The sequence below is a fragment of the Lithobates pipiens genome, unplaced genomic scaffold, assembly GCF_037356315.1.
Source record: "Lithobates pipiens isolate NorthernLeopardFrog02 unplaced genomic scaffold, aLitPip1_a1.2 Scaffold_27, whole genome shotgun sequence".
Lineage (NCBI taxonomy): Eukaryota > Metazoa > Chordata > Amphibia > Anura > Ranidae > Lithobates > Lithobates pipiens.
Genome location: NW_027507788.1, coordinates 139,819,279 through 139,891,367, shown reverse-complemented (window position 1 = coordinate 139,891,367; position 72,089 = coordinate 139,819,279). Strand labels below are relative to the sequence as shown.

The 72,089-nt window shown below is 43.2% G+C and overlaps 1 protein-coding gene across 2 annotated transcripts; it reads left to right on the top strand.

Moving 5' to 3' along the window:
• The first annotated feature begins 17,622 nt into the window (after positions 1-17,622).
• On the top strand, positions 17,623-60,711 carry LOC143934177 (L-amino-acid oxidase-like). Of its 2 annotated transcripts, none has more exons than XM_077457567.1 (7): positions 17,623-17,705; positions 28,408-28,631; positions 45,619-45,728; positions 45,984-46,185; positions 48,951-49,019; positions 50,082-50,215; positions 59,826-60,711. In XM_077457567.1, exons 1-7 carry the CDS (start codon positions 17,693-17,695, stop codon positions 60,607-60,609), a joined length of 1,536 nt encoding a protein of 511 aa, XP_077313693.1. In that variant the 5' UTR covers positions 17,623-17,692; the 3' UTR covers positions 60,610-60,711. The 2 variants fall into 2 exon arrangements, with proteins under 2 accessions (XP_077313693.1, XP_077313695.1); XM_077457569.1 differs by lacking the exon at positions 17,623-17,705 and adding an exon at positions 27,853-28,320.
• The last annotated feature ends 11,378 nt before the right edge of the window (positions 60,712-72,089 follow it).

Sequence of the window (72,089 nt, the reverse complement as noted above, 5' to 3'; positions counted from 1 at the left end):
CTATCGGAGCTGCGCGGGACCCCTAGACTACGTGGGACCCCTGTATTACCTTCATTGTGGTAGAGATTGCAGTGGAAACGTGAGTCATCTGGAAGAACCAGGCTTCAATGAGCGTGTGTATCTGAAAGACATGCAAGTATGCATCAGGCTGCTCTTACTCCCTCTAGTGGTGGAAACCAGGTAAGACATACAACTACTCAATGAAGAAATCCATAATATATAATTTATAATTTAGTTGTGCCAACCTTCAGGATTTTTTGGGTTCCATCTTAGAGGAACCTCTTACCTGGACCTTGTAAAAGACTCTGCCAGAAACTTTTGTGCCGCTATGTAAATAGTACACCAAGTCTGGTTTTCCCAGTGCCCAGTCTTCCAATAGGAGAGGACTTACAGGAAAAACCTTGTTTCTTCGGATGACGAGGCCCGGGTACCATACCATCTTGGGAGTCAAAATATCGGCCCGAGATATGGATCCGGTTATGTAGCCCTTAGGCCCCCGCAGGGACCTGCACATAGCTTTCTTCATAGCACATGTTTTATGTGACCAACCACCATAGACACTGGCGAAAAAACTGAGGTGCCTCCCATATGGGAGGGGTTATATAGGGGAGGAATTCTCCTTAATTGAGGGTTAACCAGTGTCCAATCACCAGAGGTGCCTATATAACCCACTATGTAATGAAGCTCCTGTGTCCCGTGATGTATGATCAAGAAAAATGTGTTTGGGAGGGGCTACTATGCTGAAATGATTGGGTAGGACAAGAGTCAAAAAGCTGCTTGTGCTTACAGCTTGTGCTTACAAAGTCATACTGAAATCGTGTCTATATTATTCAGGTACGATTTGCATGCTACTTGAGGGTTTAACGTTGAGGTCTGTGGACATCAACTCGCATGGAAGTTGGACCAAAGTAGTGCAGGGACTACTTTGAAGTCGGCACGACTTAAAGTCGCGACAATATGAATGGTTGTCAATGAAAATCATGGAGAATAACTTGTCATGTGATTTTGCAGTACAAAATCGTAGGACAAGTTGTATAAGTGTGAAAGGACTACTTTCTTTTTTTTTTTTTTCATGACTAGTTTGGGGGGAGGGGGGCACCACTGGTTAACTCAGTATAACATCCACCCAACTCACCTCCTAAAAAGAGAGCAACATTGTTTTGTAGCCCTGAGGTCTCCTCTCCACACCCCACTTTTCTTGACCAATTCTGCTTGGGGAATTATGTACAGGACTCAATTGATATCTATGACGCAACTAGTTTTTTTTTTTTTTTTGTATCTGTGCAATTGCCATTCGTAGATGATTAACATAGTTGCCAAATTATTTGTCTGCTAAAAAAGCATAAACAGGAGTGCCTCATTTTTAAAGACAGACAGCAATGAGTGCTGCCCTTTCCTTGCCAAAGCAACTTGACTGGCTACAACCCCTTAAATCACATGATTCTATTGATTCCTGTTGCAGGCTAATTACTTGACTGGTATGAAGGGCGATGGTTACCAGTGGGTATTCCTAACAATATTTTCTGTCTCGCACAAGCATAGCAGTAAAACAGCCCATAGGCAGTATGGGGTGGACCCAGAATGACAAGTTCTTCTCCCTCTAGGCAAGGGGTGTCAAACTTAACGTGAACATGCAGTATGCTTGCCCTCAAAGTGCCGGTTGTATCTGGGGTGTGCTATGTTCACAGATCAGAGTCAGAATTATGCTACATACAGAGTGCAGAGTTCAGGATTATGCTACGTACTTGAATTCAGAGTTCAGGAGTGCATATCTGTATGTACAGAGTGCAGGGTGCAGGCTTGCGCTACGTACAAAGTTCTGGATTATGCTATGTACATAATACAGAGTTCAGGAGTGCACTACTGTATGTACAGAGATCAGTTCAAGGGGTGCTTTGTGTAAAGAGTGCAGGGTTCAGAAGTGCGTTACATAAATAGGGCAGAGTTCAGGGGTGCGCTAACACTGAGTGCAAGGTTTAGGAGTATGCTGTGTACAAAGTGCATTGTTCAGGGGTGTGCTTTTTGCAGTTCCAGGGGTGCCCTATGCACAGAGTGCAGAGCTCATGGGTGGCCTAAGTATAGAGTGCAGGGTTTAGGTGTGTGCTATGCACAGTGTGCAACTCCAACTCAAAGAAGGCGTCTGTGGTTACAAGTGACAGTGGTGAGCGGATGACAAGAGCCAGAGGGGGCAAAATGGAGTTCCACCATGTTCTGACTACAAAACTGGGTGCAAGGGCCACATGACGAGGCCTGTTGGGCCTGGAATCGGCCCATGGGCCTTGTGTTTAATATACTATATATGCTCTAGACATATACCTCGTGTGTTAACCAGGACAGGGGCTTTCAGTGCAAATATCTTGGCATGATTAACTATTAAAGTATAATGAATGCAAAACCTTTTTTAGTTTTAGTGAAAGTAAAAGAAAATCCCAAACTACTACTGTCACTAGAACAGGAATACAGGAAAAATCTTCCAATAGATACACTAGTTCTGGTGACAAACAGGGATCCCCTTATTTTTGAGGGATTTCCTCTTACTTCTTGTTTTGGCTATGCACAGGAAGTGAAAGGAAATCTCCTCAGTGTAACACAGATGACCAATAAAAAAAAGCTGATAGAGCGTATAATCCTCCCTTACTCATAGTTGCCAATAGTCCCAAATATCCCGGGACATTCCCGAATTTTGGAGCCTTATCCCGATTTTAATGTGTCCTGTTATTTGCCCCGAATTTTTCTGCTTGTCCCGGGCATCGGAAATTTTGGGCAATCAAGTGTTAATATTTCGCCTCTTAGAACAGCCTCGTATCCTCCCTCTACCCCAGAGTGTCCCCCCCTTGTCTCATTTTGTCCTCCTTGTCTTCTATTAGACAAGGAGGACATATGCTCATTCTCATTTCATTGATTTGCCAATACTGCAAGCGGGGGCGTGGCTAGTTAAGTGACTACGCTGGCATGCCCAGACCAGATCGCAGTCCACGTGGATGGAAGGAAGAGGTGTGCTGCTGTGTCCTGCACCAGGGCTCAGAGGAGGTTTGTCTCTGTGTTGACACTGCCTCCTCAGCCTGAGAGGGACAGAGGAGGATGACTTCAGAACCGCAAAAGTCCTGGCCGGGTAGCCAGAGACTGAGGCCGGATCGCGGACACTCAGCCGTCGGCGCCACGTGGAGGGAAGGAGCGAGCGAGCGACAACTGGGCACCAGTGGTAAGTGCTCCCAGCTTCTGTGGAAAAAAAATTGTGGTGTGCCATGCTCTCTTAGGGTATAATTTTTTTATTTATAGGAAGCGAAAATGAGGAGGGCCTTGAATGTGTGTGTGGCTTTTTTTTTTTTTGAGAGATAGGAAGTGGCAGTGGGGTGACCCCCCCCCCCCCTTATGGGGACAAATAGCTGATGGTTGCCCTGTTAGATTTTTCTGTATTTAAAAAAAAGGCCACCCACTGCTGCTTCCTATTACTGCCCCCACCCCCTAATTAAATTTTTTTGAATACACAAAAGTCTAGGGTATGGGGGGCGGTAATAGGAATCGGCAGTGGGTGACCTTTATGGGGTTGGATGGCTGAAGGTAGACTTTTAAAAAAAAATATATATTTTTTTCTATTTTGGGGGTGTGTGATAGGATAGGAAATGACAGTGAGCATGGCCTTGATGGGGGGGGGGGGTGTAGATGGGAAGTGGCGGTGGGTGACCCTGTTAGATTTTTGTGCATTAAAAAAAAAACAAATTAACAGGGCCACCATCAGCTATTTGCCCACATAAGGGGGGTCACCCACTGCCACTTCCTATCTCCCCCCCAACAAAAATAGAAAAAACCCATCAAGACCATGCTCACTGTTGCTTCCTATCACACTCGCCCCCCAAAATGGGGGTGGTGGGTAGAAAAGAAGGGGGTCCACCTTCAGCCATCTGTCCCATAAAGGCCACCCACTGCTGCTTTCTATTACCGCCCTCCACCTTTCCCTCTGCATCCCTCATTCATCTCAGACTCTAACCTTTGAGCCACGCCCATTTAAGCCACGCCTGCAAACCGCACCCATTTTCACCGCGGCCCCACCCCCTAATTATAATACGGCTCCGCCTACAAAAAAAAAAATTTTTTTTTGCAATGTTGGCAACTATGCCTTACTCTATCCATGAAACAAGTTGAGCTGTGTAAATCTCAGGGCTGGATGAAGAGAAATACAATTCATCCTATAGATAAGCATCTCCTGTATTTCTTTGGCTGGAGTTTAGTTTTCATTAGTTATAATATTTCCCCTGGCCAAATTCTATAGGGAACAGTGAACTTGGGTAAGAGTTTAGCCTGTGATCTGGAAATATTAGAACATACATACCTCCCCAACTGTCCCAGATTCTCCAGGACTGTCCCGGCCATGATGCAAGTCCTGGCCAATGAAGGCTTTGTCCCAAAGTGGAGCCAAGTGCAAGAACAAGTTCCAGCACTTGGCTCCAGTGGCTTGTACGTGAGCATGCACCAGCTCGGGCACCAGTCACACCTGCCCTGTGGCTTGTGTGAGGTGTCTGGTGTCCTGCATGCTGCCAGCATAGCTGTGCAAATGTGACAGGCAGACGGCAGTGAGAAATGCTGATGGTGAGGGACAGTGGGGGACATTGATGGTGGGGGACACTGATGGTGGAAGACACTGATAACAGGAGATGGTTGAGAGGGGAGACTTATGACAGGGGACAAATGAGAAGGGACGCTGATGCAAACATGCCAACTGTCCCAGATTCGCCGGGACTGCCCTGGGACTTGGTACAAGTCCCGGCGAATTGAGCCTTTGTCCCAGAGTGGAGCCAAGTACTGGAACAAGTTCCAGCACTTAGCTCCAGTGACTTGCTCGCGAGCACGCACTATTGCGGGCACCAATAACACCCACCCTTTGGCTTGTGCGGGGTGCCTGGTGTCCAACACGCCGCATATATACAGTGCCTTACAAAAGTATTAACCCCCTTGGCTTTTTACCTATTTTGTTACATTACAGCCTTCAGTTCAATGTTTTTTTTATTATGAATTATATGTGATGGATCAGAACACAATTGTCTAAATTAGTGAAGTAAAATTAGAAAAATATATACATAAAACTATTTTTCAGAAATAAAAAAATGATAATTGGCATGTGGCTATGTATTTACCCCCTTTGTTATGAAGCCCATAAAAAGCTCTGGTGCAACCAATTACTTTCAGAAGTCACACAATTAGTGAAATGATGTCTACCTGTGTACACTCTAAGTGTCATATGATCTGTCATAACATATAAACACATTTTTGAAAGGCCCCAGAGGCTGCAACACTTAAGCAAGAGGCACCACTAACCACACACTGCCTTGAAGACCAAGGAACTCCCCAAACAAGTGAGGGACAATGTTGTTGAGAAGTACAAGTCAGGGTTAGGTTATAAAAAATAATATCCAAATCTTTGATGATCCCTAGGAGCACCATCAAATCCATCATAACCAAATGGAAAGAACATGGCACAACAGCAAACCTGCCAAGAGATGGCCGCACACCAAAACTCACAGACCGGGCAAGGAGGGCATTAATCAGATGGTCAGAGACTGCAGACATGGTGCAGAAGATGGTTTAGAGACTGCAGACATGATACAAGAAATGGTCAGAGACTGTGAGCATAATACAGGAAACAGTCAGAGACTGCAGACATAGTACAGGAGACGGACAGAGACTGCAGACATAGTACAGGAGATGGTCAGAGACTGCAGACATGATACAGGAGATGGTCAGAGACTGCAGACATATTACAGGAGAGGGTCAGAGACTGCAGATATACTACAGGAGATGGTCAGAGACTGCAGACACACTACAGGAGAGGGTCAGAGACTGTAGATATGATACAGGAGATGGTCAAAGACTGCAGTCATAATACAGGAGATGTTTAGAGACTGCAGACATAGTACAGGAGCTGGTCAGAGACTGTGGGCTTACTACAGGAGACGGTCAGGGACTGGGGGCATACTACAGGCAATAGTCAGAGACTGCAGACATACTACAGGAGGTGTGGGCTGCAGACATACTACAGGAGTTGGTCAGAGACTGCGGGCATACTACAGGAGACCGTCAGAGACTGTAGTCATACTACAGGAGATGGGCAGAGACTGTGGACATACTACAGGCGATGGTCAGAGACTGAAGTTCCTATGGATGGCAGTAGATAATGACCAACTGACCCTTTCCCCTGACCCAGCAATACAGCAACAACGGTTCCTCTGATCAGAAGTTGGCTCACTCTGGGTTGCCCATGGCGACTCCGCTGGGTAGCGCTCAGATCTAGATTCTGGCAATGACTGTTCCTTTCTTCAGGGATGGTGCTAGGCTGTGTGGCTTTCCCTCTGGTGATGCAGGGCAGCAGGGTTCTCTCTCTGATGGCATTCCCTCAGCACTGTCCTCTCCCTGGAGTCCTGGGTGCACTTCCCTGAAAGATGTCCCGGGCTCCTCGCTCTCTCTCTCCCTCTTCCATTCAGCTGGGCATGCTGGGGGCTGCAGTTTCATGGTTACAATGGGGCCGTCAGTCCTCGGGACTACATGTTCCATAATCTTCTTCTATGAAGGAGGGAGAAGAAAGATAGTGGGACCATTCATCAGCATTCAAGGGTCTTTAGTCGATTTATTAGATTTCCTAGCGGATCTTCACGCTGATTTCTCCTCCTCAGTCAGTTGAGGCAATTCTTGGATGCGTACTTGGGTCAGGTTACAGTAGTGTTCTGGTACTCCCACAGCTTTAGCTCCTATGGTCCCTCTGTGTTTATATTCCACCCCTTGGCATACTACTTATACTCCTTCGGGGGGTAAGTGAACCCAACTTCTCTGATCATTCCAGGTGAAGTGTGGTCTTCAGGAAAGAGCATCAGTGTCTCTATTTTTAACTCCTAGCTGATATTTCAAACTGAATTGGAACTCCAGTAAAGCAGCTAACCACTGATGCCCAGTGATGTCCAATTTAGCAGATAACAAGTAGGTCAGGTTTTTTTATCTGTCTTCACCACAAAGGTCCATACAGGTAGTCTCTGTGTTTGTCCATTACAGCCCACTTGAGGGCCAAAAACTCCAACTTGTGCACCGGATGATTCTTCTCAGGAGGAGTAAGGCTGTGGCTCACATATGCTACTGGGCGGAGTTTCCCCTTCAACTCTTGGTACAGCCCTCCCCAATACCATCTCTACTGGCATCCATGTATAATTCATAAGGCTTCAAGGGGTCAGCGTAGGCCAACACCGGAGCTTTGACCAGACTCCCCTTCAACCTCTCTAAGGACCTGTCACACTTTTCTGTCCACTGGTCCTGGATAGATTCCCTCGGCTTCCCGCCTCCTCCTTTCTGGATTTTCTGCTGTTCTCCATTGGTTTGCTTCTGTAGCATCTCGTTCAGTGGCGGAGCAATTTGGGAGAAGTTTTTCACAAACCATCTATAATAGGAGCAGAAGCCCCAAAACGACCCCATTTCCATGATTGTGGCTGGGCAGGGTCAAGAAGTGACTGCCTCTAGTTTTTGAGGGTCAGTGGCTATCCCCTCTGCAGATACCACATGTTCTAAATAGGTGACAGAGTTCTGATAGAATTGGCACTTCTCCAATGACAGCTTCAACCCTTCCTCTTGTAATCGCTGGAAAACCTTCTCAAATCAGGCCTCATGTTCTTCCAAAGTTCGGCTAAACATGATGATGTCATCAAGGTATAATAGTACTTCTACCAAGTTCATATCACCCGCTGTATTCTCCATCTGTCGCTGGAATGTGGCAGAAGCCCCAGTCAGTCCCTGAGGCATCAGACCAAACTTGAAGAATCCCAGTGGGCTAACAAAGTCTTCTCTCGGTCTTCCTGGTGCATAGGGATCTGGTAGTATCCACTCTTCAAGTCCAACACATGGAACCATTTGGCCCCAGATAAGAACTGCAAGGCTCCTTCTATGCGAGGGGTCATGTACTGATCTGGAATAATCCTTTGATTCAAGGTTCGATACTCAATGCACATCTGGAGAGACCCATTCTTCTTTCTCACCACCACGATCGCAGAATCATAAGGGCTTCAGGACTCTTTAATCACTCCTGACCTTTTCAGTTCAGCCAGGTGTTCCCGAAGGTCTTCTAAATTGCAATAAAGGGACCCGCCTTGACCTCTTTTGGAAGGACTTATCCTCAGTCAATCAAAATTTGATGTTGGGCACTCTTGGCACAGCCCACATCAAAGTCATTTTTCAAGAACATTTTCTCCCACCAAGCTATTTGAGCTTTAATCCTTACTTCTCAAGCAGGTGGAAGGCTTGGGCAGTAAGCACCGACATTCCTTCCCTCTCCCACTTGAGCTGTCTCATTCTGCACCATCGGGGTGGCAGCACTCACTTTCCCAATCACCATTCGAGGATTCAGGCTGACCGGGTGACTAGTGACGATCCGCACACTAGCAGGAATTCACCCCCCACTCCTTAGCAAAGCCAGAGTGGGTATAATCTCTGGAGCTAGCTCTATCCCGACTTCTTCCTCTGTGGGATCAGCTTCTACTATCACGTATGGACCCGGCTGGTCCCAGGACAACTTGATGGTGGCTTTGAGGCAGGCTCTTTCACCAGGTTGTAGCATCATCTCTTGAGTGTCTAGTCACCACAACCTTCCTACTCTTTCGGCAGGTGCCTTCTTTTCTTGCAATACCCTCTAAAATTATTATTAATACCAATATAATGGTGCACTATCCAAATGTAATCAAATGATAATCGTACTAAATCCTAATATTACTGACTGTAGTTAAATATTTGTGGTGAGATATTCCATTCCTATGTAAAAAATCTAGTGAACATAATAATGAAATATTATGCGATTAAAATTGCGATCATAAACAATTAAAAATTGCAATCCTATGCGATACTCCCAATGTCAACCTGTGTAGCAGGTGAAGATCTAAGGCATCTGAGCACAGTGTTAAAGCAATGCAGTAAAGTATTCTTGAGGTAAAGAAGTCTGTGCACAGTGTTCTGTAATAGTGGTGTAGCAGTGTGGTTGCCACTAGTAACTAAGATCCACCATATTATCCTGTTGCCAGGCCTCCATAAATCGCTTCTGATACAATAAACAGTCATTTGTTTTGTTTTTGTTTATTGGGGGGAATATAACTTGGTTGGGGAAAAGGATATATGGGATGCCCATAGATCGAATTACTTTGCCATCATATTTATAAATTAGAAATTTGTTTGAGCCTTGAAGAAATTATGCACATGTATAACATCTACAGTCTCTCCCCTGCATCGCCATGCAGATTATTGCTCCTCCTCTGCATAACACCTGCCAACTATTGCTCCAAGGAATCCTTCCCTTCTGTACAAACTTATTCTGTTGCACATTATGTTTCTTGTCACATCCTCTTCTATATGCAAAAGAACCCTCTGACTAGTCTCTAATGCTGACTCTAATTAGTTGCTGCTACTAGGCCAGAGGTCTGCAGCACCTCTCCCCGGAGGCCTAGTAGTTTAGTAGCAGGTGGACTACTGTTCCCAGCTAGTCTATCCTGCAAATCCTGTGCCCTCGGGGGGGCAAATCGATTTGACACTATTCCCCACAGGCTCTCCTCTGTTCCAGGACTCCTCATCAATGACTGTGTAAAGATGAGGACTTCATTCATGACCGCGTAAGGATGAAGTTGAAACTTGCCCCACGCACCCACGCGACAGGCAGGCGATCCAAGTGATGTTAGCGACAGGATGTCCGACAGTGAATAACAGAGCTAAGCCCCTTAGGCCTCAGGGTGGAAGTAAGGCTCAATGTGATAGGCCACAACCTCTCTCTCCCTCTTACACAGAGAGGTCCAGGAGGAAGAGAGTTCTGCACGGGCTTCTCACTCCTTTTATGGTCATTCCCAGCTACCTTCATGTCACCGCGAAGATCCCTGGGATAGGTACATGATTGCATAGTAATAGTCTGAAGGAGAACTATACGTCCCATAATTCACTTTGGTGGACGCACAGATATGTGGTCATTGATTGCACTGATTACCAAAGGTACAAGCAATGTCTAGAAATACTAAAAAGTACAATGCTTTCTGCTGACAGTCCACTTACATAATAACAGATACTGGCTCCACAAACCTATTACATACCAAATGTAATCAAATAAAATCAACAGACCCATATAAATAGTGCATAGACCCACAACTCACCCCTTGGAAGTTTAATACGCAATCCCCCCAGCCCCAAACCTAGCTTCACACATATAAGACATTGAAATTCCATAAGCATCATAATCATGATAAATAAATTCTACAAAGAGAAATAAGATGGATTCACACCCTAGCTGCCACCACTGCCCCTGGTCTCAATGATGTTTTTTCCATATGCCAAATACCTAATAGTTTGGTATGCCCCCTCTCTTAGATATCCTATTCCCCCTATACTTAAGGGGGCTGTATACTTACGCATTTAAAACCTTGGTCCGGTATCCATGGGCCATCTCTTGGTACTATTGGTAAATACCATTCGTATATATTCTCTGGATATTTTCTTTGGTAATGTTTGTCTATTATATACACTCTATCTAAAGGGTCAATATCTAATTATTGACTTGGTTTATTTTTAGATATTGTATTGAACATGCCTATAGTGGTAATTTGGGACCACTTACTAATGTGTGTGATTTATATTCAAATACCTATATATGACTACTATGGTGAGAGCCAAGTCTAATATAAACTGGTCATTGAATTGGGGGATTTTTATAGTAGCACCTTAATCTATAAAGTATATGTTTGTTTTCTGTCTTATTTAGTGGTATCTACTATAGACCACACAATATATGTGTATACCACTACTATACACAGATATGTTTTGTATATTTTGTTTTTCGGTTGTTTGTCAGTTTGGTCAAGTTCTCCCGCACCTCGAGCCACAAGTTTAGCAGGCAAGCATACACGGTGTTATGTTTATATGTAATTAGTCTCTGTGTATATGTACTGTTGGGGTTCAGTTATTCTAGACCGGGGTCTGATTTCCCTTCGTCCTATACCGACAGGCCTGGAGATATACTCATCACAAACGATGACACAGATAGACTGCTTTGATTTGGTCAGAGTAGATTTGATAAGCTTTTATTCTTCTAACAGTTATATAGGAAACATATTATCATACAATGCTATACAATACCCCATGTGTGTCATGGGACTTTTCATAGTTATGCAAAACAATTATGTTGCAGACATATAATTCATAACAATAACTATACTACATAACAAACTTGGAGGCACACTGTCTTGAGGACAGTGTAATCAGCAACTATTTCTAAGAAATCACTGAACAAACTTATAAGAGAAACAGCTTCATGGGAAGTTGCATGGGAAAATACCTAAGACTTAAACAAGCAATATTTGACTATATGCATACTGACAAAATGGATACTAATTTTAAAATGGAGTCACATTGGCTCTAGGGAATGTACATATTCCTTCATGTACTTCTCCTGGAGAAATGTTGTAACACCCATAATACTCATACTTATATAGATATATACTACATTGAATACTTACACATGTACTGTCCTGAGGAAGCTAATATTTTAGTGAAACGCGTTGACTAGCAAGTTTTTGGAGGCATTACTGGATCAGAAATTTTTCTTTTACCCTGATACAGTATTAAATTAATCTTTGTACTGTAGGCCCAGTCCTCTATAACTGCATTATTGGGTAACTGGTAAATTTGTCCATACAGGGTGTTGTTTGTATGTTTTTTATATGTTATTTAACTATGTTGTAATAAAATGTATACTTTTTTATTGATTCTCTCACTCTCATTATGTGCCCACAAAGTCCGTTAATTTTTTTACTTGGTCAATCCTTGAATATATCATAATAAAGCAGTTTAATCGGCACTGTGGACATATTTATCCATACATGCCACACTTTATCAAACTTATTAGGTATTCCCCTATTAATATATGTGGCTTTATATAAGGGGAGGGCTTTGTTAATGTGTGCCTTCTATGCCGGAAACAGAGGGGTTGATTTTTTCAAGGAAAGCACTATTAACTTCCTATCATAATAAAGCAATAAGGTCAAAAGAGTATGTGTCACTTTCTAAGGGGATAGGGCATCAACAAGTCCCAGGAGACACACCTCAACAGCTGGCCTTACACAAAGTGTAGTGACCTCCTCCACACACTCCGTGACCCCCAGCCAGAACATTTAAATAGCCACACAGTCCCAGAAAATATGTAAAAAGTCTGCACTGATTGAAGTGCACCACAAACAACAGGGCGACTGGGTGGGAAAGATCTTAGTAAAAATTTAATAAAATAAAATTTTGCATTAAATAAGATGATCCCTAGCTGACATCAGTCTGATGAAGTTAATCTCCCAAACATCATCCCAGTCATCCCTGTCCAACTGAGGGAACACTGCCTCCAAGGCTGCTCTGCAGCATGTGAGAAGCTTACCATCAATAAACAATTGCTTATAAATAGTGGATAGGGCTTTATCTAAAGAGTTGTCCTAAAGCAGAGACTCCAAATAATTCACTTGAATCTGGAGAATTTAAGTACCAAATTAAATGTTATGTGCATGCCGAAGTTGCAATTAGCAAAATTAATGAGCATTAGGCAGATGAATTTTAGCTTTCAGGCCATCAAACTGGAGGAGCATTCCATTACACACAATATCTCTGATCTTCTTGATAGCAAATTTGGTCCAAATAACTGGGTCAGGGTATGCAAAAAAATGTGGCAATTGGGAGTTCTTCCACAATGGTGTATGGGGGGAAATTGCCCCACAGTCCTCCAATTTGGCCTTACTAGCCACTACCCACGCTCTAACAGTTGAAGGCATAAATATGGTAATGGGGTATGGGGCCCAGCTTCCCCAAAGCAACAAATGCGTCAGTGCCTCATAGGAGCCAATTATGGTCACCTCTAGAGCAATGGCTGCATCATCATCCAGGACAGTAAGCTACCTATGGATGAAGGCTAGCTGACTCGCCAAAAAATAGCGATAAAAATCAGGAATGGCGCACCCCCTCTTTTTCTATGGTTATATCATGAGATTTTGCCACAGGAAGGTTGTAACTAACCGTTCTATGCTCTTGAATATATATTTTGATATCCAAATAGGCGAATTCCAAAATATATACAGGAAGGGAGGCAAAAATGTAATCTACAGTACTTTAACTATGAGTGTAAGGGGAAGATTCTGCCAATCTTGTAACCTATGGCTTAACTGCAGCAACAGCGGAGTGACATTCAAAGTGATAAAATCAGATACCAAGCTGGAAATATGAAGGCCCAGGTATTAGACCCTATCCACCTGTTGTAAGGGGAAATTCATGGGGACCCTACAAGTTAAAGATGGTGTCTTGAGCAGGAGGATTTGGGATTTACCCCAATTAACTTTTAGCCCCGATAATAGGGCAAAGGAGTTCAAAATAGCTAGAGCTGCCCATAAGGATGAGTCCAAGTCACATAGAAATAGAACCATATTGTTAGCATAGAGTTCTCTAGCATAGAGGACTACCTACCTGTATTTCATAGAGGCTCTCAATGCTGCAGCCAGAGGGAGGTTCAATCAGTAATGCAAAAAGACCAGGAGACTTAGGGCAGCTTTGGCGAGTGCCCCTATTCTGACTCTGATTGTTGTGAAGCAATTTATCCCTTGTGAGACCTCTATGCCTGGCCTGTATAAGATATAATCAGTGAGGACAAGCCTCACCAGATAGCTTGAACTCACTAATCCTTATAAGGACTTTTGTGGACCAAGTAGGTTGTGTGTGAGTGATTAGCAGACTGTACGTCAGTCCCTATACCGATGAAGGACTGCTGCAGTATAGGGCAGCGGTCAGCAGTAGTGCACCTCAACCCTATGTATTGTGGACCGATACCAGTCCTTATAGAATAGCAGACTGCACCTCACTCAACCCTATGTACTGTAGCACCCTAGACAGACCAAGTTACCAGTCCTTATAAGGACTTTTGTGGACCAAGTAGGTTGTGTGTGAGTGATTAGCAGACTGTACGTCAGTCCCTATACCAATGAAGGACTTCTGCAGTATAGGGCAGCGGTCAGCAGTAGTGCACCTCAACCCTATGTATTGTGGACCGATACCAGTCCTTATAGAATAGCAGACTGTACCTCACTCAACCCTATGTACTGTAGCACCCTAGACAGACCAAGTTACCAGTCCTTATAAGGAGCTTTGTGGAACAAGTGGGTTGTGAATGATTAGCAGACTGCAGCAGAAGGGCAGCAGTCAAGTATAATATTCTTTCTATATTTGGAAGAAAGAATATTATACGTGTACAAGCCTATTACCATACCACTGATACCATTCCTGAAAAGAACCTTTGTGGAACTAATAGTAACAGCTACTGATTAAACTGACCCTCACTGCCTCACACACTGCTTCCTGCCTGTCCCTATATAAACTGACAAAACAGACGCTACTGGAACAATAACTGGAATAGCACTTTTGTGGACCTGATAGTAACAGCTAATGATGATGACTAAACTGACTGTCCCTACAGCAGACACACCGTCCTGTCCCTTTCTCTAAACTGACAAAAGACACTCAGGCTGCTGCAACAATCACTAGCACAGCACTGCCTATCCTGAACTACACCTAACACCTATACCAGTCCTGAAAAGAACTTTTGTGTACCAAATAGCTAGCGATTTGAGTCACTGTAATCTCTCCCTGCTCAACAAAGCAACCTCTCCCTATAGTGACAGAAGAAAGAATGTAAAATGGCCGCCGGATCGAGTGTATTTATAAGTTAGGGGGAATGTCCAAGTGTCCATGTGCTGTAATGTCTCAATTGGCTGTCCTGTACCCCATGATGGATGTGTCATCATAGGTCAAAGTTCTTTTACACAGTAAACGTGGAAGTCCGCCGGGCGAACGGCGCCAATAGTCCGCCGAACGGGCGGACCGCGAACAGCCGAAAATTCGCCGCGAAGCGACCGCCGGGCGAACCGTTCGGCCATCACTACTTGTGATGCAATTACAGCTGCAAGTCTTTTTTACCAGCTTTGCACATGTAGAGGGTGACATTTTTGCCCATTCTTCTTTTCAAAATAGCTCAAGCTCTGTCAGATTGGACGGAGAGCGTCTGCGAACAGCAATTTTCTTGTCTTGCCACAAATTCTCAATTGAATTTAGGTCTGGACTTTGACTGGGCCATTCTAACTCCGTGAATATGCATTGATCTAAACCATTGTAGCTTTGGCTGTATAAAAAGTAACTCTCCTGTACTCAGGTATTATGTTCAAGGGAAGCCTAGCCATCACGGACACGCTCTGGTCCCCTTGCAAGCTTGGATCACTCCAGTAGCCCTGGAGGCGTTCACTCCATATGGTGCTTTGATACATATTGTGCTTTGAGTATGTTTTGTGTCATTTTTTACTTTTTAATAAATATTTTTAATGGAATTGCACTATGTTGGTCCTCCCTTCTCTTGTTTTTCCTGAGCTCTGATGGTATGTTTATGGTCGTTGTCCCGCTGGAAGGTGAACCTTTACCCCAGTCAAGTCTTTTTCAGACTCTAAAGCCCCATACACACTATCAGATTTTCTGCTGATTTTTTCCTTCAGCTTTACCAAAACCATATAAAATGAGGTCAAACCTTTACAAAGAGGACAATTATCTCTCGCTACACTCCTAAGAACACAGCAATGAGGACTGGCCTAGAGTCAAAGGGAACCAATTATTCAACATACAATGCATCTCCCTTTTAGCCACTCCTTGGCTTGTTGACCATGTCGGTCCATCTTTGTACACAGACTGTATTCTTGATCTCAAGGTTCTGATGAAGAGGTTATCCTTGAAACGCGCCAACCTATTCTTAAGCATTGGCCCCTGAATGTGCATGTCTAATTTTCCTACCTTCTAGTTGTATTCTTTGTAACCCCACCTTTTACGATATTTAGTATTATTTATATATCGATTTCATTTTATTTTTCATGTATGTAATTTATTGTTCATAAATAAACGGCGTATTTTGTTACTAGTGTTTGATCACGTGCCTTGCATTCACCTTTTTCACACAGCCTTCTTCAGTCAACCCCTGGTCAGACCAGGCAGCGGAACATGCAGTATCATTTTCTTCAGTTTAGTGGTTTCAAATAGTACTACTACTTCTTATACGATTTAGCTTCCTCACGAGCGCAGGAGTATTTCTTCTTTTTCTGCCTACATTTTGCACCTGCTTTAAGCTTCTCCACAAATTTATCCCTGACCTGTCTGGTGTGTTCCTTGGCCTTCACGATGCTGTTTGTTCACTAAGGTTCTCTAGCAAACCTCTGAGGGCTTCACAGAACAGCTGTATTTATATTGAGATTAAATTACACACCGGTGGACTCTATTTACTAATTAGATGACTTCTGAAGGCAATTGGTTTCACTTGATTTTAGTTAGGGGTATCAGACTAATGGGGGATGAATACAAATGCACGCCACACTTTTCACATATTTATTTGTAATAAATGTTCAAAACCTTTATCGTTTTCCTTCCACTTCACAATTATGTGCCACTTTGTGTTGGTCTATCACATAAAATCCCAATAAAATACATTTACGTTTTTGGTTGTAACAAAATATTGATAATTTCAAGGGGTGTGAATACTTTTTCAAGGCACTGTATATATGCGCATTTCCACCAGGTCTGTTGTTAGGCCCTTTGCTGATAATTTCATTTGCATATTGGTTGTAAGTACTATAATTCATCTTTTCTTATATAAAGTTTGTAATATTTTCACACTAGTGTGCTTCTATATACTTATGGTTAAACAGGAAGTAAACTTCCTCTGCTTACATTTACCTATAGGTAAGCCTATAATAAGGCTATAATAAGGCTTACCTATAGGTAAATATATAAATAGTGAAAATATCTCCTAAATGTGTACCGTTTAAGAGATATTTAGTATACATGCAGCCAGTGACATCACGGATGCATGTGCTCTGAAGGAACAGGTTGTGAACGACGGCTCCTGCGTGAATGTGCGGGAGTGACATCATTGCGGCTCCAGCCAACTACATCGAACCCGGAAGAAACTCCAGGACAAATGTTAGCCGTCTCAGAGGTGTGCGGGCATTGCGGAGAGAGCTTCCTTCTAAGGTATTACATAATGGGCTAGTATGCGATCCATACTAGCTCATTATGCCTTTCTCTTACAGTTTTTTTTTTCTTTTTTTTAAAACTGGGTTTACAACCTCTGTAATGTTATGTTGTGGTTGCAGCAGTTCCTCTGCTCTCAATTACTCTGAATAGAATACTGGTTAATTTCACAGAAATGGAATACCGTGCTTAAACAGGACCTGTCCCTGGCGGAGGCACTGCCACTCTTTCACTTAGCGAAGGTTCTGGTTCAATTATTTACCCACAGCTTTAGCGTAATATCCTGTTTGGGGAGGACCATTCTTCGTAATACCACAAGCAACCAAAAGAGGGCTACACGCTCAAAAAACAATAGTGAATAATGAATATCTAGACAGACAACAGTAGACAATTGCTTCCAATGCCATCATAACTATTTTTATCTGTCAACGGAGATTACACATAAAACTTACTGTGTGTTGTAACATCACCAGTTGTTTGCTATATAAGATCAAATTAGCATATTGGTGATTTATCACTACATTATGCAAGGGTTGCTCCTCCTATTAAGTTAGTAATAAAAACACAATGCAAATCTACAGCATTAGTTCTGCACAAACAGAAGAAAGACATGGAGAAGTTTGGTAAGTCTTGTTTGCTATTTTTGTTAATATATTGTTTTGTTATTAGGAATGAGGAATATTTACAGTTTTGAAAGTTTTGAAAGTTTTTAGAAAATATCTGCTTTTATATATATATATTACTAAAATGTTACCATTTTAGTGAAGTGCTTTGTCAATGCAGGAGTATCATTTGGCTGTTTTTAGAGGTGCAATGGGCTTTAAATTGCTCCTGATGAGCATATTTTACTTGTGTGTTTTCCCCCCCTTTTTTTATGGTGTACTTTACTATTTTTGAAATTTTTCTTTTTTTTTATTGTTGTTCTTGTACTTTTATACAAAATATGTATACTGAGTTTGGGTTCACACATGTGCCCCCTCCTTGATCTGTTTTCTATTAAAATAACATGTGTTTTGATCTGTTTACATTTAACACATGTATTTACTATTTTTGAAAACATATTTTTTTTTTTTTATGTGCACTTGTTTAGAACCGTATTACTTCTGCCAACACATTGAGGCTGAACTCACACCTGAGTGTTTTCTCACTAATGCATTTTCTATATAAATCAGTAGAAAAGCATCAAAACACATCTCATTAAGACTTGAGCATTTTCAATATGTGTTGACACATGCATTGAGATGCATTTGATGTATTTACATTGAAAATGTATCAGTGGAAATGGTACCTACAAAAATAGCTTCTTATGTCCCAGGTGCCTCCTCTAAGCCCCCGTACACACGGTCGGAGATTTCGACAACCAAATCCGTCAGATTTTGTCCGTTGGATTTTGTCCGTCGGATCTTGTCCGAAACTGTTGCATACGCACGGGCGGACTAAGTTGTCGAAAAATCCGATCATTCAGAACGTGATGACGTAATTACGATGGGACTACGTTCAGGCTAGTAGCCAATAGCTTTGATGTAGGAATTTGATCTGAGCATGCGTGGCACTTGGTCCGATCAAAATTCTTTACACATGATCAGAGTATGTCCGATCGAACCAGTTGGTCGGAAAATATTTCCAACAATTTCCGACGGATTCTCCGACCGTGTGTACAAGGGCTTAGTGTTTCAGGTGATGTGGACAGGAGGGTAGACAGGAGGGTAGAGAAAATCACATATGGTGGACACGCTTGAAAGTTGAGGGGTTTTAAATTGTGCGTTTTGCATTTTAGAAACATTTTTTTTTTTAATTCAAATAGTGAAAATTGAAAAATTGAGACCAACCTCAAAAAATCCCTCTGGCAGAACTTATTAAGTCGACCAAAAGGGAAGGTATTTTCAACCGCCCTCAGGCAGCCATTTCTTCCTTTCTTGTTTTCTCTCTCTCTTATTTTTTTTTTAAGTGTACTTATTTATACATATACCAATGATTGTTACATTTTGTTCAAATTGGACAAAGGCTTCCCTATTGCAAAGATGAAATTTCTACAATGGGAAATAAGTAATGGTCTCACAATATTAAAATAAAATCAGGAATGGGTGTTATGCTCCTGTTCAGGAAACCTTTGTGCAATGTTTATTTACGACATAGATATTTGTCATATTTTGTACGTGAATCTTTTTTTTTCAAAACAATAAAATTGTTAAAAAATAGAATGTATTAGGGGAAAAATACAAAGGTGTGAATCCTGCCTTAATACGTAACATCTTAATTTACACCCAAAACAGAAAGAATTTAAAACCTGACAGGGTTCTAATCCATCACCATTTGGCCGTTTTGGAGGATCAAATATCTATTTCCCCTCTATACACTGTGATTCCTCCCACTGCTTTGTACATTCTGTAGTAAAGTTTGAACTGGTGGGAGAAACCACAGCTTGCAGTAGGGGAGCAAATATTGTAGTGCTTGTAGGGGGTGCAGAGAGGAGGTGAAGTTTTAACAAACAGGCTGCCCAAAAGGTAAGTATAGTCTCTATTATTTTACTGGTATGCTCTGAACTATAAAATTACCTTGTGCTGTCAGGGTCCCTTTAACAATCTTGAGGTTGCAATATCTTCTCTTCTATTTTTACCTGATTTTTTTTTTGTCATATAGTTGAACTTGCAGGATAACTATATAATAGGTATAAACCTCCTCTCCTGCTTATGACAGACAGACCTTCAGTTGTGTGCCATTTCACAGGTCAAACATGTAGAATATTCATAAGCAATGGGGCATATTGTGCAGAAACATATAGATATAGTTACATAGTAGGTGAGGTTGAAAAAAGACACAAGTCCATCAAGTCCAACCTAGATACCTTATCTAAAGATTTTTTTTAAGTAGCAGAATGTCCAACAAGTATAATATTTGAGAACAGCCATCTTTCTCTATCAGGTGTAGCATACAGGGACGCAACTACAAGCATTTATTGAGTAGAAAATGAACACTGCATTTTATTATGTCGATTGCATTGGAAAAATAAAACACCAATGCCAGGCTCACAGTGGATCAAGAGAAAATAATGGGTCATAGTAACAATAAACAGGCTGGTTAAGCATTCTATAGAACCTGTGTAAATCTGTACAATCACATGCCAGCAAAGGCCAATCTAAATAAGAATGCGTTTTAGAGCCAATCACAGGAGGCAGAAAATTGGGCCCCATGTGGTGTTGCAACAGGGAGAGACAGGCACATTTGATCACCCTAAAGCTCAGTTTGGGTTATATTTTTTAAAATATAAAAAATGGTGTAGCACTAAAGAGAACTGTGTGATAGTTCAACGTAAACTTTCAGTGTAATGAATAGATTATACATCACCTTCGCTTAAAAGTCCATAGTAACAGTAATAAATCTTTTTCAAAATCCACTTGTAAGGACACCGCCACCAACACCCAAACGCATAGCTCCCAACTGTCCCTGATTTCGAGGGATTGTCCCTGATTTGGATCAATGTCCCTTTGTCCCTCTTTTCTCCTCATTTGTCCCTCATTTTGGTCTCATCTATATAGTTGTATATAAAATGCACTATTTATCTTTCAAAAAGTGTTTCCCAGGGCTAAACCTCCATTCACTTCATCCAAATTCTAAATTGCTGTATTTGTACATTTTAAAAACCAATATAAAGGAATAGTAGTGGTAAAAAAAAAGCCCTTGTGGATTTTATAAACCCTTTTTTTTGGTTAATTCTCCTTTAAGAGGGTGTGGCAGGGGGCGTGTCTGGGGCTAGAGGCCATAGCAGCGTAGTAAAGAAACTCATATGCTTGGGTGGGCATACACGTATATACAGTAATATATACATGTGTGTGTATATATCTCCAGAGAGCACCCCACTTACATCAGGGTCCCCAGAGATCCCCCCTACTTACATCAGGGTCCCCAGAGAGCCTCCCCCTTGCATCAGAGTCCCCAGAAAGCCCCCCTTGCATTAGAATCCCCAGAGAGCCTCCCCCTTGGATCAGGATCCCCAGGGAGCCCCCCACTTACATCAGGGTTCCCAGAGAGCCTCCCCTTACATTAGGGTCCCCGGAGAGCCTCCCCCTTAAATAAGGGTCCCCAGAGAGCCCCTCCCTTAAAATCAGGGTCCCTAGAAAACCTCCCCCTTGCATCAGGGTCCCCAGAGAGCCCCCCACTTACATCAGAGTCCCCAGAGAGCCCCCCTCCCCTTGGAGTCCCCTGCAGAGGCTATAGCCCCAAAAGCCACCCCCTAGTGATGCCACTGGTCACTATTAATCCCATTAACACCAACGATGGGGCACTATTACTCCAACTGAGACCGAAGATGGGTCACTATTAATCCCACTGACACCAATGATAGGGCACTATTCCTCAAACTGGAAAGAAAAAAAAAGAGAACTGCGCTAACCTCAAATTCCCAAAGTGAATGGGATATGTGTGTGTGCTAAACCCACAGTATAAGCCTTAGTGTCTTAATGTCTCTAAGGCCACCTCAAAAAAATATAGTGCATACTGTTATATATACAAATATGTAAAATTAAATACAAAGATAAGACACAAGTGCGTGTCAGTGATGTGAATCACCCAAACACAGTACAGATTGTATAGATCTCTGTGCATATACCCCTAAAAATAAAGAATGAAAGTTTTCTTAAAACTAAAAAGGTACATAAAATAAATTACCAAGAAAAATATTTTGAAAAAACTCTATGTAATGTCCATATAATTATATGACAAATTATTGCTATAAAGTGTCCATATGGTAAATAAACACCAGTGAAGAAAAACTTCGTATGAAGAGCTGAATTGGAAGTGCACAAATTAATAATCTTCTCCAGGAGTATAATGTGCTTTTCCCATCACCAAATGAATGAATTGGCTCCTTACCAGATCCGAGCGACCCACCGTTACAGAGGGTCACTACAGGCAAAAACAATCAAAGGATATCCGGGTAGCGGTTCCCCACGCAACTTTTTTTTGGCTGGGCCGTGACACTGACGGTAGTGACTTACATACACTAACCTACCTACACTGACGGTAGTGACCTACCTACACTGACGATAGTGACCTACCTACACTCACCTGCCTGACCTACATACACTGGACATATACATACACTGACCTGCATACACTAATGGTAGTGACCTACCTACACTGACTGACCTTCACTGACATTATCACATGCACTGACTGACCTACACTGACATTACCACACACGCACTGACCTACCTACACTGACATTGCCACACACACACTGACCTACCTACACTGACATTACCACACACACACTGACCTACCTACACTGACCTTACCACACACACACTGACCTACCTACACTGACCTTACCACACACACACTGACCTACCTACACTGACCTTACCACACACACACTGACCTACCTACACTGACATTACCACACACACACTGACCTACCTACACTGACATTACCACACACACACTGACCTACCTACACTGACATTACCACACACACTGACCTACCTACACTGACATTACCACACACACTGACCTACCTACACTGATATTACCACACTGACCTACCTACACTGACATTACCACACACACTGACCTACTTACACTGACATTAACACACTGACCTACACTGACGTTGATGGTAGTGACCTACCTACACTGATGATAGTGACCTACCTACACTCACCTGCCTGGCCTACATACACTGACCTACATACACTAACAGTAGTGACCTACCTACACTGACTGACCTACACTGACATTACCACACACTGACATTACCACACACACTGACCTACCTACACTGACATTACCAGACACTGATATTAGCACACACACTGACATTAACACACTGACATTACCACACACTGACCTACCTACACTGACATTAACACACTGACCTACCTACACTGACATTACCACACACTGACCTACCTACACTGACATTACCACACACTGACTGACCTTAGTACACACTGACCTACCTACACTGACCTTATTACACACTGACCTGTCACAGCAGCCATTCCGAGGAGGAGAGGAGAGCGGCTCGCCTGAGCGCCAAGCGGGGATGTGGCGCGGCAGCCGCTTTGTAATTCCTGCCTTCTGGAGCCAACAGCGCCTATGATGGACGTCACACATCCCGTGGTCCCGGCATTGGACCAGTGGGACGTCCATCATAGACGTGCAGGCTCCAGAAGGCGGGACCTGCTCTGGCACTCGGCCGCACTCGGCCACACTCGGCGGTGCTCGGGATCAGATTAGTCCCGGGGCTCGCCGCAGCGCTCGGGGCTGACAATGAAGACCCCGCGGAGCTGACACTCAGGGCTTTAGGGGGTCTCATTCAGGGCTTCAGCCCCCCTAGCCACCCCCTCCCGACGCCCCTGCTGAATGGGCATATGGAGCTTCATCTCGGCTCGGGTGCCCCCATAGCAAGCTGCTTGCTGTGGGAGCACTCAACGGGAGGGAGGGGCCAGGAGCACAGAAGAGGGACTCGAGAAGAGGAGGATCCAGGCTGCATTGTGCAAATCCACTGCACAGAGGAGGTAAGTATAACATGTTTGTTATTTAAAAAAAAAAAAGATTTTACAATTACTTTAAATGACAAAAGGGTTCGAAATCATTTTAACTCCTTTGTTGGAGTTCGATTTTAAGAATAAGCTAGCACACACCTAGACTATAAATAATTTTGTTGTTTTCTTGTATGTCAAAGCTGATAAATGGAGGTTCCTGTTTTAGCCTAATATTTTTTTTTTTTTTTGCTAATCACTTTTAATTGCAAGGTTTGTATTATTTTGTGTTGGCCATTTGTAACTGAAAACTGGATCAGAGCTAAAAATAAATAACAATGCCCAAATGTTCAGGGCTTTTGGATTATAGCATATGTGCTCAACTTCACAGTGACCTTTGTCAATCTCAGAAGTCCAAAAAGGATGAGTGGCTTTGAATTAAATTTTCCGATGTCCCCAGGGATCTAGTAATTGCCAGAATTGAGATTACTACATGTTTTCATAATTCCTTAATTCCTCTAGACCTTGTCAAAAATAAACTTAACTGGATTATGGCCAATGATAGGTTGATGAGCATATTGAAAATACACAATCTAAATTTGAATAGGATAATGGGTTTAATATATCTCTCCATTTGAAGCCTAAAGACTTGCACACACAGGCAGAATGTCGGGACACATTTGCCGGTACCAAAAATATGGGCCGACATTCTGCCTGTTTGTTTGTCGGTCTTTTCAACCGAAGCCAGCTGTTCAGCCGGCTTTTGTCGGACATGCTGACCGACTGCAGATCAGCACTCTCAGTCAATGTCGGAGAGCGCTGATTGAAGAGTTCTGGTCGAGGCCGCCCCCTTTGCACAAAAAAAAACATAGCGGGCACCAGGCTTTTGCATGGAGGTCTTTCTCCTTATTTGTTTCCTTTATCTAATTTCTGTTTTTGTGATATCTGTATTGCTTACCAATTTTAGGTATTTAAAAGCGGAGCTCCACACAAAAGGGGAAGCTTTGCTTGTTCGCACCACCCCCCCCCTTGCTTTTATTTGGGGGGGGGGGGTTGGATACCTGTCAAACCCAGGTACCTGTTCTTACTTCTGGGTAAGATCGCCGCACGACGATTGTGGTGATCTACAAAATTTCCGGCCCCTCCTCCTTCCCCCCACTGCCTTCTGGGAGGCACACAGGTCCCAGAAGACAGCGGGACCATTCAGAAAGTGCAGCACGACTTGCGCATGTGCCGTAGGAAACAGGCTGTCAAGCCGCAAGGCTTCACTTCCTGTTTCCCTTACGTAATAATGCTGGCGTCTGCACCCACAGCCAATCGACGAATCGGTTAGAGGCGATGACATCCCAGGACACCTGGATAGGTAAGTGTCCTTACATTAAAAGTCTTTTTTATTTTTATTTGTAGCTGCTGACTTTAATTTTTTTTCTGACAGGCTGTAACTCCTGTTTAACAGTATGTTTTGCGGAAACGCCATATGTAATATGATATAGTTCTATTCCCCAGCCTGGGTTCCACTGAAAGATAAAGAGCAAAAATATGATACAGCTGATGGGAATATACCAATTGGAAATTCATATTGCCTTCTGTATTTAAGGATTGCTGCTGTGGTTAGAGCATTATGTAGAACTAGACAATGACACGTGCCTCATTTTATATGTGTAGAAACGGTGAATGTACATGAGAATTATTTTTATCTGGACCTTGTTAAAGTTAGTAAAAAATGTTTTTTTAAATAAATATACAAATAACAGCACCACAGAGAATCCCAAGAGACATTTCTTTTTATTATTATTCTTGTGATGGGCCATAGTGGGGGAACTGACCAGAAGATGTCTCCAAAGATAATAACACAACAAGACCTTTCAATAAAGCTGGCCATGGACGGTGGTGAACCCTGCTGAACCAGCCAAGATTCGAACTATGCATGGAAGGGGGTATTTCCCCACATTGATCAATCAACTTGGGTACAAACAGCATGTTGCATTTTTCCTGTGATTATTGCCAGCATAGCCGCTAGCAATAAACACAGTGTGTTCTCCCGGCAGGTTACAGAAAATAAATTTGCACCATCTATGGCCGGCTTAGCTTTATATGTCTGCTTGAACTTCTGTTGTGGTGCATTAATACATATGCGTTACAAACGCACATTATGGCACTGATTAGCGTGTGTTAAGTTAGGCAGCCTATAATTGTAAATGGGCTGCCACCGAAACATAACAGATTAGAAAACATACATGACCCTTTTGTAAAAACATAGCACAATACAACACATAGTATATGGGTTGTGGTGTGCTGCCATGCATCGTGTGATGGGCTCTCCTGTACAATGGATTGGAGTACCATTCACAGTAAATGACACTTAAATAAATGACATCGCACTGCTGCATCTGCATTGCACATTAACACATGGATTTTAGCACTTATTGCCACAAGGCACAAGTGTAAATGGGATCTAAACCCCCGTTCACACCAAATCTGATTTTGAAAGTGTGCGACTTCACTTTGAAATCACACAATTTCCAAGCCTCACGTCAGTGCAACCTAGCTGACATCTGTGTGACTTCATGCACAGAGGTCTATGCAAGTCACACCTGAAATCATCAAAAATAGTGCAGGAACATCTTTTTCAAATTGGTACAGCACTGCAAAGCCAGCGTCACACCAATTTGAACAGCTCCATTGCTGACAATAGGGTGCGTCTTGGACCTGTCAAATCGCATGACAAGTCTCACCAGTGTGAAGGAGGGCTAACTCTTATGCCCTGTACACACAGTCAGACTTTCCAACGGAAAATGTGCGATCGGATCTTGTTGTTGGAAAATCCGATCGTGTGTGGGCTCCATCTGACTTTTTCCATTGGAATTTCTGACACACAAAATCCAATAGTTTAAATTCCGATCGCGTGTAGACAATTCCGACGGACAAAGTGGCATACATGCTCAGAATAAATTACGAGACGAAAACTATTGACTAACGCCCTCTTTATAGTCCCGTCGTACGTGTTCTACATCACCGCATTGCGTACGATCGAATTTTCCGACTTTGTGCGACCGTGTGTATGCAAGACAAGTTTGGCCCAAAATCTGTTGGAAAAAATCCAACAGATTTTGTTGTCGGAATGTCTGACCGTGTGCACAGGGCATTACAGTTGTGCTGCATTATTAGAGACAGGTGCCGGAAAAACTTCATATTGTTGAGCATGGCCGCTGAGCCATGAGTTTAATTTCTCGCACAAGTTGCATTTATCAGCCTAACCTTAAAGCCTCATACACACGATCAGATTGTTGGCCAACAGAGCATCAGACTTTTGTCCGAAGGGCGTGTGCCACTTGTCTTGCATACTAACGGCACACAATTGTCGGCCAACAAACACAAACGTAGTGATGTACTACATAGAATTTCAGCTCTTGAGTGCCACTCTTTGGGCACCCTGTGCTAATGTTGTGTTTGGTGAGCATTGATTCGGAGCATGCATGTTTGTACTTTGGACTTTTGCCTTGTACACACGCTTAGATTTTCGGCAGGGAATTGTGTGATGACAAACTCTTTGCCTAAAATCCGACCGTTAGTACGCTTCATCAGACAATTGTTGGCCAACATTCCGCCAACAAATGTTGGATGGCAGGCTAGTACATTTTTGGCGGACAACGGTCTGTTGTCAGATTTTTCTATCATGTGTACACAAGCCCATCACACAAAAGTCCAAAGTACAAAAGCACATGCTCGGAATTAGGGCTGAAATTCCACGTAGTACGTCACTACGTTCTTGTTTGTTGGCCAACAATTGTGTGGCGTTAGTATGCAAGACAAAATCCAGGCACATGCCCTTTGGACAAAAGTCTGATGCTTTGTCTGCCGAAAATCTGATCATGTGTAAAGCCTCATACACATGATCGGACTTTATACAAACTTTCCCATGGATTTCTGTACAAAGGGCGTTGCCCGTGAACTTGTTAAGTATACACACGATCAGACTTTTTCAGCCAACTTTCACCAAATCACATGGTTTTTCTGCTCTTTACTGCCACCTTTGGTCAACTTCTGTATTGTTGTCTGATCTTTTGCATTGGTTCTGAGCATGCGTGTTTGTAAAGTCCGATGGTTTTCTGTACACATGATTGGACTTTGCTACATCGGACTTGTTGTCGAAAAGTTTGTCTGTTCACACAGCCAACATTTGTCCGATGAAAACCGAAAAAGTTTGTCCGATGGAGCATACACACGGTCGGATGTTGCCTTAAAACAGCTAATTTGCATGTTTGTTTTCAAAAAGTCAGAGTTAAGGCCCATACACACGATCAGACTTTTTGACAACAAACATGCAAATTAGCTGTTTTGGAGCAACATCCGACCATGTGTACGCTCCATCGGACAAACTTTTTTGGTTTTCATCGGACTTTTGTTGGCTGTGCGAACGGACAAACTTTCTGGCAACAAAAGTCCGATGGAGCAAAGTCTGATCGTGTGTACAGAAAACCATAGGACTTTTGTACAAAGTACAAACAGGCATGCTCAGAACCAATGCAAAAGATCAGACAACAATACAGAAGTTGACCAAAGGTGGCGGTAAAGAGCAGAAAAACCACATGATTTGGTGAAAGTTGGCTGAAAAAGTCCTGCTGTGTGTATGCAATACAAGTTCAGGGCCGACGCCCTTTGTACAAAAATCCAAGGGAAAGTTTGTACAAAGTCCTATCGTGTGTATGAGGCTTTAAGAGGCTTAAGATAAGAAACAAACAAAAAAGTTCCCAGGGTGGGGTCTCCATTATATATATTCATATTTTTATGATTGGTTAGTAAAAATATTATCTACAGTACTTTGTAATCTTTGTTCCCTCAGCATTTCTCAGTCTGCTGCTTTGGGCTGGAGCATTTGGTCAAAGCAGCAAAGGTTCAGACTTGTTGGAAGAGTGTCTTCAGGATCCGGAGTATGAAGATATAATGGACATTGCCATACGTGGACTGCCTCCTGTCTCAAGATGGAATCGCAAACACATTGTAATTGTTGGCGCCGGGATGTCCGGATTATCAGCGGCCAAAGCATTACAGGATGCCGGTCACAAAGTAAGTTGATGAATTTGTCAGAAGGTACTCAAAGATATTGGTAGTAACTCATTTCCATCCAGTTATTATTATTATTATAATACAGGATCTATATAGATCCAACAGTTTGCGCAGTGCTTTACAACATGAGGGCAGACAGTACAGTTACAATACAATTCAATGCAAGTGGAATCGGAGGGCTCTGCTCGTTAGATCTAAATCAATCTAAAACAATCAGAAGGCCCTTTCTGTAAATGTATTAACCTATGTTAAAACCTTGACCTGAAAGTGCAGGCATAGCCAAAACAAAGGAAAGACTAAAGTAGAACGAAACCTTTACATGGATGTAAACCCTTTACAACCACTTTTTACTAGAGCCAAGCCTATAATTAGGCTTACCTATAGCTGCACTGGATATCTCCTAAACCTGCACAGTTTAGGAGATATCCCTGTATTTGCATGTGCCAATGTCATGTGGCACATGCGCACTTAAGCTAACTGAAGCAATGGCAATGGCACAACGTGCTGTTGCTTTAGTTGTACTGTGCCAATCACAGTGCCGGAGCCGCGATACCCGGAAGTAACCTCCGGGATAGATGTCGCTGGCCGGAGGAGGAGACGAGGACTCCGTTCTTCGGTAAGTAATTCATAATGAGCTAGTATGCTATGCATACTAGCTCATTATGCCTTTATCTTGCAGGGTGTTTTTTTTTGTTTTTTGTTTTTCAGGAGGGTTTACAATAACTTTAAAGCACGTGTGTCAGTGTATCTTTGAGCAGTAATGCTTACCGGATGAAAATTTGAACATGATGAGCTTCATAAACCGGATATTGTGCTCTGCCCCCACAATCTGCTCAACCACTATAGCCAAACTTTGGGTCTGAACCGTGAGCAATGCATATACAATCATGGCATGCACAGATTACATTTGATTGTTTTTGTTAAAAAGTAATCATTTAAAGCACTATTAAACCCAAATATATTACGGCATACCAATCATTAGATATGGTGACTGTATTCGTTTTCATTTTTTTTTAGGCTTTTTTTCCCTCTGTTTTCATTTCCTGTTTTAGAGTGCCCCAACTCTGGATGAAGGAGCACAGGGGACACAGCAGCATTGTCCCCCTGGGGGGAGAGGAGTGTTAGGCTGGCCATACATGCATTGAAAATTATCAGGTTCTTTGTGGACTGGGCAAATTTTGATCTGTATATGGGCAGGGTAGTTGAACAAAAGTTGATCTACTGATCAACTTCTGTACAGCTGCCCTGACGGATGTTTTCCGCTTGATCAGCACTGATCAGCATATTCTGTGTCAGAATTCATAGAATCTGTTGATGAAGTCCAATTGGATATAACACATACTGGGTGGAGCTATGTTTGGATAACATCACCCACTTCCATCCTGTGAGACAGAAGCAATATGAAGCTCCATTCTGTGTGAGCCAGTGCATATTGTTTTACATGTGAGTGTAACTTTTATGCTTTAACCACTTGACCACTGGGCACTTAAACACCCTTAATAACCAGACCAATTTTCAGCCTTCGGTGCTCTCACATTTTGAATGACAGTTACTCAGTCATGCAACACTGGACCTATATAAAAATGTTGTCCTTTTTTTCACACAAATGGAGCTTTCTTTTGGTGGTATTTAATCACCGCTGGGTATTTTATTTTTTGTGCTAAGAAAAAATACAGAAAATTCTGTAAAAAAATGAATTTTTCTTTGTTTCTGTTATAAAATTTAGCAGATTAGTAATTTTTTCTTCATAAATTTTGGCCAAAATTTATACTACTACATATCTTTGGTAAAAATAAGTACAAAATGGTGGATATTATTTGGTCTTTGTGAAAGTTATAGAGTCCACAAGCTATGGTGCCAATATCTGAAAATTGATCACACCTGAAGTACTGACGGCCTATTTCAATTCTTGAGACCCTAACATGCCAAAAAAAAAAAAAATACCCCCCAAATGACCCCTTTTTGGAAAGAAGACATTCCAAGGTATTTAGTAAGAGGCATGATGAGTTTTTTGAAGTTGTCATTTTTTCCTACAATTCTTTGCAAAATCAAGATTTTTTTATTTTATTTATTTTTTCACAAAATTGTCATATTATCAGTTTATTTCTCACACACAGCATATGCATACCACAAATTACACCCCAAAACACATTCTGCTATTACTCCCGAGTACGGCGATACCACATGTGTGAGACTTTTACACAGTGTGGCCACATACAGAGGCCCAACATGCAGGGAGCGCCATCAGGCATTCTGGAGCACCCAGGACAATTCTGACATTTCTCTCCTACATGTAAAAATCATCATTTATTTGCTAGAAAATTACATAGAATCCCGAAATATTATATATGTTTTTTTAGCAAACACCCCGGAGAATACAATGGTGGTCGTTGCAACTTTTTATCTCGCATGGTATTTGCGCAGCAATTTTTCTAATGCTTTAATTTGGAAAAAAACAGTTTTGTGCTTAAAAAAAAAAACACATTAAAGTTAGCCCAAGTTTTGCATAATGTGAAAGATGAAGTTACGCTGAGTAAATAGATACCCAACATGTCACTCTTCAAAATTGCACACGCTCGTGGAATGGCGGCAAATGTCGCTACTTAAAAATCCCCAAAGGTGACGATTTAATTTTTTTTTACTGGTTATATGTTTTGAGTTACAGAGGAGGTCTAGGGCTAGAATTATTGCTCTTGCTCTAACGTTCGCAGCGATACCTCACGTGTGTGGTTTGAACACCGTTTTCATATGTGGGCGGGACTTACCTATGCGTTCGCTTCTGCATGCGAGCACATGGGGACAGGGGCGCTTTAAAAAAAAATAAAAATTATTGTTCATTTTACTTTATTTATTTTAGTTTGACTTTTTTTCCCCAAAAATATATTTTTTGATCACTTTTATTCCTATTACAAGGAATGTAAACATCCCTTGTAATAGGAATATGGCATGACAGGTCCTCTTTACAGTGAGATATGGGGTCAATAAGACCCCACATCTCACCTCTAAGCTGGGAAGCCTGAAAAAAAAAAAAAAAAGATTCTGGCTTTGATCGTATTGGCGAGTCGGTAGAAGCACTGGAGGGCGGGGGGGGGGGGGGGGTGTCTATGGCTGGGTATTGCAGGGTATCACCGACTATGGCTGGGTATGGCTGGGTATCTCCGAGTATGGCTGGGTATCTCAGAGTATGGCGTTGCAGAGTATGGCGTTGCAGAGCATTGCAGGGTATTGGCGGGTGTTGCAGGGTATTGGCGGGTGTTGCAGGGTATTGGCAGGTGTTGCAGAGCATTGCAGAGTGTTGCAGGGTATTGGCAGGTGTTGCAGAGCATTGCAGAGTGTTGCAGGGTATTGGCGGGTGTTGCAGAGCATTGCAGAGTGTTGCAGGGTATTGGCAGGTGTTGCAGAGCATTGCAGACTGTTGCAGGGTATTGGCGGGTGTTGCAGAGCATTGCAGAGTGTTGCAGGGTATTGGTGGGTGTTTCAAAGCATTGCAGAGTGTTGCAGGGTATTGCAGAGTGTTGCAGGGTATTGCAGAGTGTTGCAGGGTATTGCAGAGTGTTGCAGGGTATTGCAGAGTGTTGCAGGGTATTGCAGAGTGTTGCAGGGTATTGCAGAGTGTTGCAGGGTATTGCAGAGTGTTGCAGGGTATTGCAGAGTGTTGCAGGGTATTGCAGAGTGTTGCAGGGTATTGCAGAGTGTTGCAGGGTATTGCAGAGTGTTGCAGGGTATTGCAGAGTGTTGCAGGGTATTGCAGAGTGTTGCAGGGTATTGCAGAGTGTTGCAGGGTATTGCAGAGTGTTGCAGGGTATTGCAGAGTGTTGCAGGGTATTGCAGAGTGTTGCAGGGTATTGGCGGGTGTTGCAGAGCATTGCAGGGTATTGGCAGGTGTTGCAGAGCATTGCAGAGTGTTGCAGGGTATTGGCGGGTGTTGCAGAGTGTTGCAGAGCATTACAGAGTGTTGCAGGGTATTGGCGGGTGTTGCAGAGCATTGCAGAGTGTTGCAGGGTATTGGCGGGTGTTGCAGAGCATTGCAGAGTGTTGCAGGGTATTGGCGGGTGTTGCAGAGCATTGCAGAGTGTTGCAGGGTATTGGTGGGTGTTGCAGGGTATTGCAGAGTGTTGCAGGGTATTGCAGAGTGTTGCAGGGTATTGCAGAGTATTGCAGAGTAATGGCAGGGATTTGAGGGGTTACATTTCGGTGAGCAGCGATGTGGGCACTGCAGATGCAGCCCACAGCGCTGCTGACACCGATCTCTTCCCCCTCCGCTGTACCAATCGGTACAGAGAGGGGGAGGGAGGAACCAGCATCATAACATGACGCCGCTTTGTTTACAAGTGATCACTCCGTCATTTGACGGAGCGATCACGTGGTAAACGTCCGCGATGAGCGGCCGTTTACCGTGATCCGTGATGCGCCGGGTCCTGTGGACTCGGCGGTCACGGATGCTCTCGAGTGCGTGCCCCAGGGGGCGCGCGAGAGCGGAATTCTGGCGAAATATGACGTCCTTCCAGAGTTAAACCACTGCCCTGTAGCCGTCATTCGGCTATGGGCCGGTTGTTAAGTGGTTAATAAAGTCGGACAAGTTTTAGTAGAGAGCACTAATGCCACGTACACAGGACCGGACTTTCCAGCAGAAAAGCTCAGACTGAATCATTTCATCTGATATTTCGATCATGTGTGGGCTTCAGCTGACTTTTTTTTTTTCAAAAAGTCTGACAGACCTAGAAATAGAACACGTTTTAAATCTTTCCAACGGAATCAATTCCTATCGGGAAAACCGTTCGTCTGTATGCTAGTCCGACGGACCAAATACAACGCAAGGGCAGCTATTGACTACTGGCTATTAAACTTCCTTTTCTAGTCCCATTGTACGTCATAGCGTTCGAAACAAACGGACTTTGGTCGCGTGTAGGCAAGTCCGTTCGGTCAGAACTTTGTCGGAAAGAACGTCAGAGTTTATTCTGATGGAAAGTCCGGTCATGTGTACACAGCATCAGATTTATTTTTTTATCCACATGTGTATGGTAATTGCTCGGAGGGTCCATTATACATCGCTGGTCTTCACTTCACCTCAATTAGGGGGACATGCGTTTATGACATCCTGTTAGTTCAGAGGTCCATCCATTAAGGTGAGCGAGCAGAATACTCGTTGGTGGAGGGATTGTCACCCATATCTCTGTTTTCACACATGGATAATTTTGCTGCTTTCTGGGCTTTGTGGTTCTTTCTAAGAATCTTTTGGACTTTTATTTATTTGGATTTGGTTTTTTTTGTGCTGCACTTCATTTTTGAATTGTGCATTTTCAAGGTCATGTGAATATTCTCTAATGCCGTGTACACACGGATGGACTTTTAAAAGTCAAACCAAATCATTCATCGGATATTTCGATCGTGTGTGGGCTTCATCTGACTTTTTTTTTTTTTTTACCTAGAAATAAAACATGTTTTATATCTTTCCAACGGAATTAATTCCTATTGGGAAAACCGTTCGTCTGTATGCTATTCCAACGGACCAAAAACTACGCAAGGGCAGCTATTAGCTACTTGCTATTGAACTTCCTTTTTCTAGTCCCATCATACGTCATCGCATTCTAAACGAACAGACTGTGGTGTGATCGTGTGTAGGTAAGTCAGTTTCAGCGAAAAACTCTGTCGGAACTCCGTCAGAAAGACTGTCAGAGCTTATTTTGATGGAAAAAACAGTCGTGTGTGCGCGGCATTAGTGTTCAGCTAGCACTTAATTTTGTGTTTTATCCATTCTGTTTGCGCTGATTGTATTTGACTTTTTGCTAAATTATAAGCTCAGTGCGGAGGATTCCCCCATGCACATTGAGTGGGTGGATGGGGGAATCAAGTCAGGTTTTTTTTTTTTTAGTTCAACCCGCTGGTAATTAAAAAAAAAACTGACTAATCTATGTGCTGCTTTCTATCTACTAGCAGATCTAGATGCACTAACAAATTGAAGCCAAACCCCAGCTAATACTTTATAAACTGTTATGCTGCATACGTGTACGTGTACGTGTACGTGTACGCGGCATTACAGTGAACATTTTTTATTCTTTTTGGAAAAAAGGTTTTACATACAGGTATATAAATAAAAGTTGACCAGTTGACCATTGTAACCACCTGTCAGTGTTAAATGGTTTGTCTCATCCCTATAACTGATACATCTGCAAGACAGCTAAAACACACTTTCTGGTTTGATCAACCAATGAAAATAGAAAAAAAGCCTAAATATTAGAATGAATGCATCCATCACATCTAATGGCGCGTACACACGGGCGGACTGTATGGCGTACTTAGTCCGTCGAAACACATTTCAGCGGACAGTCCGCTCGTGTGTGGGCTTCAGCTGACTTTTTCAGCGTGCAGTCTGGCGTACTAAGTATTTCGGATTTTTGTAAATTATGTCCGTCGTACTTTGGTTTCAGCGGACAATCCGCTCGTCAGTAGGCTAGTTCGACGGACTAAGAATGCCGCATGCCCAGAAAGGATTTACACGGCGGAAGGGTGCTTTGCTATGTATTGGACTTCCTATTTCTAGTCCCGTCGTACGTGCTGTACACGTCATCGCGCAAGCTTTCGACGGACTGTTTGTGCATCCGTGTGTGGTCAAGTCCGTTCAGTCGAAAGTATGACGGACTGTCCGTCGGATTGTATGACGGACTAAGTACGCCATACAGTCCGCTCGTGTGTACGCGGCATAATAATTGGTAAGCTGCAATATAATAAATGTTTGCTTTTGCATTTTATTACAGCTTTAAACCTCAGCTGATAAAAAGACAAGTAGCTACAATCTCTTTGTATTATGCAAATAGTAAGGAAAGAAACATAATAAATTATAAAGACAGGTTACACAATGCAATATTTAGGCTTGCCCAAAGTAGTCTTCTTTGATATATTCTAAGAAGAAGATTAATTGTTGACTAACTATTGTTTGGAATCATTACAAATAAAATAGAAAATGCAGTCAGACGAAACTAGGTGTGATTTAAAAGCTGTAACCAAATTAGACTTTATCTAGATGAGTGGCTGTCATATAAAAAAGGGTTTACAGTGGTATCAATGTTTAAGGTAGGATAGGATGCTAATATACTGTAATCAAAATTGAATTCCATACCAACAACTGAATAGACAGATGAACTACATGGGAGCTATTTTACCTGCCGGAGAATTTGTATTTCTATCCATCCGGTCCTGACTTTTCACCGCTCTGCCACACAGCACAGCCCTGTCTGCCAGAACAGAAGACCTATTTTTTTCTGCTACAGTTAAAGCACATCTTCTACATTAGTAACAAAGTTCACTTATTCAAGGTTCTTGCCTCCCCTCCTAAAAATGCTGCAAAATAGTACCTGTGGTGGGAAAAATAGATAATATACTTGCCTTTCCCTGACTACACTAGTGCAGGGGGTGACATCTAGGGATGAGCTGAACACCCCCCGGCTCGGTTCTCACCAGAACATGTAAGCAGATAAAGTTTGAGTGAACATGCAAATCCTATTAAAATCTATAGGATACGAACATGAAAAATAAAAAGTGCTAATTTTAAAGATTTGCAAGTTATTGCCATAAAAAGTGTATGGGAACCCACGTACTGTCCAGGGGACATATATCAATGCAAAAAAAAAGTTTTTAAAACGCTTGCAACAAAAGTGATTACACCCCTAATTGAAAATGTCCAATTAGCCATTTAGAGTCATGTGACTCGTTAGTGTTTCAAGGTCTCAGATGTGACTGGGGAACAGGTGTGTTAAATTTGGTGTTATCGCTCTCACTCTCTCATACTGGTCACTAGAATTTCAACATGACACCTCATAGCAAATGACTCTATGAGTATCTTAAAAAAAGAATTGTTGCTCTACATAAAGATGGCCTAGGCTATAAGAGGATTGCCAAGACCCTGAAACTGAGCTGCAGTATGGTGGCCAAGACCATACAGAAGTTTATCAGGACAGGTTCCACTCAGAACAGGCCTTGCCATAGTAGACCAAAGAAGTTGAGTGCACATGCTAAGCGTCATATCCAGAGGTTGTCTTTGGGAAATAGATGTATGAGTGCTCCCAGCATTGCTGCAGAGGTTGAAGGGGTGGGGGGTCAGCCTGTCAGTGCTCAGACCATACGCCACACACTGCATCAAATTGGTCTGCATGGCTGTCGTCCCAGAAGGAAGCCTCTTCTAAAGATGATGCACAAGAAAGCCCACAAACTGTTTGCTGAATACAAGCAGACTAAGGACATAGATTACTGGAACCATGTCCTGTGGTCTGATGAGACCAAAATAAACTTATTTGGTTCAGATGGTGTCAAGCATGTGTGGTGGCAACCAGGTGAGGAGTACAAAGACAAGTGTATCTTGCCTACAGTCAGGCATGGTGGTGGGAGTGTCATGGTCTGGGGCTGCGTGAGTGCTGCTGACACTAGGGAGCTACAGTTCATTGAGTGAACCATGAATGCCAACATGTACTGTGACATACTGAAGCAGAGCAGGATCCCCTCCTTTCAGATACTGGGCCACAGGGCAGTATTCCAACATAATAACAACCCCATACACAGCTCAAAGACGAGCACTGCCTTGCTAAAGAAGCTGAGGGTAAACAACTCCATACACAGCTAGACGAGCACTGGGTTGCTAAAGAAGCTGAGGGTAAAGGGGATGGACTGGCCAAGCATGTCTCCAGACCTAAACCCTTTTGAGCATCTGTGGGGCATCCTCAAACGGAAGGTGGAGGAGTGCAAGGTCTCTAACATCCACCAGCTCTGTGATGTCATCATGGAGGAGTGGAAGAGGACTCCAGAGGCAGTGCTGGAAAATAATGGTTGCCACACAAAATATTGACAGTTTGGGCCCAATTTGGACATTTTCACTTAGGGGTGTACTCGCTTTTGGTACCAGTGGTTTAGACATTAATGGCTGTGTGTTGAGTTATTTTAAAGGGACACAAACTTACACTGTTATAAAGGCTGTACACTCACTACGTTACATTGTAGCAAAGTGTAATTTCTTCAGTGTTGTCACATGATATAATAAAATATTTACAAAAAAGTGGTGGGTATACTCACTTTTGTGAGCTACTGTATATATATATATATATATATATATATATAATACATTGACTGCACTGTATAAATATATATATATATATATATATATATATATATATATATATTCTACACTGACTACACTGTGTATGTGTGTGTGTGTGTGTGTATATATATATATATATATATATATATATATATATATATATATATATATATATATATATATATATATATATATATATATATATATATATATATATATATATATATATAATGTCAGCGTTCTGTGACCGGGGACACATAACTATCTGTTTGCAGAAGGTCAGTGTGAAAGAGACAGGAGAGGAGAAGCTATCAAGAGTAGTGCAGAATGCTGTGGATGGGGAAGGCAGCATTGACAGTAAAGGACTAGCTGGAAACACTATTACCATGTGTCAGGCCATCGGGGGGAGGTAACGTGTATCTCTGGTCTGGTTAGCGCATTGGTAATACCTTCCAAAAGACTGTATGGCTGTCTGATTCATTGAGCCATCGGTGAGAGGCTGTGTAGGTCTCTGGCTCTTTGGTTCGCTGAGGAAATACTGTTATGGTCTGTAAGGTGGAATTATGTCGCGTGCACACAACAGGAATTTTGGACGGACTAGGTTCGACGGAATGAATCTGTTGGATATCACGATCGTGTGTGGGCTTCAGCTGACTTTTTTCCCCCAAAAGTCAGACGGACCTAGAAATAAAACATGTTTCAAATCTTTCCGATGGACTCGAGTCCGGTCAAAAAATCAGTTTGTCTGTATGCTTGTCCGACGGACCAAAAAACTACGCTAGGGCAGCTATTGGCTACTGGCTATGAACTTCCTTATTCTAGTCCGGTCGTACGTCATCACGTTCAAATACATTGGACTTTGGTGTACTTGTGTGTGGCCAAGTCCGTTAGTTCGAAAAGTCGGTCGGAACTCCGCCGAAAGTCCGTCGCAAAGACTGTCGGACCAAGTCCGTCAAAGTCCGGTCATGTGTACGCAGCATTATTCAGAGTGATTCTTTCTTGTCACAATGGAAGTGAAGAAATAGTATTTCAATAGTTGTGCAGAGGAAGGAGACTGAGAACACTAGATTTGCATCAATGTTCAAGCCAAGGCTGCCAAGTAATGTCTTGCGACACATTAAATGCTATGGGCATCTCATATCATCCCTTGTTCCACCCAAGTTGTGTCCTGCAATAAACGTAAAAAAACTGAGCAAATTACTGTTCATTGACTTAACTGACAGATGGGGGTATGACGGCAGGGTGATTGGTGGATTGCTAGTAACCAAGTGGTGAACATACTGCTATATATATATATATATATATATATATATAATTAGAAGGCCAGTATGGTGGCCTGAATTTATGGGAAGAGCCTGTGGGGTATTCAACTAGCCAGTTCGCCTGTGGTTTTTGTCGGTTTCCTGTGCGCAATATCTGTTACGTCAGAGATCTAGGGCCGACTATTCGAGACTATACATCGTGAGTTCTGTTCATAAGTTCCCGTATTCGATAGTCCCGTCTCCGTGAGATTGTGTTACGAGTCTGTCTTCGTGTCCGTGAGTTGAGCGTTCGTGTATTGTCGTTGTTCGAGTTTTTCAATACTCAAATCGCCGTTGTCGTACAAAACGCATCTGGTCCGGCTGTCGCAGGTAGGGCTTTGGCTCCCATTTCTCATTTCATGCATTTATTATGTCACTAAACTGCGATTTCCTGAACTCACGAGCTGCTCACGAGCATTTCACCAAACGTGCTTCGATCATGTCGCACGCATTTGTTACCAACACATCGGTTGCTCCTTTTCACGAATCATTCGTAGTCACTCATTTGTGACACATCGGTCAATGCCACATCAGGCATTTCGTTCGCAAACATGTCATTTCATTTCTAAACATTTCGGTTTGTTCGAGTCATTTCTTAAAAGTCACAGGTCGTTGGTTATCATGCCAGCACATTCTAAACAGTCCTGATCATTTCAAGTCAATTCCGAAAGCTCGCAAATCATTTCTAATTATTTCTGTCACGTACCGCGCTCTGATTCGAATCCAGTCGCATCTCCCATGCACCGATTCGTTCCGGTGTGCCCCAGTTTCGGCCTCATTTTAATACATGCTCCAGAGAGTCACTCGCAGGTTCTGGTTCAGTTTCTGATTCTTGTCTTTGTCATAGAATATCATTTCTTGTGACGTATTACGCTCCGATACGAATCCAGTCGCATTTCAGGAATGCACCGATTCGCTCCGGTGTGCCCAGTTGTTTGGCCTCATTTCTGTACATGCTCCAGAGACGGATTCTTTGTCAAAATCGTTGGTTCAGTCGCTGATTCTTGTCTCTGTCATGGCATATCATTTCTGGTCACTTATTACACTCCGATTCGAATCCTGTCGCATTTATAGATGCACCGATTCGTTCCGGTGTGTCCAGTTGTTTGGCCTCATTTTGGTACATGCTCCAGAGACAGGATTCATTTGTCAATCATGGGCTTACTCTCTGATTCTTGTCTTTGTCATGGGTATCCTTTTGTTGTCACCTATCACGCTCCGATATGAATATAGTCACACCTATGCACTAAATTCGTCCCGGCGTGCCCCAGGACAAGCCTCATTTCAATACATGCTCCAGAGTCCGTTTCGTGCTCAGTCGCAAGTTACGGCATGGTGATCCAGGCCTCTGTCATGGCAGAATCATTCATTTCATTGTCACGTACTGCACCCTGGTTCAAATCCAGTTGTTTTGCAATGTTCCGATTCATTCTGGGGGGCCTTGCTCATTGGCCTCATTTCACTTATTGCCTCATTTCAGTACATCCTCCAGAGTCCGGTTCGTTGTCAGTTGCGTCTGCAACACGACCGAGTCGCGCCTCTGTTATGGCAGATGTTTCATTTAAGGCAACATTTCATTGTGTTTGTTTGTCTCATTTCATTTCATTTAATTTCAAACTCACCACCCCACATTAAAGTCACCATTTTAGCCAGTTGTCTGTGACAGGTATGGAACTCTCAATAAGTTTTGCCTTCATAGTTGCAGGTCAGTCGAGTCCAGTAGCATCCGCCATGCACGGATTCGTCCAGGCATGCCCCAGTTGTTTTGACCTCATTTCGTTCTGTGCTCCACAGTCTAAACTCATCGTTAATCACAACATACCAATTCTTGCCTATATCACGGCAAACATTTCATTTATTTCATTTCACATACTCATCGCTTTATTGACTCGAATCCACTCAAACCAGCAATGCATTGATCCGCACCCATCATTTCAGCCTTACGGGTATAACTCAACAATTCATATTGGATCATTTCATACACTCCACGATCGCTTTGTATCAGATTTATCGCATACAACCAATTCATAGGATTCATTTCATATCCAATCACAAACGTCCTGCAATCACCGCAAGCACACACCCAAGCATAACTCCCTGCAATTGTGGCAGACTCACATCCAAGCATAACTTCTTGCAACCGTTGCAAGCACGCATCCAAGCATACACTTCTTGCAATGGTTGCAAGCACACATCCTAGCATAAACTTTTGCAGTTGTCGCAAGCAAGCCCCAGGCACAAACTTATTGCAATCATTGTTGGCACGCAGTTCTGGCTGGCTCAGTGCATTGCTCTGGGTAAGGCCTGGATACTTTCCTAACGTACGTAATATAACGGGGTACTATATTATAGGTAGGTTGATCCAGGGAGAAATCTGATTGCCTCTTGGGGGATCAAGAAGGAATTTTTTCCCCTGCTGTAGCTAATTGGAGCATGTTCTGCGTTTTTTTTTTTGCCTTCCTCTGGATCAGCTGTGGGCGTAGCGTTGGGTGTGTTGGGTTATGCAATATTTTGTTTGTTTAATTGTTAATTTATTGTGGCGGGACTGGGTAGACTTTTGTCTTTTTCGAGCTAGCTAACTATGCATCCTAGCATAACTTCTTGCAATCGTAGCAAGCACGCGTCCTGGCATAACTTCTTCAGTCTTCGCAAGCACATGCAGTCATACTTCTCACAGCCACTACGACCACATCTCCAGTGACATTAAATCCCTTGCAATCGTTGCAAGCACACATTTAAGCTCAACACTTGCTATCGTGGCTAGGCACGCAACTTAGCATAACTTGTAATCGTTGCAAGCACTTTTTGGTGGCACTCAGACAGCCACACATAATTTTCAGCGGTACTCCTTTGGCCACTTGGCCCCAGTGGCATTTTCATATGAGCCACTCGCCGTTCCTGTCTGTCATTTCTCCCTTAGGACAGTTGAGTTCAGCTTCCATTCTACACCAGATGTCAAGTTGCCACACGCAGCTGGCTTCTTCTCGTAACACTATCAGGCTATATCTAGCCAGCGTCCAGCATTTCTGTCTTTTACAGGACCCCAGTGAGCCATCTCGGTTTAAGGCCCATACAGTAAGATCCCCTCTACCTGGCATCCAGAAGCATCAGCCCGTAGTTAACGCCAAACGCTTGCCCATCACAAACTGCCATCTTTAGGGACATGTAAAATTTCCTCGCACGCCAGCCTCCCCCTTGACAAGCTGACTCTATCAGGTCAGTTTTTCAACACTTCACCCATACACAGGGGTGTACCAAGAAGCAGCTTCAGACTGTTTTGAGAATGCTCAGTTCTGCAATATGGTCATTCCCCAAGGTTGATCTTTATGTCATGCTTTCTGGTCTTCCCCTCCCAGACACAGGACCCCTGTCAGATCCTTAATCTGGACACCGCGGACCTAGCAATGTCAGAGGTTCCGTACTACGTAGATCGGTATATCAATGTTCATACCGTCTATCTCGCCCCTATCACCTCAGGTAGTGACAGATGTAGCGACCATCACAGGCTTCGCTGCAATTTTTGGCCACCATTGGTATACAAGACCATGGCCTCCAGAAATACTCCTAAATAAGGGTTTACCCAGATTTCCTCCCTCTTTAGCTAAACCCCATCATGGCAGCTCTGTCCCATAGTCACAGCCGCACAGCTCTGGGGTCATTGCTGGACAGGGCAAACTATGGCCTTCATCACCGACAACCAGGCCAAAGCAGAGATTATTGTAAAGACAGGTCTAAATCCCTAGCAGTCATGTCCTTCCTGTGTAGGCTGGTATAGTTGTCATTATAAATTCAGTTTAAAGTTGACTGTACATTGTTCCCGGGCAAGAGCAATCTCGTAGCAGATCTGCTGTCGCGTTTAACTACACCTTCTTTGCACAGGTGCCAGGAGCTGATTCAGTATCAGCCACTATCCTTGGTCGGTCTCAGCTAAACCCCTGATAAGCACAACAACTGCAACCAGCGACCAAGCTCATCAACGTCTCACTTTCTTGCAACACCCTGAAGCCTACCAGACGGCCTGGAGGGCCTTAAAAAATTCCTGACACACCACTCCTGTGAAACTTCAAACATCAAGCAGATACTGGCCTTTATCTCATACTGTCATACCCAGCTGGCCCTATCCCATAACACTATTTGGCTATACCTAGCCAGCATGCAACATTTCTTGTCCTTGCGGGACCCCGCAAACCTTCCTTATTCATGTCCCACGCTATTCGAGCCATGCTACGTGAAGTCCAGGAACTCCAACCGGTGGTCAGTGCCAAATGCTTACCCAAATGGGTGACATCCTTAAGGGTATACCGACCAACCTGACTACCTCTTCGTTTGGTCTCCCCCCTAGCATGGTCCAACAAGCAGCCAGGTGTTTGGCCTACTATGGGTCCCTGCGGCCTGGAAAGTTCACCTGCAGCAATCCAGCAGGCCAAGAGCTACGTAGACACCACTTAGTCCTCTACAAAGATCACTTCGTACTTCACCTAGCGGTTTCTAAAGAGCAGCAAGTAGGCTCCAGGGTAGACATCCACTTTACTGAACCGATAATAGCGGGTGTCCAGTTGCCACACTCAACCAACTGTCGACACTACTCCCCCAACAGTCGGACTCCAGTCCCCTTCTTCCTTTCTCGTCAAGCCCTTGAGTACCGGTCAGTTTATGAAACACATGAGGGTACTTCTACGCAACTTTCACCTAAACCCTAGCCAGTACTCCCGTCACTCCTTCTGCATTGGGGCAGCCTCAGCAGCATCCCTTCACGGGGTCCCAGACCATGTCATTGAAAGGCTAGGTAGGTGGGAGTCTGCCTGCTTCGCCCGGTACAGCCACAATCCACAAGTGGAAATGGCTCAGGCATTTATTAAACTCACTCAATGATCAAACTCAATTAATAAAGAACTATCCCCTACCGGAATGTTTTTCCCCCCCTTATTTTGGTATACCATACGTTAGACCAAGGCACACTTTCATGTCCATTTCATGTGGTACTTTTGATGTTAACTCGGAATGTTATCCATATTCGTATCGGCCATAAGGCTCCATACCATAAATTAGAAGGCCAGTATGGTGGCCTGAATTTAGGGGAGGATCCCGGGGGGTAATTAACAAGCCCATTCGCCTGTGGTCTTTGTCGTTGTTTCCTGTGCGCGATACCCACCCTCCCATCCCCTTTTTAGGGAATTTCTCAACATATTTATACTCACAGGTTAATCATTTCATCTCATTTCATTTCTTATCTAGGGTATGCCCCCTTTTTTTGGTATACCGTACGTTAGACCAAGGCACACTTTCAGGTCCATTTCATGTGGTAAGTTTCATGTTAACTCGGAATGTTATCCATATTTGTATCGGCCATAGGGCTCCAAACCATATATATATATATATATATATATATATATATATATATATATATATATATATATATACTAAACTGCCTGCACACCACTAACTTACCTGCCTAATTTAGCTCAAGTTCTCTCAATCTCTCCACGTTATCACACTACATATGTAAGCAGCCTAATATAGTGTGGGGCATGGACTTAGCCCCTAACCCATGATTGGTAAAAGGCACCCTGCAAGTGTCAAGTCACAATCATCTTAAAATTCAGATCAAAGTCGAATCCCGTTCACTGAAGTCTGACATGAGGTTGCAGGGCAAAGTCGGATCAGAAGTTGTCCAACTTCTGTGTCAGAGCAGTGTGAACCCGGCCACAGTAAGTACATAAAAGTATAGTGTAGTACCTGATACATTTTCAGTCATCATTTTTCCTTGTCAAATAAAGTGAGATTAAGGTGCACCAGTGCCCAGAGTATGTATTTACATATTCCATCAAGCAATAAACAAGATTTAAAGTGGAACTAAAGCCATTGCATTTTTTTGTTTCATTTCAGATTAGAGAAGGGTATAACCCTTGTCAGTTTTTATTGGCATGTCATTGGGAAGACTTCCCTTTCACTTCCTTTTTTATAGCCACAACAAGATGTGAGTGGAAATCTTTCCAAAGTGAGGGAAATGCCTGTTTTTTTTTGTTTTGTATTTTACCAGGCTCACCAGAGCGAGTGCTCCCATTGAAAGATTTCCCCTCTATTGTTGTGGTGTCAACCCACAAATTAGGAATTTCTTTTACTATCACTCTTGGTAATAACAGTCAACAGCACAAAAAGACAGGCTGAATCTTCCAACAGGGATATAGATGGCAATACAAAACAGAGAGGTGTTCTAATGCCTTGCCACTCTATCCAAACCTGTATTGTGAACACTGAAAATTAGTTTCTTCACAATGCCCATAGATACTTAGGTGAATGGGGACTTGTTTTAAAGTGTCTTTAATGCTTGTTTGGTATATAAATACTTGTTTGGGAAGTTAAAGTAGTTGTAAAGGCTCTGGGTTTTTTATCTTCATGCATTTTATGCATTACTACTTCTTGTGGAGTTGGCAGATGTAATTCTCTTCAAGGTGGACACCAGTAACAATAAAAACCCAACGGATATTTAACAGTTTCTCATTCTATCGAAAAATGTTAGGCCTGGCATTCCAGTTTAAGAGATGGTGGGTAAGATTGGTGTTAATGAACAAAATACAGGACTCTATCTTTTATATTTCAGGTGACAGTGCTGGAGGCCAGTAACCGCATAGGAGGTCGTGTACTGACCTATAGAGATCCAGAGGGCTGGTATGGAGAACTGGGACCCATGCGTATTCCTCCATCTCACAAGTATTTATAAAAATCTCTTTTATATTGATTAAAAAAAGATTTTATTTTACATTTAAAGTTCATCTTTGTATCTTTTGATATTTAAAAACTAAGGCTGCCAATTCCTAGAGGATTCAGATTTTTTTTTACATTAAAACTCACATTATATAATGTTACACTTTATCAATAAGTGTAGAGGGTCCAGCTCTTTCCCAGAAAGCGTTATTAACTTTATTATGTAAAATTGGTAAAACAAGCATTTGTTCATTTTTACAGGCTTATACGTGAATTCATTCGTCAGTTTCAATTGCAAATGAACTCTTTCATCATATCTAATGACAACAATGTATACTTGTTCAATAACATAAGACAACTGCAAAAGGATGTTGATAAGATGCCAAACCTGTTTGGGTTTGCATTAACCCCTGAGGAAGAAGGATTATCTGTTGATGAGCTATTTTCTAAAGTGGCATTCAAGGTAATCACACTGTCTCAGAAAATACTATGTCCCCAATACTGGTACACAGTCATGGATAACAGTGAGCTACTGGCCATATCTAGGCGTTTTGGGGGCTCTTGGGGTGAAGAGATGTGATGATAGGCGTATGGTGTAAATCTAAGATAGAACAGAACAGGAGAGCATGTGAAGGATTAGAGCAGTCAGAGCAGGGGCATTGCTAGTTCTACAAAAGATCTGGGGCCAGAGCCCATAGCAGCAAAGTAAAGAAAGTCATACACTTGGGCGGACATACACATGTATATAATATATGTGTGTGTATATTTTTTTGATGGTACAGGAGGCGATGCAATGGCTGTAGGTATGGTACAGGAGATGCAGAGGCTGCGGGCATGGTACAGGAGATGTCAGAGGCTGTGTGCATGGTACAGGAGATGTCAGAGGCTGCGGGCATTGTACAGGAGATGTCAGAGGCTGTGGGCATTGTACAGACCATCTCCCTCCATCAGTACAGACCACCCCACACAGCATTGTATCCCCCGGGCTCCTCCTGTGCAGATACAAACAGAGAGCTTTGGTCCGCTCCGCTGAGGGAGATAGCCGGCGAGACTCGAGAGCGTAGGGCAGTGGATTGTGTTAGCAGTGCCGCTACACACGGTTGTCACCCCTCTGGCGGGCATCACTCAGCTGTGGCACACACCCCCTGCCCACCCAGGCACACCACTGCCTCCGGTTCACGCTGTGTCACTCATTACGTGACATCCCGTGTTGCTAGACGCCAGCCAGCGCAGTGGCAGAACAAAGTAAAACGGCCGAAATGTTATTTATCTGCACGGCATCCACATCCACTTCTGATGGCACTGTTACATCCGATTAGAGACTCGGGGCTATGGGCCCCAGATTTGGGGCTATAGCCCCAATAGCCACCCCCTAGCGACGCCTCTGAGTCGGAGTGTATATATATCTGACTCTGACACTCATACAAGTCATGGAAATAGGCAGTGTGGGCTGTGATTTGGAGTTCAACACCCACGGTGTATCTATCAGTCTAGCAGAAGGGATTATTCAGAGTAATGCTTATCTGTCTAGCTCGGAAGTGCTGTACCTTAGAGAGTATTGGAACCAGGAAAGGATCGCTATCAGAGTTTTAACCACTTAAGGGCCGCCTCACGCCGATATACATTGGCAGAATGGCACGGCTGGGCACAATCATGTACCGGTACATGATTCTTTAAGTGCCCAGCCGTGGGTCGGGAGCGCGCCGCCGGTCCTGTGCTCCATGACCATGGCTGTGGGACCAGCGGACCCGATCTCCGCTGGTGTCCCGGCGATCGGGTCATAGAGCTGAAGAATGAGGAGAGGTCTGTGTAAACAAACCTCTCCCCGTGCTTCCTTGTGCTGCTGTCACCGATCGTCTCTTTCCTTTTATAGGGAAGGAAGGTTAAGTGAAGTCACATGCCAGGCCATGCCCCCCTATAATAAAAAAAACACATAACGTCATACATAACACTACACTGCCCCCTAGTGGTTAACTCCTTCAATGCCAGTGTCATTTACACAGGAATCAATGCATTTAAATAGCAATGATTGCTGTATAAATGACAATGGTCCCAAAAATTTGTCAAAAATGTCCAATGTGTCTGCCATAACGTTGCTGTCACAATAAAAATTGCTGATCGCCACCATTACTAGTAAAAAAATTTTTTTATAAAAATGCTATAAAACTATCCCCTATTTTGTAAACGCTATAACTTTTGCGCAAAACAATCAATAATCTTTAATTGCAATTTTTTTTTACCAAAAATATGTAGAAGAATACGTATCGGCCTAAACTGAGGAAAAAATATATTTATTTATATATTTTTTGGTGCTATTTATTATAGCAAAAAGTAAAAAATATAAATTTTTTTTCAAAATTGTCGCTCTGTTTTTGTTTATAGCACAAAAAATAAAAACCGCAGAGCTGATCAAATACCACCAAAAGAAAGCTCTATTTGTGGGAAAAAAAGGACGTCAATTTTGTTTGGGAGCCACGTTGCACGACTGCGCAATTGTCAGTTAAAGCGATGCAGTGCCGAATCGCAAAAAGGGGCCTGGACCTTTGGCCGCAAATTGGTCCGGGACTTAACTGGTTAATTAACAAAGCTACGGCTATAGTTTAACACCCATCAGAGAAAATGGGGTCGGGTGGGGCATCTCATATACCTCACTGAATAGCCCCACAGATTTATTCCAAAAATAAAGAAATATAAATCTAAAACAGTGATTGTTTGGTGTCTTGTGGATGCACGGGGGATCGCAAGCGGAGCAGTCTGGCAAAAGGTAATGAACAAAGTCAGCAGCCTCCATGGGGGTACCGCTACACATATATATTGATTTACTCTGTTATTGTGTGTACTTTTGAATTTTGAGTATGATTTCTTTTTGCACATTTATTATATTTCATTGCTGTTTAATCTTTATTGCATGTGGGGATTGTTTGGGGATTATGGTGATACTAAAGTGCTGGGTATTTCTTTATCAAACTAAAAGTATATTCCTAGCTAGACTAATGATGACACAGAGACAGGAAATAAAGTGTCATTACAAAGCAGACAGACAAGAGCAGATGGAGTCAATACTAGGAGCAACAGCATACAAATACAAATACAAATACAAACAGACAGGAACTGGAAAAAAAAGTCAATGCAGATGGGTAAACAGAATCAGGAGCCCAAAACATGATATAACCTGACCTTTACGGAAATCCTGTCTTCATTTTAATGTCTCACATTTTCTTTCTTTAGTTTGTAAGACACGTTGCTGGAGAAAACTGCTCTGCAATCTTGGACTCGCTTGATAAATTTTCTCTTCAGGTAAAATTATTAGGCCAAAACAATAACAATGAGAGCACAAATATCCATTGACTGTAAACAGGGATCTCTCTAGATGTGTATTTTACTTTCCACATTAGCAGGTGTTTCATCAGATTAGAAGACCCGTCAGAATGTGTAACGGAAGTGATGTTTTGTCGTCGCCATCTTGCTACACCCCACGCTCCTCCAACGCAACATGTAAAACACAAACCTCCGGTGGGTGTAATAAGATGTCCGCTTGCCCCCTTCTCATTGTATCCTTACTGTGGAAGAGTATGGGGTGTAGCAAGATGGTGCCAATGAAATGTCACTTCCGTTACAAATTCTGACGGGTCGCCTAATTTGATGAAACACAGGCATGCAAATAGCTGGGGTAAAAATTGGGCAGATATTTGCTACACTTACAAAGGAGATGCTTTTAGCTGTTGTGATGTCCAGTACTTCTGTTTTAAGTTCTAAATAAGGCAAGTTCCCATCTTTACAATATATGTGGAACACATACATGTGAATTTCACTGCTATAAGCAACCACATTGGTCCATTCAGTGTGTTTTGTTGTGATTAGCTGTGATTGGTCACATCTAATCACATGGTACAGATGGACTGTGATTGGCCCTGTATGTACCATGTGATCACTGTGACCAATCACAGCTAGTAACATAATTGTATACAATGGATGGCATGAAAGAAAGACATTCATTGTTTACGATTGTGATATGATCTGCTGCAATTGGTTACAGTGACCACAAGGTACTAGTAGTGGGCTGGTACACTGATTAGTCATCGGCTGTGCCCATCAGACAGATTGCGCTGCAGCACGGCCAAGCACGAGGCGTGATCTGGGAGGACGTCATATGACATCAACCTAGATCAACAAATGTCCCGTCTGGCCATCATTTTTCTATAGGCTGGGTGGAAGCTAGTTAAATCGTACTAATTAATGTAAAAATTGTGAAATAGCTGCAGCATGCCACATGTATCCCCAGTACATGAACTTTAAAGTTTAGTAAGTTCCCATCTTTGCAAAACCCTAATAATGTGCTTTTATTTTTTTCTGCAATAGTCTGTCTTGGTGGATGAAGGACGTTTAAGTGCTGGTGCTATTAAGATGCTTGGAAACTTCATGAATACCAATGGTCAGCCCTACGTCTCATTTTTCGAAGCAGTTATGGATACGTATATTTTTAAAACACCAAGGTACAGTAAAAAAAGGAAATGCAAACACGTGTCATATTCCCTGTATTATCCTTTATAAAAATATACAGTATATATACTAACAGCTTAAAGAGTGGCGAGCTGGGTTTGGTTTGAGCAGGGTTCAGCAAGCTTCAAAGGAGTTTCGATGCCAAACCCCACTGAAGTCAAAGGGAGCTGAATCTGTGAAATCAAAAATGCCCATTTTCTTAGGCTAATAGGCAAAGGGTTGTCAAAAATGGCACGGGGAATGGGTGTGGACACTGTTTTGGAGAACATCTACCAATGCAAAAAATAAAATAAAAAATTTAATTAATCTAGGAGTACTTATTTTTGAAAGCGCTGGCATTTGCAAAGTAGAAAAGTGTTTTAAATCGCTGGCAAATGACATTTCCCTCTTGGCTTTTTTTTTTCCAAAGGAAAATGGAACAGAGCCACCAAACATCCCCAAAATAAATAGCAAACCCCTAAGATCCACAATGAAATGTAATTTGCTGTCAATTTAAACAGTATCACAGTTTCACAGATTGAAAAAGAATTGTGTAGTCTCCCTCAAAATGCATACTGGACTCTTGAGTCTAGTATGGATTTTATGGAGAACTTCATCACAAAAAACAGGCACGTTGGCAAAGTACCCCGCTGGCAAAGCAACTTGTTGATGTCAATATGTTGATAAAGACAAAAGCCTTTTCCCCACAACCCTGCCCAGTGGCTTGTGGGGGTATGCAGGCGGGGAATTTGGAATCCCAGTTTAATAATAAGGGGGCAACTATATATCCCTCCCCATGTGAGTAAGGGGTACTATGTACATTTAAAATGTAAACTGTAAAAAAGAACATAAACAGTATTTGACAAGCCTTTTAATGAAAAAAAACAAAAAAACAAAATGTCCCACAATGTACATCCACTGTCAACTATGTTGTCCAGGGATGTAGATCCATATAAATTAAGATGCCTTCCAACTTGTCGAAAAAAATAATAAAAATGCGCCTGTCAGGACACGTCTAGACTGTTTGTTTGCCTCCTACCAAATGACAGGATGAACAGATGACAGCTGGTATATACCCTGTTTCCCCCAAAAATAAGACCTAGCGTGATTGTCAGTGATGGCTGCAATATAAGACCTACCCTCCAAATAAGCCCTACCCTGTTTCCCTGAAAATAAGCCTTACCCTGAAAATAAGATCTATAAGGACTTTAAGTAGGGCTTATTTGGGGGATAGGGCATATATTGAAGCCATCACCGACAATCACACTAGGTCTTATTTTCGGGGAAACGGGGTACATGGGTGTGGGGTCTCCCATGTGATGTCATTGACCATATATGAACATGACCATATTGGTCAATGATGTCTAGGGATCACAGAAAGACCAAGCTACTAGGGGAGAACACGGAATAAGATTTACTGTGCATGTACAAGAAAAATTGAAAAAGGAACAAAGCCCATTTGCATCTGGCAACGTGCTTATTTTTCCAGAGGATGAGATCATTTTAACATACTTAAAGTGTATAGTCGGGGGCGCATGCGCGGCACGGAGCGAGTAGGAGGCTAAACCTAGGAGCTCCGGGGACGACAGAGAATCTAAGCACTCCCCAGGACGATTCTGAACACTGATCTCAACACAAAGTGCCTCTCCCTCCTGTAGGACCATTTGTGCATGCCGACATCCAAGAAAGGCAAGCCGAAAACCGCCCAACGATCCCTTACTAACTATCTTTTGAGAGTTACTGAGCGGCCGGAGATGTCCCAAGATGGCGCCCAGGCCTACACAGACGCGGAGGCCTCGCGGTCGGCAGGCTCTCCTACAGGTACCGGGAACACTCCCTTGACAAAAGCAGACTTGGAAGACAGTCTGGCCAATATGTACGACAGATTGGCCAAGAAATTCCAGGCGGAATTACACAAATCTACTAGCACACTGTCGCAGGAGCTGGCATCCCTGGGAGGTAGGACGGACCTCCTAGAAGTCAAGCATGACGAACTGCACTTGGCCTACACAGATCTCCGGAGAGACCATGAGGCACTGGGGGACACGGTTGTCCAGCTCCTGAATCACTTAGAAGACCTGGACAACCGCAACCGAAGGAATAATGTGAGGGTGCGGGGGGTCCCCGAAACGGTGACCGACCTTTCAGCTGCGATTACTAAGCTGTTCCAGCAGCTTCTACCAGACCGCCCCGGGGATTCCTTTATTTGCGACCGCTTGCATAGGGCACTGAGACCCAAACCTCCCCCGGAGAGACCCCCCTGGGACATCGTTTTGTGCCTCAAGGATTTCCTTGTGAAAGAAGATATTCTCAGGGCTTCCCGCACCACACCTCGCATTCAATTAGATGGGGCCCCGATTCAAATTTTCCCAGATATAGCTCCTGTAACGCTGGAAAAAAGAAGAAAGATGCGAGAAGTCACCTCGGCCTTACAAACAGCGCAGATACGCTATCGCTGGGGCTTCCCATTTAAATTGATCATACTGCACAATGGGGCCACTCACATCGCTACTACAGTCGCGGAAGGTAAGGAGATCTTGGTGCGGCTGGGCCTGCAAGAACGACAGCAAACACCGAGACGCCCCCCAGCCCCTCGCCCGTCTCCCATTTGGGCCACCCCATCGCCTCAGAGGGATAGACGTTCCCATAGACTACAACCGCTGCCTGAAATTTGACCATACATCAATGTATATGGGGCCCCTTTCAATGTCAGAGCAATGACAGCAGGTTATTAGAGATTACCATTAGGACTAGAACCGGAGACATTCCCCCTTTTTATGACTGGTGGGAGCCCCCTCTTCTACTACGCTGAATGGATATGGCTATGTTAACTACCTTGATTCTCCCAGTCACCAGGGAGGATTTTTTTTTCCTGGTACTCTTTTTCTATTCTTTTTTGGACTCGCCTCACTCCCCCCCCTCCAAACTTGCCCACCGCTCTCCACCTTATCCCCTTTTCTGATTCTCATTTCTAGCTTCCCCATTGGACCGGGGCTCTTTTATTTTTGTTTTTCTTACTTTTATTTTTGACTGGCACTATCTGACAGAGGGTCATACCCTCTTGGACCTTTTTCACCAACCACCTCTGTGGTGGGGTGTGAGTGGAGCAAGTGGAAGTAAGGGCCGGAAGGCCTATTTGGTTACACCTTTTTTGTCGGGATGGTTTTTCCGTCTCGACCCCATAGAGTTATACGTTTTGTTACCTTATTGTTTTTTTGTTATTTTTGTTATCATGCTGACTTTACTGTTAGACGTCTTATCGGTTTGAATGTACTGCCTAGTATTAACCCTTATTATTATGGATTCTTTGGCCGGGATCGGGGGCTGGGTGGGCCACTCCCGGCTGGGGGTGCTGGTAGCTCCTCTGGCATTGGACTCTGGTGTGCGATTCTGAACTCCTTTCAGATAACTTTCAGTTGTGCTTTTATACTAACTGGACATTATGGGTCTGCAGGTTATCTCCCATAATGTGAGAGGTCTAAATTCCCCCCAGAAGCGGAGGAAGGCCTTTCGCTGTTATAAACGAATGGGGGTTGACATTATTCTATTACAAGAGACCCATTTCTCTTCGGTGGCCTGCCCAAAATTTTTTGATAAATCTTATAGACTACACTACTGCACCACGTTTGAGTCCAGGGCCAGGGGAGTTGCGGTGTTTATCCGTAACTCTGTCCAGTTTGAACCTTCCCATATCTACAAGGATCCTGGTAGCAGATTTATTATTGTGCAGGGAATGTTACAGGGCAAAGCTGTAACTATTGCTAATTTGTACGTGCCAAATACAACGCAAGGGGCTTTCTATAGTGCATTTTTACGCACGCTGGATAGATACATCTCCCCCCATTTGATCGTGGGTTAGGATTTTAATCTAGTGGCAAGCCCATCCCTGTCAGGAGCAAACCGTCACACAGTGCTAAAGCGTTCCCCAAATTTCTTACCAAATCTTTTGATAAGTTACAACTCATTGACACCTGGAGGGCATTGAACATTGGTGCAAAGGAATATACACATTACTCCCATCCACACGATAGCTACGCAAGACTTGATTACGTTTTTGCCTCACCTATTTTACTAGCCAACTCAGCTCTGGCGACCATCCACCCGTGCCCCTGGTCGGATCACCAAATGGTGGCCTTTCACACTTCCCATGTCGGCCTTTCCCCCGCAGTCGCCTCATGGAGGTTGAACGACTCTTTATTAACAGACCCTGAAACATACACCCGCATAGCAAGTCACCTAGATGATTATTTTAATATTAATGATATAGATAACATCTCCCCCCAAGTTCTCTGGACCGCCCATAAGGCAGTACTCCGTGGCCATCTGATTGAGATCGCAGTCACTAAAAAAAAACAGAAACTCCAAAAGATTCAAACACTCACCCAGGACTTATGCACACTATATCAGGCCCATGCTAGTACACACTCAGAAGATATGCTACTATCACTCAACCAAAAAAGGGCTGAATTGGACACTATACTCTCAGAACATACGGAAAAATCATTGCGTTGGTCCAAAGCCAAGTTCCTCTTGCATAGCAATACAGCCTCGGGCATGTTCTCCCGCAAACTTCACCAATCATTACAACCTGCACACGTCTATAAATTGAGAAACAATTCCGGCCACCTGGTTACCCATCCTGGCGAGGTACTGAACATTTTTAAATCCTTTTATCAAACTTTATTATCCCCCCCCTCGCAGCCTACACCTCGTACTGCTGACCAGTGGTTGTCTTCTTTACCCCTCCCTTCCCTGTCGGAATCTCAGCTGGCCACCTTAAACGCCCCCTGTACCGACCTAGAGGTTATGGCCACCATTAAGTCACTTAAATCTTTGACCGCACCTGGCCCTGATGGCTATACCTCTATGTATTATAAAAAGTTCTCCCAGATACTGGTCCCCAGACTGACAAAACTTATTAACCAGACGTTACAAGGACATAAACTACCAGACGAAATGTTATGTGCTAATATGACATTGATTCCCAAGCCGAACAAGGATCACACCCTACCCCAAAACTATAGACCTATTTCGGTTTTGAATAATGACATTAACATTTTAGGGAAAATATTAGCGAACAGATTGGCCCCCATCATTGGTACCCTTATAGGCCCAGAACAAACGGGTTTTATCCCTGATAGGCAAATTACAGATAATATTAGATTGGCCACGAATATAATCCAAGATGCAAAACTTTTCTCTCGCAAAGACTTGATTTTGGGGTTAGATATTTACAAAGCATTTGATAGTATTCTCTGGCCATATTTAGATTTGATTCTGACTAAGTTTGGTTTCGCAGGTGAATTTGTGAATGGGTTTAAGGCACTGTATCATAGCCCCCAGACTAGGATAAGGCTACCTGGCTGCTCTTCGGATTATTTTCTGGTGGGCAGGGGTACCCGTCAAGGGTGTCCCCTGTCCCCTCTGATATTCGCCCTGGCCCTGGAGCCCTTGGCAAGGGCGGTCGTGGCTAGTCCGGATGTCGGAGGGTATGTAAAAGAGGAGGGGGAGTATAAGATAAGCCTCTATGCGGATGATGTCCTCATGTTCTTGCCCAATCCGGTGATGTCGATACCTAACCTTCTAGGGATCCTTCGCTCCTTCCTGTTCTGCCCTACCAGTTAATTTCACCCCTCTTGAGATAGATAACCTACAAAACTCATTCGGAATCTCCATGTCTAATCGAACATTACAATACCTCGGAATTCAATTGGCCCCTTCCCTGGAAGACATATATAGGGCTAATTACCCCCCCGCCTTTACTGCGGTCAGAAGATGGCTGAGATTATGGTCAACGTTTCGGATACCTTTAATGGGTAGAGTGGTAGCCATCAAGATGTCTATTTTGCCAAAATTATTGTATTTTTTCAGAGCTCTCCCTCTATATGTCCCCCACCAATCCCTCACTGCACTTCAGAGGGACATTAACGCTTTTATTTGGCAAAACAAGAGGCCAAGCTTTGGGAAGCCCATGCTGCATCGCCCTATGCCACAGGGGGGCCTAGGATTGCCCGATATATGTTTATATTATCTGGCGGCTAGATTGGCTCAGACGGCACAATGGCATGCCCCCACAGGTGGGGTGCCCTGGCTCAAATTTGAAACTCAATCCATACGCCCGTACTTTCTCCCGGGCCTCTTGTGGCAGGAGGGACTGAAGCCGGGAGATCTGGCTCCTCTTAATACCATTGTCAGCCGTTCTTATTATCTATGGTCTCTTTATCGTCTCAAATTTAAATTAGGCCCTGATAGGCCCCGGATGGCATCGTTTCTAGGTGATAGGAGATTCCCTCTGGCTTTTGAATCTCCTGGCGCCTTCAGATGGTGGGTCCAGAACTCATTGGTTACCTTGCGGGATCTGCATGACAACACTGTCAACTTTATCTCTTTCTCACAGCTTCGTGCACAATATGAGATACCAAATGGGGAGTTTTATAAATTTCTTCAAATTCGCCATTTTTTTCACACACACTATAGGACCCCCCATGTTCCAGTCTGTGCACAGTTTGAATCTATATGTTATCGCCACTCCAGGGATAGAGGTATTAAATCTACTTTGTACAAATACCTTATTGAAACCCAACAATCAGGGAAGTCCAGGGCTATGATCTTGTGGGAAACGGATCTGGCCACGGAGTTCTCGAATGAGGAATGGCGAGCTATGTTTCAGAATATGCATAGATGTTCCAAATCAATGGCTATAAAAGACACTGTGGTGAAACTGCATACACGTTGGTACCTAACCCCCACTAGAGTTCATAAGTTTTATCCATCGGTCCCTGACCTCTGTTTCAGAGGTTGCCCGACGGCGGGCACATTGATGCATACCTTTTGGAGCTGCCCCCTACTACGGCCCATCTGGGACCAGGTCGCTACTACAGTGACCACCATTCTGGGATATAGGATTGATCTCACGGCCACACACTGCCTATTATTTGCACCGATCCCAGGGATTCCGCTAACTGACCAGAGGTTACTCCATACCCTATTCTGTGCCATTCACTGGACGGTAGCCCTACACCGGCGTACACACTTGCTTCCCTGGGCACAAGTTCTCCATAGGATGGATTCTATCCACCTTATGGAGCGCATCCATCATACTATCATGAATACTATGCACAGGCATACTGCTAAATGGGCCAAGTGGCCTACCAACAATGAGCCTGCTGGAGTGGGGCCTCTACCCAGTCCCCCTCCAGAGGTTGTTTAAGATCTAGATGGAGTTGGCCTCCGACTGGGTTGAGCTTGGTCTTCTCTCTTCACCGCTTCGGCCTCTGAATATACACTGCTAGTTGGAGAGGACCACCTGCACACACTGAGCTGTATTCAGACGAGTTATCGAAGTGCAGAAAAGCGATCCGAACAGGTTCCTACATGTATAGTCAGCGTTTTAGATTAACATTTGTTTCAAGTTAAGTTAATCTTATGCGGATAACCCGGCTTTTTGTGACTGGTATCCCGTAATACGACTAGCCAGAGCTAGTCAGGTAGGATCTATAACGGGTTTTCCTTTTGTTCTATTTTTGGTTTTTTTCCTCACAATGCTGGATAATTTTCTTTTGTTTCTTCTATTTTGAATATTAATGGAATGTACCAGAATGTTAACCTATACTACAGCATTGTATCTGCTTTTGTTATTCTGTTTGCTACTTTACGACCAATAAAAAAACGTTTGTATTAAAAAAAAAAAAAAAAAGTGTATAGTCATAACTTTTCAAAATAGTTTGGATATGGTAGTAAAAGGTTAAAGCCCAAGTCAGTTTATTATTTTCTGTCTGTGTTCCATTAGGGAGATTTGCCCTAATTTCCTAACATGGAGAGGAGATCTACACAGAGAGAGAAGAAATCCCCTCTTAGACAGTTGTTACTGTAAATTGAGGATTTTTCATTACTTTCTTTCAATAATGACAGGGGTTCTAACCCTTCATTACTTTATCCAAAAATTTTGGACAAAGTTAAATTTTTCCACAATTCTTTTTGTGTTGGGGTCCCCCATTAACATATATATCAGACCTTAATCTAGGATAAGGTTCTGGCATGAATATTAATGAGGATCCCACCAAAAGCACAAATGTTATGGGGGAGCCCCACATAAAAAAAAACCCAAAAAACATAAGGTCCCTCAAAAAAAATCCACGCCAGACCAGGTACTTATCCGAACATGCAGCCTTGCTGGCCAGGAAAGGGGGAAAGAGCATACGGGCGCTTCCTTTCCCCACTGAACTATACCAGGCCACATGCCCTCAAAATACAGGGGTACTTAGCCAGGGGGATTTATCGGAATTTGAAAGCCCCCTTTAATAATAAGGTGGCCCCCAGATACCCCTCTCCCTCATATAAATGAGGGAGGGGGTCATTACCAAAAAAAGTGTTAATAAAAACAAAGACACTATTTTTGAAAAGTTCTTTAACCACTCAAGGACCGGAAAAACAAAGACACCATTTTTGAAAAGTTCTTTAACCACTCAAGGACTGGAAAAATTTACCCCCTTAATGAGCATGCCATTTTTTGCGATTCAGCATTGCGTTACTTTAACTGACAATTGCGCGGTCGTGCAATGCTGTGCCCAAACAAAATTGACATCCTTTTTTCCCACAAATAGAGTTTTCTTTTGTTGTTATTTGACTTTTATTTGTTGCGCTATAAACAAAAAAATTTTGAAAAAAAAACTATACTTTTTACTTTTAGCTATAATAAATATCCCCAAAAAATTAATTTCTTCATCAGTTTAGGCCAATATGTATTCTTCTACATATTTTAGGTAAAAAAAAAACGTATATTGATTGGTTTGCGAAAAAGTTATAGCATCTACAAAATAGGGCATAGATTTATGGATTTTTTTTTCTTTTTTTACTAGTAATGGCGGTGATCAGTGATTTTTAGTGGGACTGTGACAGATCGGAACCAGTGACATTTATACAGTAATCAGTGCTATAACAATGCACTGATTACTGTATAAATGACACTGGCAAAGAAGGGGTTAACACTAGGGGGTGATCAAGGGGTTAAATGTTTTCCCTGGGAGGTGTTTCTAACTGTGGGGGGAGGGAACTGACTGGGAGTACAGAGAGATCACTGTTCCTAACCACTAGGATCTGTTTGTTTACATTGACAGATCCACATTCTGGCTCTCTGTGGAGCGATCGCGGGTGGTCTGTGGATATCGTGGCCACGTGCATCAGCTCCCCCACCATGCATTGGGCGCGCACGCCTGCTATAGCTTTTAAGGAGACTGATGTACAGCTATGGCGATTCACGCGAGAACAAGCCAACCTTCCAGAGTATAATGATGGTGGCTGGTCGGCAAGTGGTTCATAAAAAAAACAAGAATCAGTGGACACTAGTCCTTCCAGCTCCATTATTACTAGAGACTGGAACTTATCTTTGTCAGCTTAGTCATCATGCTCAGTGTGCTCAGGGTGTGTGTTTTCAGTACAGAAACCTCAGCTGCCCATTGATGCAAATGTGCAGCTTGTAGGCGTTAAAGACCCCTCTCTTTGGCACCACCATATGCGTTATGTGGATGGTAAAAGGTTAGATGGCTAAATTAATATATTTACTGACTTATAGAAATGAATATAAGATAAGAATGACCTAATTTAAAAAATATTCTGTTTCACCAGGTTAGATGAGATCACTGGAGGCTTCGATCAATTGCCCTTGGCCTTGGCCAAATATTTGGGAAATGTGATCAGATTGAAATCCACTGTAGTTAAAGTCATGAGGAATGAAAAATCTGTGATCGTCTACTACAGTAAAGATAGGACCACTCCTCCCACCAGCATAATCGCAGACTATGTCATCATAACATCCACTGCAAAGGCAACCAAACGTATTAAGTTCAGCCCTCCTCTGTCCACTGAGAAGGATTTTGCATTAGGTAACATCTACTATGCAAGTGCCACAAAAATCTTACTGGGTTGCACTGAAAGTTTCTGGGAAAAGGATGGTATAGTTGGTGGGAGTAGTATCACCGATCGCCCATCACGTTCTATCTATTACCCAAGTCACAACTTCACCGGAGGAAGAGGAGTCCTCCTTGCATCATACACTTGGGCAGAAGAGTCATTGTTCTTTGTATCCCTCAGTGATGAAGAGTGCATTGACATTGTTTTTGAAGACTTGGCTGCCATCCACTTGAGATCGGTGAAAGAGCTCCGGCGCCTTTGTCCTAAGGCTGTGGTGAAGAGGTGGAGCCTGGATCCATATTCCATGGGTGCATTCGCCTATTTCATCCCGTATCAGAATACTAACTTGTTTGAGTACCTGGCTCAACCTGAAGGCAGAATATATTTTGCTGGGGAACACACTTCAGCTCCCCATGGCTGGATTGACACAGCTATTAAAAGTGGCCTGAAGGCTGCAAGAGCTGTTCACAGAGATGCCAAAACATTTCTCCACAGATAACTTAATTGCATACGTGTATGAATATTAATATTTCTTGGTTCTGGAAATATACATTCTATGTCAAGCAGTGTACTTTAAAAATAATAAACATTTTATCTTCAACTAGTCATGACTAGACTTGCGTCGAATCATAACCTTTAGAAGTCTATTTATAAAATAATTTGCTGAATAAATATGAAAAGCATTTGCCCAGCCGTCTCAAATTCTCACCTATTTTTCGTATTGGTTTATAATCATCAGCTCCATCTAGTGGTCATAATGCAGCATTTTTCTGACATACCTCAATCAGAAAAAAAATTAAGGTCACCTATTAGGAAAAATATGATGAGAATTTGTGACGGCTAGGCGAATGCTTGTAAATTTGTTCAGCATTTTTTTTAATTATAAATAGACCCCTTGATCTTAAATTGTTAAACCTCTGCAGGTGTTCATTTATATATGTCCCCTTATTAAATGTCACTTTTTTATTTGTGTCTAGCAACTTGATTCAGAAGGACAGAGGTTACCCAAATTCTGACATGACTGCTTTTCTCAAGTGGCACCTCGCACACTAATACTCTGACCTCTAAGATAAGCCGAAGAGTTGAGTACATGCAAAAGTAAATAAGGATAAGGCCCCTTTCACACTTGTGTGACTTAAAAGTCACACAATTTTGCCACAATTTCTCCTGCAATTTTGACACAATTTGGCTGCGATTTTGACACGACTTGAAGCAGGTCTATGCATCAAAATCGGACCAATGTAGTGCAGGAACTATTTTGAAGTCACTGCGATTTGAAGGCGCAGAAATCATGGGGCACGTGACTTTGAAGTCCCAAGTCACAGGACAGGTCACACAAGGGTGAAAGTGGCCTAAATAAGGGCCAAAAAAACCTTTTTATATCTAAGCCTGTACAGTTATACTAATTTAAGGCAAAAAAAAATCTACTTTTTAGCATACATTTTACCAGGACTAGTTTTCCCTTTTAATGGGATGAAGGGAACTGTAAGCTAAGTTTATAAACTAAATGTTTAAATCATTTTTGTAGAGTATATTATTTTTTCAAACTATAGACTATGGTATACTGTGTATGTATATATTAATACCTGCTGTCATACCTCCCAACTTTTTGAGATGGGAATGAGGGACACCTATCAGCAAAAGCATGCAGGCATAGGACACACGCCCAGTTAACCACTTAAGCCTCGGACCAATTTGCAGCCAATGGACCACGCCCCTTTTTGCAATTTGGCACTGCATCGATTTAATTGACAATTGCGCGGTCATGCGACGTGGCTCCCAAACAAAATTGGTGTCCTCTTTTTCCTACACATAGAGCTTTCTTTTGGTGGTATTTGATCACCTCTGTGGTTTTTATTCTTTGCGCTATAAACAAAAATAGAGCGACAATTTTGAAAAAAATACAATATTTTTTACGTTTTGCTATAATAAATAAATATCGGCGTGAGGCGGTCCTTAAGTGGTTAAAGGAGAATTGTACAAAAAAAAAAAAACAAGATTGGTTAGACCCACAAGTGCTTTTTTACCACTACTATTCCTTTGTATTGGCTTTTGGAATGTACAAATGCAGCAATTTAGAAATCAGATGAAAGGTTTAGTGCTGAAAAACACTTTTTTGATAGATAAAAAGTACATTTTAAAAACATATATATAGATCAGGCCAAAATGAGGGACAAATGAGGAGGAATGAGCGACAGAGGGACATTGCTCCAAATCTGGGACCGGGACAGTACAATGGATGCAAGACTTGTGAAGCTGCTATCAAATAAGAGGTCCTATGTTAAAATGTAACGTCACCTGTTAAAATGTTTGAAAAGTTAAAATGTTGTTCGAAGTTTGATTGAAATAGCTTTTGATTTCAGTAAATATGCTGCAAACACAACATAAATAGCCGCTCCAATACATAGAAATCCTTGAAGTTTACACATTAAAAACATATCTACCATCTCTGGCAATCCGCTGCTCCAAACAGAGAAAGAGGCATGAGAAGATATCAGCACACTCACTCCTTTGGATAAAGTATATGGAGGGAAACTGAGTATGGAATTTGCATGAACGCAGCAGGCGGACAGTGTCTGGTTGCAAATGCATCTCCTGGAAACATATCACATGTGTTTTCAATCTAGAGAAGTATTGAAAAATCCCTCCACATTTAATTTTGTCACGCATACCCCTCACATTCCTAGAAAGGAATAATAATCCTTCACCTGGGTTATCCGACATAGGGGTTATTTACTAAAGGAAAATCCACTTTGCACTGCAAGTACACTTTGAAGTAAAGTCGCTGTACATCCAAGGAGGGCATGCAAGGAAAATGAAAAACATTTTAGCTTGCACATGATTGGATGATAAAATCAGCAGAGCTTTCCCTCATTTCAGAACTGCCCCTCATGCCGCGTACACACGGCCTGAATTTCCGATGGAAACAGTCCGATGGGAGCTTTTCATCGGATTTTCCAACCATGTGTATGCCCATCGGTCTTTTTCTGTCGGCATTTCCGACGGACTTTAGATTAAGAGCCTGTTCTTAATTTTTTCTGATTTTTCGATCATGTGTATGCAATTCCACCACGCAAAAATTCCAACGCATGCTCGGAAACAACTCGATGCATGCTCGGAAGCATTAAACTTCCCTTTTATAGTGCCATCGAGCGCGTTGTATGTTGCCGTGTTATTGACCGTCGGAATTTGGTGTGACCGTGTGTAGGCAAGACAGTTTGAGTGAAATTCCGACGGGAAAACCATCAGAGCTTTTTCCGACGAGAATTCCGAATAATGTGTACGCAGCATTAGATTTACAGCGACTGCACTTCCAAGTGCACTTGCAGTTCAAAATGGATTTGCCTTTCGTAAATAATCCTCATAGTGTACATATTTCTATGTTTGGCTGGAGTTCAGCTTTAATTGGTTACAATATTTCCCCTGGTCAAATTGTGTGGGAAACAGTGAACTTGGGAAAGATTTTAGTCTGTGATCTGGCTGTAAAACAACATAGCTTAAAGCGGAACTACACTGTATCTGAGCAACAAAAATCAAAACACTATTTCATTCATTTTTAAAATTCAAATAAAACTCCCCCATTCATGCCTCCATGCTTTATTTTGCTGAGAAATCACTTAGAAGAACACCCCCTGGGCATTTCTAGCCATGTCCATCTTGAGTATGGGCAGATGATTCATGTAGCATTTACTTCCTGGAATTCATCTGCCCTTAGCCCAGGCATACAGGCAAGAGGGTGTAATCAGCTGAGAAAACCCCTCTTGCCCTCCTGAAGACTCGTGGGATGTATAACATTATTTGCATATGCTTGGAAACCAAGATGTGACTAAAATGCAAAAACAAGTAAATATGATATACTTTCCTATTTATTACTAATGCTAGTAGAAAGGATTCAAAATGGTCAATGTTATTTGAGAGAGTGAAGTTCCGCTTTAATCACTTCAGCCCCGGACCATTTTGCTGGTCAAAGACCAGACCACTTTTTGCGATTCGGCACTGCGTCGATTTAACTGACAATTGCGCGGTCATGCAACGTGGCTCCCAAACAAAATTTACGTCCTTTTTTTCCCACAAATAAAGCTTTCTTTTGGTGGTATTTGATCACCCCTGTGGTTTTTATTTTTTGCACTATAAACAAAAATAGAGCGACAATTTTGAAAAAAACTCATTATTTTTTACTTTTTGTTATAATAAATATCCCCACAAAAATATATATATATAAAAAAAATGTTTTCCCTCAGTTTAGGCCGATACGTATTCTTCTACATATTTTTGGTAAAAAAAATCTCAATAAGCGATTATTGATTGGTTTGCGCAAAAGTTATAGCGTTTACAAAATAGGGGATAGTTTTATGGCATTTTTATTAAGAATTTTTTTTTTACTAGTAATGGCGGCGATCAGCGATTTTTATTGCGACATTATGGCGGACACATCGGACATTTTTGACACCATTGTCATTTACACAGCAATCACTGCTATAAAAATGCAGTGATTCCTGTGTAAATGACACTGGCAGTGAAGGGGTTAACCAGTGGGTGGCAGTGTAGGGGTTAAGTGTTCCTAGGGATGTGTCACTAACTGTTGGGGGCTGGGCTTTCATTTAGTGAACACTGATCTCTGCTCCAATCATATGGAGCAGAGATCAGCATCAATATTGGCTAGGCCGATGCTGTTTACAATGGCATCTTTCCGTCCAGCCGCCCCGTGAGATGATCGCGGGTATGCCCGCGGCGATCGAGTCCGTGGCACCCGTCACTGGACCCACGGGGGTCCCGACCAGCCAGCGGCGCGCTCGCGATAGCAGGGCAGCATTAGAGATTGGACGTACCTGTACGCCAATATGCCTGCCCCTGCCATTCTGCTGACGTACATCGGCGTGCACTGGTCGGGAACTGGTTAACAACCAACAAACACATGCTCAGAGCTCCCACACAATACGCTTTCCCTTGACTGCCCAAAGCAAGCATGAGCTTCTTCCACTTTTCCCTCTGTTTTTGTTAATCTTGCTAAGGAGCTCGGATCAAATAAAGTCTGCAATGTATCCTTATGGTTCCTTTTTACACTAGTGGTCCAATCAGAATTGCCTGTCAGATTTTCAGGTGGATCCGAACAGAAGCTCTATGATAGTCTATAAGCAGGTGGATGTAAACAAACATAAGTTTGTTTACATTTGATTACCTCAGAGTCCAGCCAGGTCTGAAAAAAATAGGGAAACAGACAGATCGAAGGCAGTAAGATATAAATGGACATACAGATGTATGGTCATTTGCTTCCGCCTACCCACAGACCTTACATGGGTCTGGGTGGCCAAAACTAAATAGACATCACAAAAGTAACATCCATGTTGTTCGACTTCAATTCATCAGGGAATCTGTTCAGAGTTCCCCTGCTGATTAGTGTTGGGTGAACTGCAGTGCGACAGTGTAGAATGTCAGGGCAGTGATACTGCATTATATTGTAGTGCGCCAGCGTACTTTTATTGCAGTATAGGTAAATGCGTTAGTCTACCTATAAAGTAGTGCATCTGTGCGATGTACAGAACATGCCGCTGTATTAATGACATATCTAAAGGAAAAATGTAATTCAAAGTTGTTCCCGGCTGTAATCTATTGTCGGCTCCTGTCAATACAGATTTAAAAATGTTAAAAAATGGAGTGGAGTCCCCCCCAAAATCCATACCAGACTCTTATCCGAACATGCAGCCTGGCAGGTCAAGATAGGGGGGTGATGGGCGGGCACCCCCCCTCCTGAACAGCACCAGGCCACATGCCCTTAACATGAGGGGTGGGTGCCTTGTGGCAGGGGGGCTCTTGCCGACAACCCTGGGCTGTGGTTGTCAGGGTCTGCGGGTGGGTGTTTATCAGAATTTTGAAGCCCCTTTATCAAGGGGGCCCCTAGGTCCCAACCCCCCCATGTGAATGGGTAGCAAGTACATTGTACCCCTACCCATTCACCAAAAAAGTGTCAAAAAGTAAGAAAAACACTAAATAGTTTTTGTCCTTTAGTAGTAAAAAATAGTATCCCTCGATGTAAGCCACTCATGTCGCTGGGAGGCCTCCCGGCTGTCTGCCTCCTCCCTGCTTTAACAGCTCTTCTATAGGCAAGGGGCGAGGCCACTCGACTATGTCACCTGGTGGCACCGCCCCTTCTAACATTGTGTGATTGACGAAGGATATACTGAGGGACACTACTTTTTTTTTCTGATAAAGGACTTGTCAAAAACTGTTTATTGTTTTTCTTATTTTTGTACATTTTTTGTTGAATGGGTAGGGGTACAATGTACCTGATACCCATTCACATGGGGGGGGGGGCTGGGATCTGGGGGCCCCTGTGTCACTAAGGATGACATTGTCAGGAACTACCTCCTCCCAGCCACGTACAACTCCTTGGGTTTCTGGAGACTGAAAACCATCCCTTGAAGACTACTGTATGTTATCCTCTAAATCCATTCTGACACTATCCTCCTCTTCTTCCTCCTGTGTGTTTGTTGGCCCCGCAGGAATGGTATCTGCTTAAAGGGGGCCTTGAGAGGAAAGGAAGTTCTACTCTTCCTCCCACTGTTCTGCCTGAAGTGCCCTGTCCATGATTCCCTGAATCGTGTGCTCCAGCAGGAAGACTTGAGGGACAGCATCACTGATGCATGCATTGTCGCGGCTCACCATCCTTGTGGCCTCCTCAAATGGTGACATGAAAGTGCATGCATCCTTTATCAGTAGCCACTGGCGTGGCAAAAAGAAGCCAAGCTCCCCTGAGCTTGTCCTTGTGACATACTCACACATGTACTCATTGATGGTCCCCTGCTGCAACCACTGCAGCATTGTCAATGTTGAGTTCTACCTGGTGGGCATGTCACAAATGAGGCGGTCGCTGGGCAGGTTAAATTCCAGTTGAATGTCAGCCAGCCAAGCACTGGCATTGTATGACTGTTGGAAATGGCCACAAACTTTTCTGGCCTGCCTCAGAGGATCTTGTGAGCCTGGGTAGCTGTTCAAAAAACACTGCCCCACCAAATTCAGGACATGTGCCAAGCATGGAACATGTGTCAAGTCTCCCTGTAGGAGGGTGGAGAGAAGGTTGGTGCCATTGTCGCATGCAACCATTCCTGGCTTAAGCTGCCATGACGTCAACCACCTCTGAGCCTGCCCCTGCAGAGCTGACAGAATCTCTGCCCCGATGTGGCTCCTGTCCCCTAGACAGACCAACTGAAGCACTGCATGGCATCTTTTAGCCTGATTGCTTGCATAGCCCCTTGAACGCTTAGAGAGTACTACTGGTTCAGAGGACAATTCAGCAGAAGAGGCCATAGAGGAAGAAGAAGAGGAGGGAGTGGAGCAGACAGATGTGGCAGAATCACCACCAGCTTTTTAGAGACATGGTAGCGGAACAAGCTCCAGCACTGAACCCCATCCTGCTTCCTTCCCAGCAGCCAGCAGAGTTACCCAGTGCACCATGAAGGAAATGTAATGTCCCTGACCATGCCTGTTGGACCATGAGTTAGCAGTAATGTGAAAAACAAACAACAAAATACAGCGCAGCAAAGAAACTTATCATGTGATATGATAAAACATAAAAATCATTTATTAAATAAAGATATAAAAGAACAATAACAAACACATCTGACCCTCCTGGGATCTTAAAAGCACAAAATCCATCGATCGTAACATAAAGTCACAAAGTAAACTGACAGATTTTTTGGGGATAAATCTCCCCTGAAGTCTGTGTTTGTAACTTTAACCACTTTCAGACCGGACCATTTTGCTGGTAAATGACCAGAGGTCTTTTTACACTTTGGCACTGCGCTGCTTTAACTGGTAATTGCGCGGTCATGCAATGTTGTACCCAAACAAAATTTGCGTCCTTTTCTTCCCACAAATAGAGCTTTCTTTTGATGGTATTTGATTGCCTCTGCGATTTTTATTTTTTGCGATATAAACGTAAAAAGACCGCAAATTTTGAAAAAAAATGATATTTTCTACTTTTTGTTATTAGAAAAATCCAATAAACTCAATTTTAGTCATACATTTAGGACAAAATGTATTCAGCCACATGTCTTTGGTAAAAAAAAAGTCAATAATTGTATATTTATTGGTTTGCGCAAAAGTTGTCACATCTACAAACTAAGGTACGTTTTCTGGAATTTACGCAGCTTTTAGTTTACGACTGCCTATCTCATTTCTTGAGGTGCTAAAATGACAGGGCAGTACAAAACCCCCCCAAATGACCCCATTTTGGAAAGTAGACCCCCTAAGGAAATTGATAAGAGGCATGTTGAGCCCATTGAATATTTTATTTTTTTGCCTCAAGCGATTGAATAATGACAAAAAAAAAATTTTTTTTTTTTTTTTACACAAAGTTGTCACTAAATGATATATTGCTCACACATGCTATGGGCGTATGTGAAATGACACCCCAAAATAAATTCTGCTGCTTCTCCTGAGTACGGGGATACCACATATGTGGGACTTTTTGGGAGCCTAGCCGCGTACAGGGCCCCGAAAACCAAGCACCGCCTTCAGGCTTTCTAAGGGCGTCAATTTTTGATTTCACGCCTCACTACCTATTACAGTTTTGAAGGCCATAAAATGCCAAGATGGCACAAAACCCCCACAAATGACCCCATTTTAGAAAGTAGACACCCCAAGCTATTTGCTGAGAGGCATGTTGAGTCCATGGAATATTTTATATTTTGCCACAAGTTGCGGGAAAATTACAAACTTTTTTTTTTTTTTTTTTTTTTTCACAAAGTTGTCACTAAATGATATATTGCTCATGCATGCCATGGGCATATGTGAAATGACACCCCAAAATAAATTCTGCTGCTTCTCCTGAGTACGGGGATACCACATATGTGGGACTTTTTGGGAGCCTAGCCGCGTACGGGGCCCCGAAAACCAAGCACCGCCTTCAGGCTTTCTAAGGGCGTAATTTTTTGAGTTCACTTCTCACTACCTATTACAGTTTTGAAGGCCATAAAATGCCAAGATGGCACAAAACCCCCACAAATGACCCCATTTTAGAAAGTAGACACCCCAAGCTATTTGCTGAGAGGCATGTTGAGTCCATGGAATATTTTATATTTTGCCACAAGTTGCGGGAAAATTACAAACTTTTTTTTTTTTTCACAAAGTTGTCACTAAATGATATATTGCTCACGCATGCCATGGGCATATGTGAAATGACACCCCAAAATAAATTCTGCTGCTTCTCCTGAGTACGGGGATACCACATATGTGGGACTTTTTGGGAGCCTAGCCGCGTACGGGGCCCCAAAAACCAAGCACCGCCTTCAGGCTTTCTAAGGGCGTTACAGTTTTGAAGGCCATAAAATGCCAAGATGGCACAAACCCCCCCCCCCCAAATGACCCCATTTTAGAAAGTAGACACCCCTAAATTTAGGGGTACACTAGTGAGACTAGGTAATAAATGGCGGGTGCCCTGAAACTATAAAAAAATAACTAACCAACCAGCGTCACCTGTAACAGTTATATGGTGATCACTGGTGAAAGGGTTAACTAGGGGGCAATCAGGGGGCTTTATGCGGTAGTATATGGGGGTCCCTGGCGCTATAAAAAGCTGCGGCGAACCTAAATACCTACCTGCCTAACTAGCGTCACCTGTGACACTAATACAGCGATCAGAAAAACGATCGCTTATTAGGCTGGGTTCACACTGGAGCGATGCGGGAACGCCACGAATGCGCGGCGGGTTCCCGCATCGCATGCCTCCCGGCGGCAGTTCACACTGCCCTATGCGAACTGCTGGGAGTGTCAGTGAAATGTTAATGACACCCCCAGATCAGTTCGCATATCGCAGTGCGATCTGCAAACTTGGATCGCATGGTGTGAACACCCATGCGATCCGATTCTGCTGCGGACCAAAAAAAGGGTCCCGTGCGAGTTTGCGGCGGGTGCGACACGAATTCAGCCATACTATCTGTATAGCTGAACTCGAATCGCACAGAGATCGGATGTGATTTGCACTGCAGTGCGGTGCGAATCACATCCGTTCTCATAAACCGCTGCAATGTGAACCCAGCCTTAGTGACACTGGCGACGGGGGGTGATCACGGGGTTAAACCTTTATTGGGGGGGTTAGGGGGGTACCTTAGAACTAAAGGGGGCTAACCCTAACTGCCCTAACAGTTATTAGTCACAAATGACACCTGCCGGGTGATCAGGGGGTTAAACCTTTATTAGGTAATAAATGGCGGGTGCCCTGAAACTATAAAAAAATAACTAACCAACCAGCGTCACCTGTAACAGTTATATGGTGATCACTGGTGAAAGGGTTAACTAGGGGGCAATCAGGGGGCTTTATGCGGTAGTATATGGGGGTCCCTAGCGCTATAAAAAGCTGCGGCGAACCTAAATACCTACCTGCCTAACTAGCGTCACCTGTGACACTAATACGGCGATCAGAAAAATGATCGCTTATTAGGCTGGGTTCACACTGGAGCGATGCGGAAACGCCGCGAATCCGCGGCGGGTTCCCGCATCGCATGCCTCCCGGCGGCAGTTCACACTGCCCTATGCGAACTGCTGGGAGTGTCAGTGAAATGTTACTGACACCCCCAGATCAGTTCGCATATCGCAGTGCGATCTGCAAACTCGGATCGCATGGTGTGAACACCCATGCGATCCGATTCTGCTGCGGGCCAAAAAAAGGGTCCCGTGCGAATTTGCGGCGGGTGCGGCGGGTGCGGCGAATGGCTGAACTCGAATCGCACAGAGATCGGATGTGATTTGCACTGCAGTGCGGTGCGAATCACATTCGTTCTCATAAACCGCTGCAATGTGAACCCAGCCTTAGTGACACTGGCGACGGGGGGTGATCACGGGGTTAAACCTTTATTGGGGGGGTTAGGGGGGTACATTAGAACTAAAGGGGGCTAACCCTAACTGCCCTAACAGTTATTACAGTCACAAATGACACCAATGCAAAAAAAAAAAAAAAAAAAAAAAAAATGACATTGGTGTCACTGTGACTGGGGGGCAGGGGTAATTGGGGGGGTGATCGGGGGGTAAAGGGGGGGTGTGAGTGTGCCTGGCATGTTCTACTGTGTGTGGGATGTGTTGGTGCAACTCACTGATCCGCTCTCCTCCGTGTCGGAACGAAAAATACCGACACGGAGGAGAGAATACATCACTTCCTCTCCTGTGTTTACATTACAGGAGAGGAAGTGATGTCACCGGGGATTTCCATTCGTCGGGAGCGATCGCGAGGGGGTGGCCATGAATGAATGGCCGTCCCCTCGTCCGGGATCGCTCCCGAACGAAAACCGACCGCCGCAGGCACCGGGCGGGGGCCCGATCGGGCCCCCGACCCGCGGGAGGCAAAGGACGTACATATATGTGCTTATGCCTGCCCGTGCCATTCTGATGACGTACATCGGCGTGAGGCGGTCGGCAAGTGGTTAAGGCAACAAAACTGCACTGCCGCCAACCAGCTGGAACGTGGGGGATTAGTGATTACAAACAATCCTCACCCAGAGAAGGGAAATGATGGTGCTTGGTGGGAAAAAACCTTGTCAGGCGCAGATAAAAGGAACTGTGTTCCTAAAGTCACTCACTGTTAGTAGATAGACTGGAAGACTAGGACGCCGCCACTCTTAGCCTGTGGGAGGGGGGTTGTCCTGCTCCTGAATATGTGTCCATGTGATGGTTAGGGCTCTGGAAGGGAGATGTGATGCACGCTGTCGCTGGGTAATGAAGTCCGGAGTCGGACACAAGGTGGCGTCCGCCTGGCGTAAAGAGAGGCTTACAGCGCAACGCACAAGCCTGACGTGTAATGCCGCTTGTCCGAGTGGCTGGTCATCACGTAGAAGGCTCTGTAGTGAGGGGGGGTTACCATTTTAATTTTTAATTTTAATTACCATTTTTGATTTTAAAAGGAAAAATGATGGGCAGTGAGAGAGTGAAGATGAAAATGACAATGTGATTTAGAAAGATAATAATAAAAAAATAAAAAAAAAAAGCAAA

What these genes read in the sequence shown, in the direction of transcription:
- LOC143934177 (XM_077457567.1), top strand. An exon ending in TTGATAAATTTTCTCTTCAG is followed by an intron (nt 49,020 to 50,081) that starts GTAAAATTATTA and finishes TTTCTGCAATAG; the next exon opens with TCTGTCTTGGTGGATGAAGG. An exon ending in TATATTTTTAAAACACCAAG is followed by an intron (nt 50,216 to 59,825) that starts GTACAGTAAAAA and finishes CTGTTTCACCAG; the next exon opens with GTTAGATGAGATCACTGGAG.